This window comes from Meriones unguiculatus, chromosome 4 (assembly GCF_030254825.1).
Source record: "Meriones unguiculatus strain TT.TT164.6M chromosome 4, Bangor_MerUng_6.1, whole genome shotgun sequence".
Taxonomy (NCBI): Eukaryota; Metazoa; Chordata; class Mammalia; order Rodentia; family Muridae; genus Meriones; species Meriones unguiculatus.
In genome coordinates, this window is record NC_083352.1 from 13,069,537 (window position 1) to 13,141,625 (window position 72,089).

A 72,089-nucleotide genomic window follows, 5' to 3' on the forward strand; every position below is an offset into this window, starting at 1 on the left:
AGGGGGGAAAAAAGCAGGAAAGGTGGTTCCTCAGTGCAGGTGGCCAAACATGTCTCTACCGGGCTGGCCTTTGTTCAGGCTTGTGCTTTAAACTAATTTTTAATTATTTTGTCTCTCACACAGGGCATAGCCTGAGATGAAGAGGCAACTCTGGGACCTTTCTGGCATGATCTAGAAGAGACACATTTTCTTTTTGCTGCAGTTAATATTGGTCTGGTGTAAATTCACAGTGATGTGGCCTCCCCCCAGAAACCATGTGGAGAAGACATACCTGAAAATCAAAGTTAACACAGGAAACACAGAAAATCAAAGTTAACACAGGCTCTCTCTTTACATGCTTGCTCCTTTACATCCAAGGGCTCGAGGATCCAGCTGTACCCCTCATTTTCTAACCATGCATGGCAATTAGTTCCCCTACCCTCATCCCATCACACCAGCTGGGATTCTCCTATTTACACTACAATTGCCTCACATTCTAACTGTATACTTCCACAGACAAAACAATGCCTTTGAAATATAGCTACAAGCAGAAAAGAAAGAAATCCAGAGAGAGGCCACCTCACATGCCCTGCAAGGAAAACATCTTAATGGACACTTAGAAAAGAAAATCAACACTGAGAGAGGGAACATAAACCCATGTGGTTTAAGTACAGAGGAAAGAAAAGATGAATTATGCAAAAATTAATCTACATTTAAAGTGAGTACTTGATGGTAGGTCCCTGCACAGGCTAAGGGTAACAGAACAAGAAAGAATATCAACAGCCAGTCCCAGTAGTGTTTCCTGTGTATTGACAGGCCCCAGGGGAAAACCAACTGCTATTTAACACATGACTACTTAAAGGCGGTCCTTTTCTTTATGAGATAAGTAACTTTAACGAGGTTGCAAGCTTGTGTGTCCTTTTGCTAACAGAGGATTCATAACTCAGACAAGGCCATATATTCCCCAAGCAACACCAGCTCTTCCTATTTTGAATGTCATGAGAAATGAACGATATAGCAGATCATTCTCTCTATGACAAGCAGATAATTCTCTCTAGTATTCATTTGCCCCAACACAGCACAGTCCCCAAGAAAGGAATACTTTAAACCGGATACCAACAGACATAAACAATGAAGGAGACATGCGGAAATGTTCAGTGTATAGAAATTAGCCACATCAAAGGGGTGGCCTTCATGTCATAGGCTCCTACATGCTCAGACAGTCCATCCAACTGTGCAGCAACTCACTCTGACATAAGCTGTGTCAAGGACTCTCCTTGATCAATCTTGAGCCAGGCTCCTCTGAGCTCTTTCTGCCTGACCTTTCACTTATTTCTCTACCCTTCAGACTCCAGATTAAGCAAAACTCCTGCTGAAGTTACTTTAGTGGAATTCCACAGCCTCAGTGTCAGAGTACCTGTTGGCTTCCCACCCACTTCCTGTCCCTGGGACCCTGCTCTTCAGACAGCAGAGCTCTAATAGAGATGGACTGCAAGCAGAACAGGCACTACACAGCCCATTGTTCTCCCACATCCCGCTTACCCAGCAGCAGCCCTGGGACTTCTAAAATACCTGCTCCAGCTGAAAATACAAGAAGCACGCTATCTCTGTGCTTGGTTAGGTGATGTCAGCTGACATTAGACCTGGTTCATCTAGGCACAAAAACCAAAACACACACACACACACCTTAAAACATCAAGCACAATCGGAGTATTTCTTCAAAACTTGGCTATCCAATATCAAGAGGTCAGTCCTAAAATAATATACATGCAAGTAACACGAAATAGTCTGAGCAGGTGGTATTTCTATATTTAGGCGTGTGCGTGCGAGCGTGCGTGCGTGCGTGCGTGCGTGCGCATGTGTGTGTGTGTGTGTGTGTGTTGCAAAGCAAACTAAGTACAGGGTACATGGAAGAAATTAGAGGAAAGGAAAGAGGAAAGCAAGGCTACCCTCACCCCCCCTCTCTCTGGGTTCCTATTTATCCCTTCTCAGAGTCCACCAAGGATGTTTCTCATCTGGCAAAAATCATGGCCATCACATGAGGCAGTCTCCAGGTGTCAAAGATCATGAGCCCACTCATGAGGCTGATATCAGCTGGCAAAGATAACGTGGCCTCTCATGAAGTTGTTATCAGCTATGGATAAGCTAAAAGGATTCCTGCATCCCACACTTGGGATTACAACAAAAATTTATTTGCATAACATAATCAAACTACTTGTCCTCCTTTTTGTTGATAATAATAATGATGATGGTTTTTTTCTCTAACTTAATAAACTATATACAATGAGAATTATAAAACTAGAACTTCACATCATATTTTAAGATGAACTGCTTATATATACTAAACAATAAACAAAATAACCTTAAATTTCTATTAATATACAATAAATTAAACAATAGTTAAAATAACCTTAAATTTCTATCATTAGTCAATACATGAGCTGCGTATGTTTTGGGTACCCTATAAGAACTGAGATATTGGTCAAGTCCCAGGACAGCTTTCTTTATCTTTTTCTGTCATGTCTCTGTGGGATCGTTTAGGCTATGCCTTTTCAAAGTTGATCTGCATGCAGATTCCTGAGTAAACAGTGAGGCAGTCTCTGAGGGTGAATCATCTGGGCTCCTGGATTTGCAAAGACATTCATGTCTCAGCTAATAGGAGGTCGTTCCTCGTCAGATCTAATCTTTGTAAGTTTTGGTAACCATATTCTTTTATTCCCTGTAGATACATAAGCATGACCACGTCCCCATTTCAAAACTGTTACAGGTTGCCATCCTAATGCCAACACATTCTTACAGCATATTGGTATACTGCCTAGGTTTTTTTCTATAACCCAGTGTCTCTCAGCTGCTATTGTTTCTTTTTCACTAACATTGGGAAAATTTAGCGTTAACAAAGAATTACTTAGTCTGTCCCTGGAGGGTTTTACTCTTCCTTTTTTGTTTAATAAGCATCTCTTTTAAGGTATGATTAGCTCTTTCTACAACTGTTTCTCATGTAGGATTTTGTGGTATACCAGTAATGTGCTTTATATTATAATACGTAAAGAATTGCTTCATCTTACTTGATACGTGTGTAGAAGCGTTATCAGTCTAATTTGTGCTGCTATTCCCATAATTGCCATTATTTCCAATAAATGTATAATTACACAATCAGTCTCTTTGTAACTTAAAGCAGTTGCCTATTGAAACCCTGAGTGTGTATCAATGGTATGGTATACATACCTTTGCTTTCCAAATTCTGCAAAATAAAATACATCCATCTGTCAGATTTCATTTCTTTTGGTGCCTCTAGGGTTACTTCTAGCAGGTAATGGAGTTTGGTTATACAGAGAACATGTAGTACGTTTTTTTAATTAATTTTTTTGGCTTGTTGCCAAATGATAGAGAATTTTTTTCTTTAAACCTTTACTGTTAACATGATGTCTTTCATGAAATTTTGAGGCTCCTAATGCATTTCCTATTAGTAATTGGTCAATTTCCTCATTTTCTTGTGTCAATGGACCTGGAAAACCTGTATGAGACTGAATATAAGTAATATATAATGGATAGTTTCTACTTCTGACTGCCTGTTGCAATTGCATAAATTACAAAGTTAATTCTGAAATGTCAGGAATAAATTCAGCAGCTTCTATATGCAAAGCAACTCTTTCCTCATACTGAGAATAAGTAATTACAGTAAGACATTCAGAAAAATCTAATAACATAAGGATTTCATACAATTCCGATTTTTCAACTGAGGTGTATGGGCTTTTGATCACCTTGCTTATTTTGTCTGACTTATAAACTGCCATTCCCACCTTGTTTGCATCAGTATAGAATGTTGGTATCTCTGGAACTGGTATTCTCTTTACAATATGTGGAAGAATCCAATTAGTTCTCTTTATAAACTGTGTATGTTTGCTTTTTAGACATTTGTTATTAATTTCTCTCAAGTAGTTACTACAAGCTCTTTGCCAATCTTTATTAATTACCCACAGAGACAAAAATCACAGCATTAATAAGAGGTACTACAATTTCATCCAGGTCTGTTACTTATAATTGACATAGTCTTTTTATACTTTTTATAATTAATTCAGAAATCTTTTCTATGTTTGTCTTCAATTATTTACTTTATGTGATAAGAAAATCCATTCCATAATGTTATCTTCCCTTGCATAATGAGCCCAGTAGGAGAATGAGTTGAAGGCAAAAATGACCAAAATACAATCAAGTTTAGAATAAATTTGATCCACATATGCATCTTGCAGTCTTTGTTCTACCATAGTTAACTCTTTTTCTGCTTCAGCTGTTGGACATCTTGGACTGGTTAAATCTGAATCTCCTTGTAATGTTTGAAACAAATTACTTAACTCATAAGTACTTAATCCAATTGTAGGCCTCAACCAGTTAATGTCTCCCATTAAGTTTTGAAAATCACCCCCAATCCTAGGTAGGAAAGAAAGAAGGTTAGAACAGGAATATAGACCTTTTTAGACTTGGTCCCTGGGGGTGATTCCACTCTTTGTTTTCAGGATTCCAACAGTCCAGCAAACAACAGTGTCACAAATCAGCGGCATCCTCCGAGAAGCATTCCAGAGCATTTCTCACTAGTTCTCACTAGGAGTTTCTTGAAGCAAAGGGATCACTCTTCTCAGGAGGCTGTTATAAGCTGTGGATAAACTAAAAGCATCCCCACATCCCACGCTTGGGATTACAACAAAAACGTATTTACATAACTTAACCCAAACCTCCCTGCCCTTGATGTCAGCTGCCCCAGGGCTCACCAGGCAGGACCACTGCCCTGCACTAATCATCTCCCAGTGGGCCAAGCAGTGTGGGCTGGAGACACAAGGGTTCCATATTGGCAGTTGTGCAGTGGGCCTAGGACCATTCCAATTCAGTAATGACCTCTGGTTCTGCAGGACCAGCTTCTTCACATGCTCCAGCAGCTCATAGAGAGAGCAGGTGTTGGGGTGGACATTGCACCCACAGTCAGGAAGGTAAGAAAAAAACAGGCAGCAGGATCAAGCTATAAATTGCCGAGGCCCTCCTCCAGTGTCCAACTTCATCCAATAAGCTTCCACCTCTTCAAAGTTTCACATCCTTATAAAAATAGCATCACTACCTCAGGATCAAGTATTCACACACATGAGCCGATGAGGGACATTTCATACTAATTTCACACCCACTGTGTTTTCAAGAGACTAGCTAGACTTGACGATAAGTGAAACCATTGCTACTTAACCACCAAATGCCTAAACGCACTACACGTTAGCTGTCTCCCCAGGAGAGACAGATCTATTGCAACCAAAGAAATGACCAACCCTCCACGGTGGGCATGGCCGTGACTCGAGCATCAGTGATTCCCTTGATTAAAAGCTGTTACCCCCAAATCCAAGCCTGTCCTGATGTTTATGTTCAAAGACATCTCCTACCCTGATGGGCACAGGATGTAAACAAGTCCCATGATGCTTGGCAGGGATGAACGCATGGCTTCAGCGACGGGAACAGACTCTTTTGTGATTTTCTATGTGTACCCTGGGAGAGGGACCAGCATGTGACTCTCAGTAGTCTGAGCCACCTTTCCTAACATGGGACAGAAGCAGCCTAGACAAAGACAGGGAGGAACTTGGGGTCAACGATATGTCTGAGCTCCTGGATCAAGCTGAACCTGAGACCCATCCCCAGTACCACACGCCCAGGTTTCAATTTCGTGAGCAGAGGTGTGGCCTTCTGTACTTAAGCTATGTGGCATCTGTCACCTCCGACCATGTTCTCATTGACTGATATGCCTCCCAGGATGGACACCGCCTCTCAATGGCTGATGCTCTTCTTGTACATATAACTGGCCCCCCAAAATTAATTTTAACCAAAGTGTTTGGGGAATGTGTACAAGTATCATTCTAGACTCACTGGTAGTGATTGTGCTGGTTTGATGTTTTGTTTTATTGCTCCTTCAAGTTAGAGTCAGCCTGGCAGTGGAAAAATCATGTTTCCTTAAATATAGTCTTTTTTTTTAATTTAACATAATAAATGGCACAAAAATAATGAGCAGCATCAGCAAATTCAAATATTCCAAATGGGTTTTTATTTCATAGTTATCCAAACATGAGCAAAAGTATATTTTATTTTCAATGCTTTCAAGTGCAGTTCTGAAAATTTTACCTATTCCAATCATGGGAGAGCTTCTTTGAGCCTCCTGACATTTGGAACTCAGAAAAGTAATGACCAGGGCACCTCCCAGCCAGGCCATTGCAGAGGAATGAGGGCCACCGGAAAGCAGGTGAGAACAGCAAGCCAGAATCTGATTCGACAAGTTAGAGCTGAAAGGAGGCTGGACCACACGAGAAACGTGTACTCACCCACTCACCCCCATCTTTTCAGCTCTTCATCCTCCAGGTGAAAAACACTTCCTTTATACGCCATTAGAGAGGGGGCTTAAGACAAATGAACAGGGCCGGTGAAATGGCTCAGTGGGCAATGATGCTTCCCACCAAGCCGGATGATTTGAGTTTAATTCTTGGTACCCACATGGCCGAAGGAAAAGACAGATTCTCAGGAGGTTGTCCTCAAACTTCCACATGCACGGCTTGTCCTACACATGCTAACATACACACACAAACATACACACAGAGATTTAGTATTTTTAAAAAATTACCAGCAAATGATCTTATTAAAAAAAAAAAAAAACTAAGTTCTGTATCTATCTGATTTCTACTCCCCAACTTTGACGAGGGGTTCTATATCAACTGGAAGTCCCCAAGCATTCTTATTTTGCTGTGGCAGGAAGTGTATAACAACAACACAAATTTCCATTTAGAAGGCACCTCTAGTTTAACAATTGGAGATGGTCTGTCACACTCCACCCCTGATGGTTGAGGGATCACCTTTGAGGAGCAGGTGGCATGGAGTTTTCAAAGGACTGTGAAGAGCCACAGAAGCCTCCAGTAAATATGTAAAGAGTGAACAAAGTCCTGAGCAAATTTTTGCTGACACGGCCACAGCTATGTAAAGGACAGTGTTTCAGCCCCTGGGAGTGGCAAAGCCTTCTCCGAGCAAGGCTCAGAAGCATAGCAAAGGCTTCTTCTGGTGTGAGTGTGCATGTTGACAGTGTGTGCAGACTGTAGCAGTCTCCCCTGGAAACTTACAGCCTGAAGACAGCTCCCATATAGATTGATGCTACCAGGATCAGCTAGACCTGCCGCCTTGTGTATTTATGTAATAACCTGTCCCCTTGGTCAGTAGTATACAATAGTCCCCCTCCCCCCAAATAACAAGCACACCGAGCTTCTGAAGGCTGAGCCTTCTCTGTCAGAGAGCTCAGTCTACCCGATCCCAGCTCCTCAGTATCTGTGCGTTTGTCATTTCTTCATTCCCTTGACTCCCAGTCAGGTGAATCCCTGGAGCCATGCAAGGACTGAACTGAAGACTGGTCCCACACAGTATTGTCTGGATGTGACAGGCCTGCTGCACACATGAAATCACAGCAGCTGTGGCTTCGTGCTCAAAACCCGCCCCAAGTCAAGACAGTCAAAATCCCAACACGGATGAGGAAGGGGCTCACAAAAGGCCCCTGAGGTCAAGAGAGCCAGTTTTCTTCAGGGGTGCAGCCCCTGAGAGGTTGCCCATGTTCCAGTGGATATCCCCATATGTTATACATAATAATTATATTATATTACATATAATAATAATATTGTGCATATATTAGCACAATAATCTGATTAAACAAAAGTATTCTTGAAGTGGGAGATCTAATGGCAAGGATCCAGGAGGAGCTATAGCAGTGGGGGGGGGCTGGGTTTGATCAAAACTATATAAATGTATGAAATTCTCAAAATATATATATATATGAATAAACACATAACCATGTATATGTATGTGTGTATATATGTATGTATGTAGATAGATAGATAGATAGATAGATAGATAGATAGATAGATAGATGTGTTTTACAACTTTACATGCCACAGTCATAGGTTAAAAAGAATGAATGACGACAGGCTGATTTCTCTAGCTGAGCAGCTTTGCAGTGTCACTTAAAATAGCTCCTCATGGCAATACAAGCATCCTGCTTAGGAACAGTGGATCCTAATCCCTAATAGGGAGAAACCTGCAGTATCTGGCCTGAGTCAGTTGCACCAGCTGAACTAGGAGGCCGACACACGAGGAAAACGTAGCTATTTAGGGGCTTGTCCACACCCAGTGTGGTGGCCCAAACTAGGCCTAAATCGAAACAGGATACAAAAATAGCAGCCTTGAGTGCTACAGGCAGCTGAGCTGTTTGCCGAGTTAGACAACCACATGACAGTGGCAGCCAGGAACAATTTGCTTAGACATCTGCTGAAGGGAGGTGTCCCAGCTCAAGGGAACTTCGCTTGCTGGATGCTTAACTGAGCCCCAGAGAAGCTGACCTCAGAGACCCACTACATACACAAGGAAGAGTTATACACACAAGCCGAAGCCCTCACAGCCACTCGCTGCCCACCATTAGCCAATTTACCCATCTTTCCTCTCATGTCAGCAGCATGTTGTGCCCTGTGCTTTATCTATGACATGTCTGTGTGCTTCACATGCTTTCGAAAGACCTCATGCGCTGGTCTTCCTGAAGACCCCTATTTAGCAATTACATGGACACGTATACCTGTTTGCATAACACAATATCAGCTTAATTAAAGCAAAGCAGCAAGCCGGCTGTCCTTCGTTCACTTCTGTTGCTCTGTTTAAAAAAAAAAAAATAGAAAAGAAAAGAAAAAGAAAAAAAAACTTAGGGGAGGGAGGAGTTTATTTACGCTTACAATTTCAGGTCACAGCCCATCACTGTCGGAAAGTAAAGGCAGGACCTTCAAACAGCTAGTCACGTGACAACCATAATCAAGAGCAGAGAGAAAATGAATGCATGCATGTTCACCTGCTTGCTGACTTTACTAGCCAGCTCAGTTTTCCCACTCATGTAGTTTGGGAAACTCCTGCCTCAGGAATGGTACCACCCCCAGTTGGCTGACTCATCCCACACCAATCGGCTTAAGACAATCTCCCGTAGACATGCCCATGCCCATGCAATTCTGGATTGCCCTGCTGGCAGTGAAAGCTAACTCTCGCGCTGGCATTATTACCCACGATTGAATGCCCAGGCCACAGATTCTCAGTATGTCACAGTGTCAGAAGCACACGAGTCTGCTACCCCCTTGGTCTATCTGTGCGGCTATCCGTATTATGCAACACAAGCACATCCAGGTTGATCATGTTCCTGTCAATGTGACCACCTAATTACCTGCGGCGGGTAATTGAGAAAGCCCTTGCGGCCTCGCTACAGGTACATTATCTTTGTGTCATTTGGTGCTGAAAGAACTTAATTTTCTTCCTTTCATACATCAAAGATAAAAATCTGGTGATTTATTTAAAAAAAAAATATAGGAGGTGAAATCAAAGGAAATTAAGATGAGCCTACATCTTAATTATCGGTGTGTCTCAATGAGCAAGTGATGCTGCTGTAACTGCTCTGGGAAGGAAGCAGGGCCATACTTACTTTCTAGCCCAGTTCACATGAGAAAACATTTTTTTCACCAAATTTGGGAGCTCAGATAACAGCTGAACTTGCCTGTTTTTTCTCCCCATTTGGTAGCTGTTTCTTTACCTAGTAGGTCAGGTGACAGAAATGGCCTTACACCTTTCCTCTTGGCTCCTGTTCTCATCTTTCTTAATATTTGCACAGATAAATATCAGTGTGCGACGCATGTACTGAGCAAAGAATGTTGGCGGAGGTGGGAGAGAGGCCCTGGATTTTGGCGGGTGTCTCCAGTGGGCTGGGTATCACCGTTCTTACAGTGAGGACACTATTTCGTGGAAATCACACCCAGACACATCCCCCACCCAACCCATTTTCCTCTCACAGAACAGAGCACAGCACAATGCAGGCCGTTGTTGGCAGCCAGCACCAGAAGAACCACATTTGGAGTCAGGTTTATGTGCACGATCATGCTCCTGTGCTTCCTTTTTAATAGCATTCTTTGCCCAACTGCATTGTCCTTGGTGCTCATATAATTTCTATGATATTTACTACTGAGCATATTGTAAAGATGGATTTGCTTCCATGTTGGATGCTCTTTATTATTTTAAGCGCCACCTGTCACTTCTAGGATCCGTGTCAGGGGCTGAACTACTGGAAACAAAAGAGGTGGCATCTGTTTGATGTGACTGTCTGGTTCCAGGAGTCCAGGGCAGCTCCAAATGCTTGCCCAGCCTGGCTCAGGGCTCCAGTTCGAGCAACAAGGATACCACTTTACAAGCAGAACCCCAAAGGTGAAAAGCTACTTGCTTTGCATTGGTTTTGGACTTCCACTAAGTCAAGTGACATTTCTGAGCTGACATTTCCCTTCTGCTAAGCTGGAAACAATAATAGTCTACAAGATACCAAAACTCATAAAGGAGTACGAGTGGAAACCGACAGGTAAGCACAACATTTCTCCAGGGAGGCAGGGGCCTGAGTGGACATACAGGTACCTTTGTTTTGGCTAAACCTGGATATGTTTATTATAAAACGAGAAAGGGAAAAAAGAAATAAGGCTGGCCACTTCACCAAGCACCAAGAAGGGTCATTGACCCCACCAGGGGTCAATCTGATGTGAAACAATGCTAGGATCTCACAGGGATATGACACTCTCTAAAAATATGGAAAATAAACAAAGCCTAGGCATCTCTGTAAAGGCTGGCAAGACGCCCCTACGGGCATCAGAAGCTGAGTCACCCTGTTTACATCTGAGGCACCCCTGAGGACGGTTGCCATTATTAGCTTAGGCCAGCAAATGAGACTAAGTCAAAGTGATGTATGCATTAAAAGTAATAGAACGTGGGTGCTGGAGAGGCAGCTCGGTGTCTAGGAGCACCTGATGCGCAAGCATGAGAGCCCACATTAAAACCTGGGCATGGCTGCACACGTACCTGTAGCCCCGGGGCTACAGTATGGAGACAAGAGGGTCGCTGGGGCTTTCTAGCCGTCAGCCCAGGTCCAGAATCACTGAGAGGCCCTGTCTCAACGTAAAAAGTGGAGAGTGCTAGGACACCCAACATCCTCCTGTGGTATCTACATGTGTGCACAGGTGTGCTTACCCTACATGCTCACACATTACGAACAAGGTAGCAGGGGGACCGGAGTACTGTAAATTCGATTATACTGGGAAGCTGGTTGAAAATAGGAAGTTACAGTGAGATGTAAAATATTTACCATTGCACAACTTACTTGTGCTCTCCCTAGAATCCTATGTCCCTGGACTGGGCAGTCTTCTTGCACAGGAGCCTGCTCTTTCTGCTGCATGCAGGATGTGCACAGCACAAGCCAGCACTGGCAAGCACGAACTGGAATCTTCCCGACATTGCTGCTCTCCAGTTCTGAGGCCACACGGGGTGCTGAGCTACACTAGCCCATGTTAAGTTTGATAATGGCTGCCACACATTAATTCTCCACCTCCGTGGGCAGCATGGGCGAGAGGGAAAACACCAGAGTCAGGGAGATAGCGTAGCCCTTTCCCAGGTCTCGTGACTACCTGACCAACTATACAGATGAAACTTCTGCTTTCTAATATTGGGGTTCAGAAAAATACAGTCATGGTATCCAAGTGTGTAATCAGACTTTTCCAAACACCGGAAGACAATGACATAGAAGGAGAAATTGTTTGCTTTGGTCAGTGGCTTCAGAGGCTCCTGCCCATATTTCTCAGCTCTGTTCATTTTGGGTCCCTGGAGAGACAAAACACCACAAAGCAGAAGTATGTGGTAAAGGCCACTCCACTCACGATGGACACAAAGCAGAGACAAAAAATGTCTTCTATGGACACATCCCCAGTGACCCACGGCCTTCAACCTCTGCACCTCCCAGGCAGGGGGTTCTCTGAGTGTGCAGGGTCTGGCTCTTGGTGGGCTTTCCTCAGAAATTAAGGCCCCAGAAACTCAACAGCCACCAAAACTACCCCGAGCTAGTAGTTTCTGAGTTTGTTGTCTCACACCCAAAATAACAAGGAAGTATGGAAAAGGAACAAGCAGAGCAAATGACATTTATTAATGAAAAATGAAAAAGCACTCCTGAGGGTGGGAGGGGCTCCAAGGGACAAATACCACCAGCCTATGCTGTCCCGTCATCTGGGCTTTTTTGGGGGGGAGGGGGTGGGGGAAGTCTTAAGACAGGAATCGGATAGAGACCGGGAGGATCTTTATTGAGACTGACAATTGTGTAGCATGTCACAGGCTGGGCGGAGAGTCCACATGCCCAATGCATGCTCTCTCACCCAACAGAATTATTTGTCGTCCAGGGATGGTCGTGTGTTTTATGTGACTACCTCATAATCCACCATGGGCTCTGCCCTCACTGCCTACGAGGAGCTAGATCCTGTCTCACTAACATTCCCAGGCCCTCCCAAAACAGCCTCAACAGCTGTAGAGCAACCTTCAGAATATGAGCCTTTGGTGGTGGGGGGAGGATATGTCATATCAAACCATAACACTATCAAGTTATAATACACCAGTGAGAACACAAATTGTGCTCGTCTATACAGGTGCATATACACACACGCACTTACAAACTCACATACCCATATACACATAGTTCATAAACACCATGCACACACATATACACACCTAGCACATACAAATACACATAACACACACATCCAGAATACAAATAAATAGAGCACAGAGACATGGCACATGAATACATAACACACATGCGCCACACACCTATACATACACCATATGCATATAGGTACACAGACATATTGCACACAACACACAAAGACATAATACACAGAAAGCATACACAACAAACATACAGCGCACACACATATACATACAACAGACACATACACCTATACAGACATAGTGCACGCACACACATGCACACATGAACACACACACGGTAGCCACTGTCCAATCCTTGACATGGACACCTCCTCTCTTCCAACAACCATGTGTGGTACTCGGTGATGATTCACAGGCATTTGGTTGCCAGAATGGCGTGATCTTTTCCAACATCCTCTCTTCCAACAACTATGTGTGGTACTCGGTGTGTTCACAGGGATTTGGTTGGCAGAATGGCGTGATCTTTTATTACCACAGCCCTGCACAACCCTGCTGAAAGGATCCCTGGGAACAAAAAAAATTGGCAAACTGAGTACATGCAAAGATAATGAAGCCAGCTGGGCCCCATTTAGCCCTTGCCATTGCAAAGTTGTTATTTCTCATCGTTCTGGCTTTCTGTGCTAGCATCGTAATTTAACACAAGTTCCAAGGGGAGGGGGTTCACGTTGAGGGACTTGAGAAAACACCAGAAGCATGAGACTAATAGGAAGTTAGATTACGCATTTACTATAAGGAAAAATCTGCTCTGTCGCCTCTCGGAATCACATTTGTTAGCAGCGGCTCTTCCCTGAGATACGCAGCGGTTTCCTACTGTACCGAAGAACCCTTCACCTCATCTGTCAGTGTGCCATGTGGCCACACATCTCCAGACCCACTAGTGTGAACCAAAACCATCTGGAAAACAGGAATGGGCTAATAAGATAAAGACTGTGGTTTGTTTTTATAAAACATTAAGATCAGCCAAATTTGTACAGCAGAAAATAGATGCAGATAATGCCTAATCAGTAATGAACTCGAAGCCAAACTGTGGTCCCCACAAACTGCTGGTTCTAAATTCACTCTTTTCGCATATTCAGTTTTTGCTGTCACAGCCATCATCTCACCTTTACGCAAAATTTTGGAGTAATAACTGGTCCCCAGAACATGACAAGCAGTCCCCAGGTGGCATGACTCAATAGCCAGACTGAGCTACGGGACTCAATTTGAGAACTGCCTCTGGGTCATCACTGTCCATCCTGACAAGAAGCAGATATTCTCAAGGTCCTGAGGCCATGCTCAGAATCAGGTTGGGCAATGGGCTAAAGGACCATGGAAAATGACAGGTCCACCAGTGGAGGTCATGGGAGGGGGCCTTCTGTTTCTACAGGAGACTGAAGGATAGCAAAGACTCATGAGCTAGAGAACTGTAAATACCAATTGGGAACCTAGGTTCTGTCTGATTACTGTCTATAAAAGAAAAAAAAAAAAGCAGTGTGGGTCCAACATTGTGGTAATTTCAGTTGACATTAATTTTTCTTGTCACTATCAGATTTTTTTCAATATATTATAATTGCAATTGCAATTGTAGAAAATAAGAATGGATCCTGCAAGGGGTTGGTTGGAGGAATATGAAACATTAGCTATTGGGTCCTTTGTGCCCTGGCACAGAGAGTATACAAGAGCACACAGGCATCCAGGACCTCCTTGATGGAGGGAGAGCGAGTCCCTGTTGGAGAGCAGATGTGGACACGGTCAACACATTTCCCTCTAGCCTTGGAGGAGGCTGACACAATATAATAAAGGGGCAGCCTCAAGAAGCCACACAGTGGGCAGCTTGCTCATCTCTCCTTGCACACCTGCACCCTCCGGTGTTGACCTTAATTTTTTACAAACCTATTTTATTTAGGGTTATTAATCACTTATACCTCCTTTCCAATCCCCCAACACTGGGTAAGAGGGAAAGAAGGTTAGTGGAGACAGGGGGCTGAGTTCTCTCTGCTACTTCCCACTAGGTAGGGTCGTAGGATTCTTTTGGCGGGCAATACCAAAATCAGTTGTCTGGAAATCCAGAAGTCCAGGTAACCAGCAAATCAGCAAACAGCAAACGCAGCAGCAGAAGGAACCAGCAACAAACAGTCCTCCTCCAAGCAGCTGCCCCTTCTTCCTCTGGGCTGTCATAGTTATAGTCCTCAGAGTCCTCAGAACTCAACTAATTCCACCTGGCAAAGACCATCCTCCAAACAAGACACTTAACAGTGGACAAACTAAAATCCCTAACTTGGAATTTTAACAAAGACATGTTTAAATATCATAAACCAAAACCTCCACAACACCCCTGTCTCAGGAGGTGTGGTTTACAGGTTCAGAGATACTGTGAAAGGCAGAGAGTGTGGTAGCCTGCTGTCATAAGCACCTACCCCAGCAGGTCACATGCATTCTTCTAAGTCATATTTATCTTGGCTTACTTCCTTCCTCTCTCCCTCATTCCCTCTCCCTTCCTTTTCCATGCCAGACACTAGGGAAGGTAACCATCTACCATCCAGGAAGATCCCTCACCAGGTGTGACCACAGACCACCCTGATTTCTGATCCTGACCTCCAGCATCCAGACCTGTCAAAGAAATAGTCCCTTGTTTGAGCCACGCTGTCTCCATGGTGCTTTGCTGTATGGCCTGGACTAAACAGGGCGACTAGCATCTCTGGCATAGTGTGTTCAGGTCACTAGGCACTAATAATGGTGAAAAACTTAGAAAGGGCCCAAGTCTTGAGCTGTAGGCTCTATGCACTGTGGGATCATGAGTGTGGGTTTGGGAACCATTCCTCTTCAGCCACTTGGTCCTGTCAGACCTTGAGTAATGATTTAAGTTCCCTCTGCCTGTTTGTCCTATCTTTGAAAAAGGGGTAGGTGGTGGTGATGAGGACAATGATGGTGATGCTGCTGCTGGTGATGATGATGATGATAGTGGTGACAACAATGAGGAGGATGAGAAACAAGATGAGGATGATGGTGATGGTATCTACCTCTCTAGGATGCTGGAAAGCCCACAGTGAGTTTATCTACAGACACCATGTGGAATCATGGCTGGACACAGTGAATACAGGCATGAGGGTGTTATCATTAAGAACCCAGAGCTGAGCAGTAAGGACCTGGGTTAGGATCCAACCAACCCTATGAAACTGAGAACATTTCTCTACTTATTTGAGCATCAGTGCTTCTGCAGTGAAGGGGGATCTGTAGACTGTCGAAGCTTTTATTTAATCTATAGAACGCTTGTCATTTCTCATTTTAAACTCTCCTGTTTATAATTGTTATGAACAAAGGCAAAGGCCCAATTTAGCATATGCCATGTTTGCTTTAGAGAAGAAGCCAGAGCTGTGGGACTTGGAGAGACCAGTGGGAAGAAAAATCAAGTAAACCTTCACCCACAGGGAAGGAAACGTCCAGTGTTCAGGGTTTATTGTTGGCAGTACATGCATACAAGTTCACCTAATAATCAGAACAACTCTCCATTGCGAGTGTTACTTTGCAAATGCTGGCAAGGACACTATTCAGCTCAAGGCTCTTCAGAACAATGGCCTCGTTAGTGTGCTAGCTTGTGTCCAGCCATTATTCCACTCAGTGCTCGTAGACCAACTCATTGAGGTTTTTTCAAAAGAGGTAGATAGCATTCTCCTCATCACCATCATCACTGTCATTGTCTTCACCCTCATCATCACTGCCTATCCTCTTTCATGCACAAGACAATTAGGGAGAGAGAACTGAACTCCCCACAGAAGGTCCCTCAGGATGAAGTAGTGTCCTTTCTCTCACTTCCCACTGTCCTGGCACAAAGACCATCCCAGCAGCTGGAAGGGATGCACTGCACCCACTGCATAATGGCTGAAAACCCAGCTCAGACTGTAACCGGAAGTCCTGACCATTCAGTTGTCACCCAGTGTACTCTAGACACCAGCCTGACTGACACCCTGAAGCCAGCAACAGCTTAAGAAGACAATCCTTTACAGTTAACTTTCCATTTGTAGAGAATCCATACAAAATTAGTTTAGATAATTTTGCTCTATACTTCACCAAAGGAGAAAAAAACCACATTCTTTAGTGTAATATATTTCTCAAGGTTAAAGAAAATACAAAGAGCTTCTAGCTTCTAACAATCTAAAAATAACTTGCATGCCTATGCTTTTGCCCAGGTACCACTTCTTCATTATGCATTCGAACTGCTTAAGTTAAATAAACTGCATTGAATTTAATATTATAAGTTAATTTTTAATTTAGAGATATTGAATCCCTTATGAATTTGGCAAGTGTCATTTCCTTTTTTAAATTAATTAATTTTATTTTATGTGCACTGGTGCTTTGCCTCCATATATGTCTGTGTGAGAGTGTCAGATCTCCTGGAACTGGAGTTACAGACGGTTGTGAGCTGCCATGTGGGTGCTGGGAGTTGAACCCTGGTCCTCTGGGAGAGCAGTCAGTGCTGTCAAAAAAAATGTGGAATGCTTCTGGACGCATTTAGGATGTTAGCTGTGGTTCTTGTATTTCTCTTTCCCTTTCTATCCCTTTCTTGTTCTGCTCTTGGCAGTCTACCCCAGATGGCAAAGGAGGGGCACTGTCCTGAGAGTTCTTTGAAAGAAGATTAAAACAGTGCTGGTGAGGTTCACAGGAAATATGTAGGAACAATGCTGCCCCACCCCTCCCTCGGTTGCCTAGATGTAAAGTCTCCAGTACGATCTATGAGTTTGACGATGGGGCTGTTTCTGTATTACTGAACTTTCTCAAGTTAATGTGTATAACATTTCTTGTGACTTCCAAGTGGGAAATATCTATCAGTAGGGCCGTTCTCCTGATAAAAATGTTTTTTATTGGGTAAATGAAATGATAGCCATGAACAATAACAAACTAATTCAGTTTGATGCTTCACTTTGAAAAATATGCAAACCACCCTCACCCCCACCCCACTCCCAAAAAATGAAAGCAGCCACATAGACTCTAGGAACTGAGATGTCCAGCTACATATACACACAGCAGAGGAGATTTCACAAAATAAGAACCATGTGAGAAAAAGACTAGCATATGCGTCCTGATCGCTTGTGCTTGTCAGAACAGGTTGCCACAGATCAGATAGCTCAGACATCAGTGTTGTCCTCACAGTCAGAAGGCTGGTTCTTACAAGAGCAAACTTTTGGCTGACTCCACGCTCGCTGAAGATGCACACAGCCTCAGATGGTCACGTGGTAGAAGAGAGCAGCATAAGGCTCTCCTCTTAAGGGAACTAATGTCAACCACAAGGTCCTGTTTCATGACCTGGTCTTCCCACCAAGACATTCTCTTCTAATTTTAATGCCTTGGGATAAGATCTCAATTTATGAACTGGAAACAGGGGACACAGATTCCACTTTATACTATGGTTTTCAAAATGCTATTAAACAAACTCAATTTATGAACTGGAAACAGGGGACACAGATTCCACTTTATACTATGGTTTTTCAAAATGCTATTAAACAAACTTTTATGTAGGTAATCACTTTTTGGTTTTACAAATAACATATTTTTTGTGCCTCGGAAAAAAAAACAGAATTTTATTGGCAATAAAATGTACTATTGTAATTATAAATATTCACCATCTTCCATGCCCCTTGCTGCTGTTCCATGTTGGCACTCAAGATCATGATTTATTTCTCAGCCCACTATTTCATTCTCTTGTTATCCTTGGTTGTGAGAACAGAACTGTGAAAAAGAGGGCAAATATAGGAAAGATGTGCAGTGGTCAGGAAAGTGTGTCTTGTGCAATCTAATTGTATGAAACATCATTAGGTGTGATGAATCCTTGGACACAATCTACAATTGCTGCAGCTCTGGCTTCTCCCCAGGACTCACTGGGAAGAATTCAAACACATTTGGACCAAGGACAGTGCTGTTTCTTTTGTCAACCCATTAGTGTCTGGTGTGTACCCACATAAAACATTCATCATGGCCATCTCTCTCTCATGGCCAACAGAAAACATTTTCTGTTTTAAAAGAAGTATTAAATATCAGTGCGACACACGCCTCTGTTCTTGGTATGCAAAGGAGACAAAGATGGATAGGTCCTGGACCTCAGCTGTGAAGAGCTCTGTTTCATCAGATAAGAGGGCTGCAGCAGAAATAACCAGAAAGCAGGTAGACATAGGTAACTGTCAACTGAGAGGTGAGGATAAGGATGTGAAGTACTCAAAAGCGCCATTAGTGAGGGTCAGAAAGTCCACACTCAGGAAATACATGAGCTTGTATCCTAGCTGAAGGTGCCAGGGACAACTGAATGAAGGAAACAGAATTTGAGCTGGGTATTAAAGAATGGGGGTGGCATAGAGAAACATGAGATGTTTGTCTTTCTACATATGGATTACCTTCATACAATATGATCTTTACTGATGCTATCCATTCACCTGCAAGGTCTGTGGTGTCATTTTTCTTTACAGGTGTATAGTATTCCACAGAGTACATTTACCATTTCCATTATCCATTCATCAGTTGTAGGGACATTTAAGTTCCGAGCTATGGTGAATAGAGCAGAAGTAAACAGGCCCGACCAAGTATCTGTAGGGTACAGTTCCAGTCCTTTGGGCACATGCCAAGGAGTGGTATTCTTGGGTAATATGGTAGACTTGGTTTTAGCTTTTTGAGAATTCTCCATACTGATTTCTACAATGGCTGGACCAGTATTTCTGATTCTGTGTTTTTATTCAAGAGCTACATACACTGTTTATTTCTCTTACTGAAGTAGCCCTTCCATTTTTTCTATATATTTGTCCTCATCCCCACATGCAAGCGTACTCTTCACCCCACCAAAGAAACTTCTCTCTGCAACAGGTGGAGACCAGTGCAGAAAACTACAACTAATCAAAATGCAGAGTGGAGCTCGGTCCCAACTGATATATCTACAGTACAACTTCCATCCTAAGGCTCAGGAATCCTGAAAAAGAGGGCAGAAAGTAAAGATTGAGCATATTATACTTATGTATTTAGAACCGTGTGTGTGTAAATATATGTATGTAACAACAATTAATGGAACTATACATGTATATAACAACAATTAATGAAAACTAAGCTATAAATTTGAAAGAAAGCAAGGAATGGTATATGGAAGATTTTGGAGGAAGTAACAAGAAGGAGGAAATGACGTAATTATATTCTAACCTCAAAAATAAAAGAAATATGCCCAAGAAAAACAAACAAACAAAAAAGACTGGTAAAGTACAAAGTTGAGAGAGAGAAGTGAGGGGTAGGGTTGAAAAAGTTGGGTGAGAGTCGATGATGGTCAAAAGACATTATACATGTGTGTGTTTAAACGATAATAGAATGAATGGAAGGGCTACTTCAGTAAGAGAAATAAACAGTGTGTGTAGCTCTTGAATAAAAACACAGAATCAGAAAACAAAAGCATGGGGTGTGCCCAAGAATTGTACACTAGAAACTGAGGTCTGTGTGAGTAGGGACTGTTGTTTGGTGGGTTGACTCCTCTACTCCTTATGACTAGGACTGGTGCCTGGCAAGAATAAATTCTCATAAAAGAATGATATCTATGGGGAGGGGAAAGGGGAGAAAGAGAGGGAGGGGAAATATAAGTGTTAATCTCAGTTGTCAGTCCCTAGGAGATGGTGATTCTCTGGGTACCTTGACTGGGTTAATTGAGGTGGGAAGATCCACCCACTGCGGGTGGCACATTCCCTAGGCTGGGTTACCAAACAGTATAAAAAGTTCTAGTAAGTTCTTACTTTCTAGTAAGCTGAGCGTGAGTATTCATTGCTTCCTGTTTTCTGGTTGTGGGTGTGGTGTGACCACATGCTTCTTTGACTTCCTAGCCTTGAGGGATGTACCACTGAGCCATAAGCTGAAATAAACCCTTCTCGCTTGAGTTGCTTTTGTAAAGAGTATTTTATCACAGCGAAAGGAAAAGAAACTAAGACACTACGACAGATTACAGATAGAAGTTGAAGAATAACTTCTCTATTTTTAGATGGTATGATGACATGCCAAAGTTGTCCAAATCTTAACAGATACCAAGTGCAGCCTTGTGACTCCAGAGCCTGATGCCAGAGCCTGGGGAGCAGTGGATGTCTCTGAGTGTCTGCCTACCACGTTCCCCAACCTGCTGATTGTTCTATATGTAATTTTCTTTTGCTTTATTTTTCAGAGAGAGAGTTTCACCGTGTATTCCTGGATGTCCTGGAACTCGCTCTGTAGACCAGGCTGGAACAGGCTCGCCTAGAACTCAGAGATCCTCCTGTCTCTGTCTCCGAGTGCTGGGATTAAAGTTGTGTGTTACTACACCCCACTCTATATGTAGTTTTTTTTTTAACACCCAATACTGATAAAGGAATATGGAATTAAGGATGCTGCATGTTATGAGAGAGGTTCTAACCTCATGGATACTTCTGCAAAAGCAATGGGATAATCAGGTACAAAAGGGTGACAATGTCCATCGTCTGTCCTCTAGTCTATCAAATTTCAAAGAACTTGCCCTATAAAAGAGCATAGTGCATATGCCAGAATGGCCCTGGCAGCAACATGACCTTTCACGTGTAACAGTAAGATTTAAGTGAGTGGTGAGACTGTACCCAGCTGAGGAGCTATTCACAATCCCTGGGTGCTGGGGGACAAGGCCACTGACAGGTTGGCCATGCTCATTCAGATGGCACTAATTGGACTCAGTGGGTTTTACAAAGAAAAGGGACATGAGAAGCTCTTGAGGGAACCCAGAGGAAGTGGGAAAGGATAATTTGGGTAGATATAATCAAAATGAATGTGTGTATGCGTGTGTGCATGTATGTGTATGTGTGTGTGTGTGTGTGTGTGTGTGTGTGTGTGTAAAAATTAAGAATAATTTTTAAAAGAATTAAACGAGTGCTGTGGCTCCCTAGTAATGATGTGGGAAAATGTTCTCAAATCATTTTAAGCAGAAAATCAATGTCTAGAACTTTGAAAAGAAATTCTCCAGTTTTGAATATAATTCATGTGTGCACACAGAACTGTTAACAGAATTTTTATATATGCAATATATATATATATGGAAGAGAATCAGAGAGAATGGCATGTAGACATCTGCATGTATATATCCCTGTGAGACTTGTGGAACGCATTTCTCTTAGCAGTCACTTCAATTGTAGTACCTGGTCCTGACAGACACTCTGAATTGATTGGATGCTGGATTGTTTTCTGTTATCTTCTTTCTTCTATAGTTTCTCATAACCATTCTGGTATAGTGAGAAAATTGAATGGTTATAAAAATGCATCTGGGTCTGTGTCAGAGCCGTGATGTTCATTGCCTTTTGCTTCTGTCCCGGCCAAATATGAGTGCTTTCTGAGAAGCAAGCCTCTGAGGACGCTGAAATGAGCCCATCTCCAGGGGGGCTGCATCATGGGTAATCACACTAAAATAAAAGAAAGATGCTAAGTGCCAGCTTCATGTCCTCAGCAGTTTCCTTGTAGCAAGGTCGCTTTGATGTAGGTGGCGGCTGTGAGCCCGGATCAATCTGAGAAGCCCTGGACAAGTGGAGCCTGTGCTCTTTGTTCTGTCTCCCCCTGTGCCTGTGAGGAAGATGAGGTGTCCCCTTCACAGCAGGGGGGGCAGTGGGGTTGTAGTTCAGAATGCAAGATGGGCAAACAAATTGAGGACCATGATCAAATTAAGCCTCCCAAGGAATAGATTTTCCATTCTCAATAGTGATAATAGCTTTTCTACTTTTCTCAATGTTTCTTGTTTCCTAAATGTTTTCTGTGGTAGAAACACCACAAAGAATCGAAGAATCTTCCTCAGGATTCTCCACTTCAGTAACAGGGGTGAATTAGTTATTCTACATGGCTGTGACCAAAATACCTGACAGAAAAATTAGGGAGAGAAAACGTTTGTTTTGTGTTGCAATCCACACTGGGTGGCGTGGGCCCACGCATGTGAGCAGAACATCACAGAAAGGAATAGATGCTTCAGGACAACTGTTCACCCTGCGATGGGCTGGAATCAGAGAAACAGGAAGGTGCCAGGTTTTAGGTCTCTGCCTGCTGCTGCCTCAGGGCATGGCTGGCAAACCCTGCCCTACCTTGGGACTTCCCCTCTTCCAGAGGCCCTTCACTTTATAATCCAGACATTTTGGCTCCTCCCACCCTTTTGCCCTTTGTCCTTGCCCTTTCCTCTCTTCCCTTTCCCCTTCTTCCCTCTCTCTATCTCTCTCTCTCCTCCTCCTCCTCCTCCTCCCTTTTCCTTCCTTCGCTGCTCCTAATAAACCTGCATTTATATGCTATAGCTTTGTCTCATTCTGTTTAGCTCATTCCGTTTTATTTAATCAATGACCAGGGACAACCGCACCATAGACTCCCCGACTGACAAACTCTCTCTTGCTGGGCTCCACCTCCTAAGGTTTCCAGAATGTTCTAAAAACATTGCCGCCAGCTGGCTGTGAAGAGTTCCTGGGCAAACAGTTCCCTTTCAAAGCACAAAGGGCCAGCACTCACATCCTGAGTTTAATGTGACCAACTCGGGAGGAGTCATCACATTCGCAGGGGCATGGAGAGCAGTGCGCTCCTTCTCTGTGTGTATGCCTAAGGCAAGGCGCTCAGAGCCATAGTTACGGTGGAGCTTCTGCTCAGAATGCAGTCTGCCTTGCTCTGTTGCTCAAGGGAAGCAGAGCTGTGGAAAGAGGGTTCCGTCTTCCACAAGTATCCGGCCTGCCTGGATGTGTATGGTGGTTCATTTTATGTGAGTCAAGTTGGCTTGACCACAGCACCCAAGTAACCAAACCAGGATTATCCTGGGTGATTCTGTAAGGTGTTTTCTGAACGGTTAAACTGGTGGGCTTTAAATAAAGGAGAATGCCTTCAATAGTGCAGGCTGTCTGCATCCAGTCAGAAAGCTGACCTTAGAAAACAACCAGACCTTCTCAGGCAAGAAGAAAAGCTCCACCATAAACTTTAACTGCAAGTGAAGTATCAATTCTCCATCTCCTTCCCAGCCTCCAGGTGTGGATTTGTCAGCTTCTATTATCATGTGTCTAAACCACAGAGTAGCCAGCCAGCCATCTATCATCTATCATCAATCTATCTATCTATCTATCTATCTATCTATCTATCTATCTATCTATCATTTATCTATCTTTTCCCTTCTGTCTCTCTGTCTCTCTCCCTCTACATTCTCTCTCTCTCTCTCTCTCTCTCTCACACACACACACACACACATATATATATACACACACAGGCATATATATATATATATATATATATATATATATATATATATCTCACACTGGGTGTGGAAACCCTGATGGTGCTATGTGCGCTTTCCGGATTTCCTTGCCTGGATCTGTGGCAGCCTCAGCAAACCCTAAGCTTAGAATGCCACTCCATTAACACCTTTGTACAGACACTGTGTGGCTTCTGAGTGTCTCACCCTCCAGTCAGCTCCTCACATACTATGGCTTCAGCAGCTACCTCTGAGTCCCATATCTAACTTTAGCTATGCCATGCTTTGCTAAACAAGAGGAATTGCTAAGAGACAAATGAAAGAAGACCATTCCTGGGAGCCAAGTTGCACGCTGTGGTACAGTTCCCCTGCTGTGCTCATGGCCTGTCTCCCATCCAATACTCTTCTTTTGTTTCTCATTGGACCCAAGGAGATGGCAGAAGCATCTGTAAGTGGATGGCTTACTCTGCAGATCTGGCTGCCCTTTGCTACCCTTCTTAATCAAGCAATGCAGAAAAGCAGTGCATACTAGGAAGGACCCCCTGATGTACCTGCGTGAGATGTTCGGTCAGAGGAGAAGGACTTCCACAGTAATGAGGCTGGATGCATGTGCATGGGATTTCATGTAGCACTGACATTTTGTTATGTTCATAGCAGAAAAAGGTTTGCGGGCTGGATGGCTCGTTGGTTTGTTGGTTGTTATCTTTGGGCTTTATATGATATAATAACTAAATAACTTTCTTTCGGGTGAGCAAAGTGTCAACAGCATGCAGTCTAATGGACCTGAAAACCACAAATTAACTACCATGGCGGTAGGCTGTAGACATGAGAGACTAGACATCCAAAAGGCAGTGGTGATGGTCTGAATGAGAAAAGTCCCTGATAGGCCCAGGTATCTGCACACTTGATCCCTAATGGGTAGTGCTGCTTGGGGTGGTCTGGGAGGTAGGACCTTGCTGCAGGGACTACAGCACTGTGGGAAGGTTCTAAGATGAGGTAACCTCACACCCCTTCCAGTTCTCTCTCCAAGCTTCATGCTTGTGGTTAAGATGTGACCTCACAGCTTCCTGTTCTGGCCATCTTGTCTATCTGTTGCCATGCCTTCCCACCAAGATGGACTTTATCCCTCTGGAACTACAGTTCCAAATAAACTTGTCTTTCTGGGTCATTGTGTTTTATTGCAGAAACATAAAAGTAATAAATACAGGGGTCCTTCTGCCAGAGCTTAAAACACACAGGGGGAAATGCAGAGTTTAAATGAAACATTTTGTTTTAAAAATAATGTTCTTGGGGAGCTGGAGAGATTGCTCAGTGGTTAAGAGCACTGTCTGCTCTTCCAAAGGTCATGAGTTCAATTCCCAGCAACCACATGGAGGCTCACAACCATCTATAATGTAAACTGATTCCCTCTTCTGGCAGGTGTAGATGCAGATAGAACACTCATATATATAAATAATTTTTTTAAAAAATATTAAAAAAATAATGTTCTTGAATTCTGTTTGGCTCATTCAGTTAAAGATATATATATTGAGTATTATCCATCGTATAACCAAAAATAAATGTACCTTTTCTATGTCTTAAGGCACATCGTACATAAAATTCAGTCTTAAATAATATAATTAGACAGTTCTCATCATCATCTTAATCAAACACAGGGTTACTTAGGCAAGAAAGGGGAGGGGATGAATCTGTTCGAAGAATACCTGAGTAACATCCTCCTGTGACAAGGACCTTCCTTACCACTCAGGGAATGGAATGCATACAGTGCAGAGTCCTGCAGAAACAAATCTATATTCCATGGCTGAATTAAACCCTCCCAAATCCCAGTGTCCACTACAGATGTGCAAACGTATGTACCACGCGAGGGTCCTACCTCCAGCCCTGAGGTCAGTGGACTTGGGAAAGGCCATATGAAACTGGTAATAAACTACGGACTCAACGTGATGCTCAAGTGCAAAGTAACACGGCAATAAAAATTCATTACCTGACATAACATTTTCCCTGAGGCTCCTGTGGACTCTAAAGGGCAGGCCTGCATGTAATTAAATATCAAGGAGGAGCATGAGGGACTCTGAAGGTCTCCGCCTCAGCCTCTCCCTCCGGCTTATGACTGTTTGGATAAGATTATGTCTCAGAAATAGCCATCTCTTCCACCTGTATTCTATTCTCCACAGTGAGTAAAGACTATCCAACAAAAGCAGACAGTAAGATGAGAGGCCTCATCATGATTCAGAACAGAGCATGTTGGAGGGTCACATGAGAGCTTAATGTAGCTCTCAGCATACTGACTGGTCTCCACGTGTGCCTCGCTTGAGCGTCCTTATCCTGCTGCTGCATTCAGCACACCTTTCGGCCTCTCCTCCTTATCTACCCAGCGCTTGCCTTCTTGTGTTCTTTTTCACTGTTTCCTTCCTTCCATGTCCCTCACTGTGGTTCCAGGTTCTGTGTCCTGGCTCTGCTCCCAGCTGGTTTGTGTCTTGTGGCAAGCCAGCCCTGCCTTTCAGAAGCCTCTTTCTAAGCTCCAGAGATTCTTGCTTGCCAGGAAGGACTAACGAGATGGTTAACTCAGGCAGTGAATGCTATTATTTATAGAACAGAGAGCAATCGCTGAAAACTCAGTTCTCAAGGAGCCCGGGGCTCCAGCCATGAACACTGGACTCTAACTCCAATTCACGTCAGTACATAAATGACAGTACTCCAGAGTGAGGGGCCCCATGGTCCACAGAAGGGGAAAAGGATATAAACTGGAGACACTGCCCACTCCACAGAAGCAAGCAAGTGGCTACTGCAGTGTGTGATGTCAGGCTGGAGTACTCTCCCAGTGCTGTGGGGGAGCCCAAAGGCTGGCCACTGAGGTCCACCCACTCAATGGGGTTTATGTAAGAAAATACTGCCAACCCTGAGTCTAGGGGTTTGGTTTAGAGCATAAATACATAGAGCTGGTTTGGGGGATGTGTTTGGTGTCGACATAGACATCAGCAGTAGCATGAATCCAGCCTGTGGCAGGAATTCCCTTCCCCTGGATGAATGCACCAAGAGGGCAAGTGTATCAGTGTTGGGCACTTTTATTAGAACACTCTAAGCAGCACTTCATCAAAAAACGCAAATAAGCCAATGCACAGCAGCAGAACAGGAGCATGAAAGCCGCGATAGGACGGCAGCATATCTCTACAAGAATAAAGCGCCTACAAGCACAGGCAGCACGAGGGTGGACCACTCAAGCACATCTGAGCTGCCCCCAGGTTTCTGCTTAGAAAAGGCTCAAAAGCAGGATGCAGTGTCCTGAGCCTAGGGAGAGCCCACCCCATGGGGCAAGAGGGCTAGAGGAGCCCCTGTAATCCCAAAAGATTTTTCCCTGATTTAGTCTAGGGTTTCATAAAATACAGCAAACTCTATGTTATAATGTGTACATTTGTATGAGTATATGTTCTACTTTGTTTTAATAAAATCATCAATGCACCTATTATTGAAGAATGTGGAGTTATAGGGACCTTTCTAAATCACAACAACAACCAAAAGGAATCATCCTCAATTCAAGACAGGGTCATAGGATGCTTTCTCGAACCCACACAACCCATTGCAAAGCAGTTGCAAAGCAAGGCCAAATTTTAAAACTTTGCATATGAACTGAAGGCAAGTTTAGAGTTAAAACTTGCTGATTGTATTATGAGATGCTGACAGGTGAGTTGAAGCACCTCGATTTCACTCTGTTATCTTTATTTTAATAAGGAAGCAAAACAGAATTAATAATTCAGGAACAAATTTCCCTGAGAACAAGAAAGTCTGCAATGGCTTTAATTTTTAAATGTGAGTCTCCCAACCATATCACCTGCCTGATGCTGAAAATTTCTACATACTTCGGTGAGTTGGTTGGGTACCAAACCCCAGAGGAAGGAAAAGGAAGTAGAACCTTCAAAAACTCTGGAAAACTCTCAGAAATTCAAATGAATTATTCTAATGTAATTTATTTTATCCTACTGAAAATTATATACTACATGAAATTTATCATCTTAGCCACATTTGAGTACAGTACAAAGGCAATTAAAGCATTTGGGTTGCCATATTCACCATCTATCCCAGATCTTTTTCCACATGGCAAAAGTCAAACTCTGTACCCATTAAACACTGACTCCCATGTCCCACCCCTTAGGCCCTGACAAATCCAATCCTAGTTATCTCTATGAATTTGAACATGCCAGGTACCTCATATAATTAGAATCCTATATGTTTGTCTTCATGAGATTGGCTTGTTTCATTTTGCATAGAGTCCTTAAAGTTCAAATTGTAGTACTTGTCAGAATTCACCTCCTTTCTAAAGCTGAATAATAATATTCCTTTTTATGAATAGACCATGCTTTGCTTATCCACTACCTATGTGTAATACTTACATTGAGTTCACCTTTTAATTATTATGCCATACTTTAAATTTGATGGTCTTTGTTATTAAATAAAAACAGAGATTTGGAAGTATAGCTCAATCTTATGATGTCTGGTGATCTAAGTTCTTTCCCCAGTACCACACCAAAAAGAAGAAGAAGGAAAAGAGGAGGTCGCAGTGGTGGAGGAAGAAGAGGAGAAGAGGAAAAGAAAAGAAAGAGATGGACACAATTTATTTGACTCTCCTTCCCTCCAATGGCACATATGACATTGTCTGACCTGGGACATAGCCATTTGACTAGTATAACAAAACAAAACTATTGTCTGTTCAGACTTTTAAAACAGATGGTTTCGTCTTCACAATTAATGGAGGACAAGATGCTTGAGAGGCCATGGTGGATGCTGTGTCTTCTATCTTAGCTGATGCTGTCTTAGCTGATGCCTTTCCTCCAGCCCAGCCAAGACAGCAGGAGCAGAGAGAAAGCCACACGGACTCTTCAGACCTGTTCTCCCACCAGATAGAGAAGGAAACACACACGGGCTACCTGGAGAACAAGAATAACCAAGACAACCTGTGCTCATGATAAAATCATTAAGCCTGTAAGATTTGAGGTGCAATGTGACAGAAAAAAAATAGATAATCAGAATGACTGTGACTGTAAACCCTCAGAAACTTCCCTGAATTCTCCCAAGGAAAAAGACAGCTGCTTTTAACATCCCACAGATGTGAGGACAGGAAGTCCCTTCCCAGGACCAGATTGTGCAATGTCTGTTCAACCCCAGAGAGGCAAGAGGAGAAAGGAGCCCACAGGAAACATGCTGACGTCCTGATGGTATGAGTCTGCGTTTTTCAGCTTGTCTAAAAGCACTACGTCACATGTGTGTTGTTGATCAGTACTGTGCTAGGACTTGGTGACAGGTGAGTGTGTCACATGCCTGTGCTCAGTGTTGCCACCTCTCTATTCTCTGCCACTTCTCCATTCTGAAATCAGCAGTTGGGCCCACAGCTGGGATATTTTGCTGAACCCACTACACTCTGAGAGCCATCCTCTTGTTAAAAAGAAAAGAAATCTAAAAAGAGAAAAGGATATAGCTTTTAGCATTTTGTGGTACCATCTAATGAACTGTGTTTCCTTCCGCTTTGATTCAGATCTGCTAGATGCTTCCCAGGCTGCTTGGAATTCATGAGACAGCGACAGAAGCTCACTGTTAACTTCTTGGTCTAAGACAACGGAGTGAATTCAAAGACAAAAGCAAGCAGAATACAGCTATCTCCCAGGGAAAAAATCTTAACTTTGTACAGGAAGACGCACACAAAAAAATTGATTGTTCTAACAATTGTGTCTACCCTCCAAGCTTGGAATGATCACTTTCCCATGCTCAAACTTATTTTATTTATTTTGAAAGGAAAATAAGTGAAGGGTTGCCTCAGGGAGGGAGGAGGCCTTGTAATGCAGGTAGAGTGGCCTCTGAACACTCAGGACCAGGTCCACCCATCCCCCCTTTCCCTCAGTCTATGACTGTGCTGTGTGCCATGACCACCTCGATATGTGGGCTCGGCCTCTCCTGTCCCTGCATGATGAATATCAGAGCTACCTGCTGCAGGAAGCACTTTCAGTCAAAGAGTGGATGTCCAGCATCAGCCTTGGGTACATGAAAAGTCAGTGGGCCACCATGAACCCCTGATGTCCCACACGCCTACCAAACTGCAGCATTCTCCTCTTTCCTAACGTGGGCGTGTGAGCCTGCCACAGCTGACTCTCTCACTTCTAATGAGTTAAGACAGGAACCCTGTCTTTAAGTAAGTTTACTCCACACTTGAATGATGACTTGATGTTCTCAGAATACCCACAAGGTACCTAGTGTTAGATAAATTGAAGAAAGATTTGGAGGTGAAAGAGATGCTGAGGCAGACCTTCTTTGTTCTGACCTTGGGCAGGAGGAAGGGATGTTTTCTTAACCTGCTCCTGCTTGTGCCAGATGTTCGCACGAGGCCCTGCTCCCGGCATTCTCTGCTTAGGGCCTAATGGGCTGTTTTGATGTCCCAAGCTTCTTCATTCAAAGCATTGCAAATTAAAACCTGAAATAAAGTGTGACTACTATGCTTGAATTAGTCAGGGTTCCCCAAAGAAACAAAGCCATGGGACAAGCAGTGAATAGAAAGAGACCTACTAATAAGTGTTGTGAGAGAGCATGGGCAAGGAAATAGCCAAGTCCTAGCCAGAGTTCAAGAGAACAGATATTGTAGTTTAACACAAACCCAGCGGCCACAGAACCAGGGAGGCCAAATTCATGTGTTATTCCAAATCTGAAGGCTGAAAACAGGAAGTGCTGAAGCCTATGCATGGGGAAAGTGGACAGCCCAGCTCAAGCAGTGGGAGGGAACTTGCCCTTTATTCTATTCTTATTCTAGCATCATCATCATCATCATCATCATCATCATCGAACCCTTTGTAGACTGGAAGAGGCCCAAACACAAGAGTGACAGCAAATATTAACCTGGTCCACCATCTAAAATAAATGTCTTCTCAGAATGTCCTCAGACATATGCAGAACTGTGTTTCACATTATCTGACCCAAATGAACACCTCAAATGAATGAAATGAATTCAAGGATGTACTCTTTGCATCTATTCTACATAAATATTTCCATATGCTTAAATCACCACTAGCTGGCTTATCATACCTGAGACATGGCAAATGCTATTCAAGCAGTCTTCTGCCATACCACTTAGGAAATAAGGACAGAGAAAATGAAGCCATCTGTTGTCAGCACAGACTCAATTTCTAAAGTTTTTGAGTCAAAGATTGCATGATTGGCATCCACTGAAAACCTCTGTACTTTCACTGAGGACTTACCAGACTTCTTTAATGTTCAGACATAGGTGAGGTCAGGTCCCACAAAACCAAGTGGGACCAGGATAGGTCCTCCATGTCCACTCCTGCAGCCACGGGGAGGGTGGCCTCTTTGTCTCGGCCATCAGTGGTCCTGTTGCGACCAAGCAGCACTGTTTCCAGTCAGAGATGAGTATTGATGAGTCCATCTGGAAAAGGTTGGGAAGAGAAATCTCCCCCTTTCCAGCACTGGATACATCAGCAGAAACAGTAGGCTTAATTGGGGTTGCAGCATCAGCACCTCAAACGCTTGCCAGGAGATGTTTGTTAGACTTAGATTCCTGGTGAGTGACAGACACTCCTTAACTAAGTATGTGGCAGCAAGCTCGGGGAAATGGTTTCCTTCCCTTTCCCAAATAAATGTTGTGAATTTATTGTGAATCATGCTCATATGAACACAAGGATTTTTCTCCATCACAGGCCCAGAAACCATGACTGGCCTCAAATAAGAATTCTTGCTTTTATCAACTCAAGCCACCATGAGAGAAAATGTGTCTTTTTATTTAGCTTCTTGGGCACTAATCAATTGCTAATTATCTTTAGCCATATCAACCTTCCCCCACTGTTTTTGCCACACAAATTCATGAGTATATATATGTGTGTGTGTGTGTGTGTATATATATATATATATGCAGAGTGCAGTCTCTTGCACTGAAAGGAGTGGGTCCATGCATTATTCACTCCACATAAATACATGCGCTTTTATTTGAAATTTTCAAAGATCTCAGAAAGAAGTATGAAGGAGAGGTGCAATCCAGCAAAGGCAAGAACTGGGACAGGAAAATGATAACAGTGGAAAGGGAGAAAAACAAAGCATTCTGTGTGAAATGAAGCTGCAAAGAAGGATTCAAGAATAAGAAGGAAGGATGAACCCAGCGGGTGCCTCTCATGTGCATATGGCTCCATGACCTGTGGCAGAGCCCTAATCTCAGTGGGCACAGATGAAGCACAAGCTCATGTGAGAATCCTCTCCTGGACATCGCCTCTGACTTCCCACATCCTGAGCAAAACCAACCTACTCTAGGCATTAAAAGCTGTTTGCCAGAACTATGTAAAGAATTGATGAAGATAAGTTGTTGTCTCCTACAGGCTTCTTTCCATGAACTGACACCTACTTTTCCACTTGGCCATTTAAGGAAGGCAAGAAGGCCAGTGTCTCCCCCAAACAGAAGGAAGCCTTGATATCATCAAGAAGCAGATGAGAAAAGACCCCAAATCAGAGTTGTTCAATTTTGTGGAGTAAAAAGTGAGGAGATGAATTTGAAAGAAAGGCACTGAGTTGAATTGTCCTTTGGGCACCAGATTTATTAATACTGATGCCAGAGACTTAAGTCCCCACAAAGTGAAGTGTCTTCTCTTAAAGTTCCCAAGGGAAGGGAGGTCTTGTGCTGTATCTGAGGATACAGGCTAGGTTAAGATGTGACCTATGCTATTTGTCCTAGTTTGCTTTCTAGTGTTGTGATAAACACCACAACTTAGGGAAGAAAGAATTTATTTCACTTACATGCCCTGGCCCACAGTTTATCATTGAGAGAAACCAAGGCAGGAGCTGAAGCAAAGAGGAACACTGCTTACTGGCTTGCTCAGTTTACCTAAAACTACCAACCAGGAGTAGCATTGTCCCCAGTTCCAAGCACAGAGCTTTTGAGGTTGAATGTTAGGAATGTCTTTGCTATGCTAATAGAGACTCTTCATTGCTGCAAGGTAACTTCAAGACAGGGCTGGTCATCAGGGAGTCCACAGATAGGACCAGCATTGGGACTTTGGGTTGTCTGGCCTCCAGGAAAGAAAAGAGTGGGAAGCTGTGTTCAAGCCAACAGCCACTGGTTTGTTCAATCGATAGGACCCTGGTAAAACCCTTGGACATTATGGCCAAGGGCAGCTCCCTAAATGGTGGCCACACTAACATGCCAATGGAGTGAAGCTTCCTAAACCCCAAGGAAGACACACATGAGCTGGGCACCTGGAGACCCTCCTAGATTTGGGGCTACATGTCTCTTTACTGGGCTGTTTCTGGCCTGAATATGATAAAGCTATAATCCTAATCGTAATTCTCCCTCCTGAGTTTTCTAAGTTGTAGCAAATTGAGGGGATAATAGAGACATACCCCCCCCCAATATGTAGGTATTTGGCTGTAAGTAAAGATGGCCTGGAGACCATGGAAGTGCAGCAGGGTCCTGGGAAGACAGCATAGCTGAGAACTGAAGCTTCAGTGTTATAGTCTGACACAAACTCAGACAGAAGTGAATGGCAGTACACCCACTCAGAGTGTAAACATCAGGGCCCACTGTCCTTTCACCTCTGATGTTTCCTTTCTACAGTACACCCCCACATTACTCTTGACATTGGCTAAGGTTAGCATTTTTCCTCTTGGGATACAATGAATGGCCATAAATGAAGGTGCAATGGAGGCCCCAAATCCCTCAAGAGTGTGGCTTTCAAGCCTTTTAAGAAGCAGCAGGCTCTGCTTCATGAAATAATTCAACAAATAATCCTATAAATATGTAATAAACAAAAGACACATATCATTTTATTAATATTATCTAAAAGAAATAATGTTAAAGTACACACTTAAAAAAGTGCTATTGTACAGTATCATGACAATAAAGAGGAGACTATCAGCACCTTCCAGAATGATATCTGGTTTGGCTACACAAGTCATTGGAGGGTAGTTGCAATATGGAAATCATTTTAGAGCTGCCTCTGCCCATTGTAGGCATTTCTTACCTCGTGCATATTGGCCCATTTGAGAGTTATGTCTATTATCATGATATGTTTAAAACAAACACAAGAAGAAATGCAGAATAATTAATGACTGTGGAATATCTGAGAGCACCTCACACAGACTAGGGTTTAGCCATCAGCCTCCATCTTCACAGTTAGAGTTGTGTGCTGGTAGAGCAAGATGCAAAAGGGGCCAAGATAAGAAAAACCTTCAGAGAACCAACCCCTGAAAAACATGACATGAGGAGAATCCTGTCAGCTTCAAAAGCAGTGAAATCAGCTTCCCTGGGAGTTCTAAAGCAAATCTCCCATGAGAAACTGAAAACTGGGCTCATAGCTAGCCAGACCAGGATCAAAGTTAGTGCTACACACCCAGTCCAAGATGCCATTGGTTTTTATTGATGTTTTTTGTTTGTTTGTTTGTTTGTTTTCAATGCAGTTTATTCAGGAACCTTGAACAATCTTCTGACCCTGGGGAAAGCCAGCCCACAGCTTAAATAGCCTCTGGGTAGCCAACCCCAGCGTGCCACGTGGGCAATGCAGATAGGTCCACATACATGGAAGCAAGCCAGATCCTCAGCCTTGGCCAAATATGGAGTTGTTTGTGACAGAGAGCACTCACCATCGGGAAGGTGGAAGGTGGAAACCAGCTCCATCTTTAAGGCATAGCATTCCGCAGCTCTCTACAGTTCCCCCTTTTTGTTTTAGACGCATCAGGCAAGAGTAGAGGTCTGATCTCTGATATTAGAAATAAATTGGGACTTTGTACCGATGTTCATTTAGGTGTCATCCACCCAAAGTGCATCAGACCCGTCCGATACCTTTTTCTCAGAGGCGGGACCTGGGGCATCAACCCGCATGCAATCAGACATGCTCTTCTCTGGGTCGAAAGCAGCTGACCCTGAGTGCAGTGCTTAGCCTCGCATCCTGAGTGTAACATTTTAGCTCCCATGCTTGGGGAGACTGTCCTGCTTCAATGGCTGTAAAGGCCTGAATGGTCATGGCTGCATTACGCTGTTGTGGGTGTTAGTCTCCTTGGTTTGCCTGTGGTGTATATGCAAGATTAGAGTCTCATTGATGTTTTTTTATTGAATAACTATTGTATAAATTATTTTTCTCATTGCCAAGGCAAAAGTAATAAGGAAACAAAGGGTTTATTGGGGCTCACAAATATCTGAAATATAGTTCATCATGGAAGGAATCATGTAGAGTGAAGCAGAGGCAGCTGTCATCCCACATTTGAGTGGGGAAGCGATGCATACTTATTATGCTCAGTCCAGGAGCCAGACCATGAATGGTGCCACCAACTGTTAAACCTCAAGTAACACAATCTGAAGGCTCCACACAAACGTTCCCAGTGGCTTGTCCTGTACCTAGGTGAGACTACATTCTGAGAAGCTGACGATATTAACCATCACAATCAGCATGCTCACCACTCCTGTTCGTATCATGCAGGACTACTTTCACACAGTAACAGAAGCCTTGAGGGGCTTTAACAGAGACTACACATCCCACAACACCCAAAATACTTGTAATGAAGCCCCTTCAGACAAAGATTTCAAGTAACTCCTCAGTAAAATATGCGGTCCCGGGCCTGGAGAAACGGCTCAGTGGTTAAGAGCACTGTATGCTCTCCCAAATGGAGCCGGGTTCAATTCCCAGCACCCACAAGGCAGCTCACAACTGTCTGTAACGTGGATTCCAAGGGAAGTGACACCTTCACACTAATGCACATAAAAAAATTAATTATTAAAAAAAATATGCAGTTCCAACTTTCTGCACCTATGTAATTAATTAATTAATTAATATGTGAAACAGCCTCAGGATTTTAGTATCATTGGGGTCCCAGACAACCTCTACCACGTAAGACTCTCCAAATGACACTCCACTGATAACTGAGTTACAGTGAAAGCCACCCACATGAGCAAGGAGACAGCCCCAGGAGGTAAGTAACCTCCCCAGACAGTGACAGGGAAAGTACGGTATAAATCGGTATAAATACAAATACCGGAAGTCATTAAAAGATGTGAAAAATACAAAAAAAAAACCTCTAAAATAACCATTAGAACATTGCTAGAAACATTAAAATGATATAATAGTAAAGAGACTACATAATTCAAAGTCCATTGTTTATTTTGTTTGATATCCAGAGGGACAGATAAAGAAAAAGATCGTCTCTTTAATCTTTTAAAAAGAACATCATAGTAGAATATCTTTGAAAGGATGAAAAGCATAAGCACGAAGATTTTTACACCACATCTCCTGGACAAGATGATTTTCTACCGTGGCTTCAGAAGATACAGACTACCTTTGAGTGTGGGCTAAGCCTTATGTCTAAGGTTTATTTCTAATTAAACTGTGGCAGTGGCAGTGAGAGGCCGCATGGGAGATATGATGTCTGGTAAGTCAGCATGCTCCTTTTCTCCCCCTGAAATCATAAATGAAGAGGAAGATGAGGAGGAGGAGGAGGAAGAGAACCAAAGCCATTTTGCAGGCTAGTATTTTTTCAGTGAAAGTAGGAGGCAGATACAACCTACAGACTACAAATTGTGTATGTAAGCTGCCAGAAGTCGCTGGTTTAGGGCAAAAGCCACACAGCAGTAACTGAGGGGAAGAGAGCACAGCCCTGGTTAACGACAAAAATGGACATCCTGCCTAGTGGTGAGTGACAGACAACCGGGAACCACTGCATCCCTGAATGCCAGCATGTGTAGAAATGTGACTAACAGGGACACCGCAGATAAGCAAGAGGTATGCTCATGCCAGTCGGCACACTGGTGTCTGTGGCCACCGGGATTTATTTTTCAGATTCTGAAAATGACAAACAATAATAAATACACTGTTCCCTGATGATATTGTGTAAGTGTGTCTTTTGGGGGGTTTTGTTGTTTGTTTGTTTGTTTGTTTGTTTCTGGGGAGATATGAACAAGCAAGCCTTCAACCCAGAGATGTCCCTAATGACAGGCCAAAGAACTGATTCTACTGAAGTCTAACTTGATGGACCAGCGAGTTTATTAGGACTACTCTCAGGGTGACTCAGAGGCTGCTGAATCATGGAAAAGCTCCTCCAACATGGGTGGTGACTCTGGAAATCTGCATCTCTGGCGTAACCTGCCCATTTGGCAGACAATTCCACTGGAGAGTCTCTGCCCCAGCAACTGTCAGTGTTTCTAGAATCCGGACAGGGTCCTGGGGGTCTTCCAATGCTCTAAGCTTCCTGAGCCAGTTAGTCCATGATCTCCTGGAGCCTTCTAAGTTCCCTTTGCTCCCTGGTCTTCTGAGGATGTTCCAGTTTGGAAGGAATGGCTTCTGGATATCTCAATGCTCTTCAGAATACCAATAAAAGATTGACCTCAGACAGCTAAATTACAGAATTAGCAGATTAAAAAAAAATGTGAGCGGTGCTGCTTAAGCATAAGGACTACATCATAAGCAGGGGGGGTTGTAACGTAACAGCCTTTGTGCATATGCTATGTTTCCAGCAGTGTGGAAAATTTTTTAATTTAAAAGGTAGCAGGGGGAAAAAAAGGAGGAGAAAGCTTGGAATTAAATTCATTGAATGCTTAATCCAAAATAGCTGGGAGTTTTAAAATATAGCTTAAAGCTAATAAGGTAATTAAGGTATAAACATGCATAAAAGTACTAGACAAAGCCATGAATAGTAAGTAATATTAATAACTATGAAATAGGTGGTTGCAGGATTGGAGCAAAGAAATAAACAAGCTAATTTTATGATTGTTCTCTGAGGGGAACCAGTAAATATTCTTTAAGAAAATAGAGTCCTGAGATAATTATATGACAGTGCAAAATAACCTTTGAATAAAAATACCAACTTCAGTAATTATCACAAGAATGAAGTAAAGGAATAAATAGCTCCCATAATTACATTATCTCTAATACACAATTTTCAGAGGTTTTGGGGTTCACAGGAAAGCTGAATGGAAAGTATCAAGAATTTCCAGGCTCCCCTACCCCACACATGTACATTCCCCACCAGAAGGCCACATTGGTTACAACTGACCAATCTATAAGGACAGACGGTTATTGCTCAGGGTCCACAGGCGACCCCTGAGCTAACTGCTACTGTGCACGTGTGTCTCCCGCCCAGCGATGTGAGCCCATCCCTACAGCATCACACAGATGAGTTTAGTGGTCCTGAAGCTCCTGTCCTCTGCTCCCCTTCTCTCACTGCTTCTCAACACTGGCAGTTGCCTTTTCGCTGGCTGTGTCTGTCATCTGCTGTCTCCAAAGAGTCGTGCAGGTGGGGTCACACTGTGGCCTTTCCTGTTCTGTTTTCACTTGTACTCTGCATACAAGCTACCCCCATGTCTTCTCACCGTTTCATACCTTATTTCTTTTTGTTGCTTAATGTTATGCCAAAGTTTGGATGTACTCCAGGTTGTTTATCCATTCATCCAATAGTTATAAATATAACTTATCAACATTCATGAACAGATTTTTGTGGATACAAATTGTGATTCCTGTGGGTAAATATCAAAGAGAATAATTGTTAAATCAAATGAACCCCTCCGAGTTCAAGGCCAGCCTGATCTCCATGGCAAGTTCCAGGCCAGATCCTTTCTCAAAAAAAAGAATTTTAAAAATAACAAAATAAAGATGAATCATTCCCAATGGGGTTAGAAAGCCTGGTCCTCTGCCTAGAAATGTACAGAATAAATTCTACATAAAGGTTCAGTTTCACTAAAAACTGTACAGTGTTTTAAGCAAAACCAAAATGTCTGGGAAACATATGTAAATAATTTAAATATCCAGATGGAAAGCAACTTATTCAACTAGACACAGGAAAACACTAACACTAACAGAAAAGATTACTTAATGGATCTGCATTAAAATTAAAAGTTAAGGGCTGGTGAGGCGGCTCCATGGGTAAAGGAGCTTCCTGCAGAGCCTGGCAAACCAAGTTCAATCCCTGGGCAGCCGCATGAGAGGAGAGAGCCAACTCTGGCAAGTTGTTCTCCGACACCCACTCGTGCACTATGGTAAGGGCCGTTTCCTCCAGAAACGTTTGGTGAAATGTAAGGAAGGATGCACGAGAGTGAGCTACCTGGAAGTTTGCACAAAAGGTCCCTGCCTCATTTAGTGGTAACAAAGTCGTAAGAGGACTTGAGAGTTTTCAGGCTGAGTTACGCTTAGGAATCTATGTAAGACTGTATTGTTTTCTGTGTGGTTCAATGCTTCGATGTCTTAGGGCCTAGTGGACAGAGAAAACCAACAAGACAAACAAACCCTTAGCCAAACTAACTAAAAGGCAAAAAGACAGTATCCAAATCAACAAAATCAGAAGTGAAAAGGGAGACATAACAACAGACACTGAGGAAATCCAAAGAATCATTAGGTCTGTCCTCCATAAAATTGAAAATTTTAAATCAAATGGACAATTTTCTTGAAAGATTGCACTTACCGAAGTTAAATTAAAATCAGGTAAACAAGTTAAATAGATCTCTAAGGAAATAGAAACAGTCATTAAGACACTCTCATCCAAAAAGCCAAAGGCCAGATGGTTTCAACATAGAATTCTACCAGACTTTCAAAGAAGAGCTAATACCAATACTCCTCAAACTCCATAAAATAGAAACATAAGAAACACTGCTACACTCAGTCTATATAAAACCACAGTCTCCCTGATACCTAAACTAGGCAAAGACCCAACAAAGAAAGAGAATTTCAGACCAATTTCCCTTATGAATATTGATGTAAAAATAGTCCACATTATTTTTTAAGACAGGAATTCTCACTGAGTCCAGAGCTTACAGATTAGACTAGACAGGACAGCCAACAAGGCCTAGGAATCCTTCAACCCAGGCCACATCCCACCCACTCCAACCACAATAGAGGTGTCAGAGATGCGCTGCCATACTTAGCTTTTATATGGATGTTGGGAGTTCCAACTCACATCCTCTGTATCAAGCACATTACCTGCTCAGTGGCCCAGCTAGTCCTCCCTCTGCCTCTTGACTGGCCTGAGGCCACTATCTATCTCTATATATCAGGGCAACCACTCAGAACTCCATTAATAAATTTGACCTCTCCTACTCATGCACAGGGGAATGAAAGACACCTGGGCCATCCAAGAAGCATGCAGAGTTGCACAAACCTACCAGGCCTGATGGCTCATTGACTTCTTATACATTTGCCCCCACCCCTTGTCCAACCCATCACTCCACTTTTGTGCCCCACTCATATTCCTTACATGAGTTCATGGGCACCAGGTCAGGAATTTATTCCACTTGGAAGCATGAGCATTTTAACAAAACACTCTTTAAAAGACATCAACACTAAAGTGCCACTTCATACCCATTAGGATAGTAGTCATCAGACAAAACAAAATGCACATATAGAGCAAATATTAGTGAGATGTAGAGGCACTGGGACCAATGTGAAAGTGTAGGAAGAAAACTGAGTGTCCACTGTGGAAAACAATATGGCAGCTCCCCAAAATACATAAAATTACCATTGCGTGCACTTGTGAAGGCCAGAGGTCAACCTCTAGTGTCACTCCCCAGAAACCAGCCACCTTTTCTTGAGACAGGTTCTCTCCCTGGGATCTGGGACTCACCAAGTAGCGTAGATTGGTGAGTCCAAACCCTGCGATCCTACTGGCTCTGTTACAAATGCATGCTACACTACAGGTGGGGTTCAGGTCCCTGTTCTGCAGAGTAAGCATTTGCCAATGGGAATAGCTCCCTAAGCCTCCTTCAGTAACTTTTAAGAGGCTGCTCTATACCAGTAGGAGAGTTCAATGGTCCATCTTGAGGATGACCCAGTGGAAACCAGGTGCAATGCAAGAGTAGGTGCTGTCAGAGGCAGAGGAACTTTTGAACCAGTTCTCAGAATGACGCCAAACAAGAGGGCCTGCTCAGGCATGTAGATGTCCTCATGTTCAGTCAGCATGGGCACAGTGAACCCTCTGAGGGGCAGCTAGAATGGAGCATGGAGGGGCGGTCAACTGAGTTACACGGTCAGACTTCTGTAAGCACCTCGGACAGTAGCTTGAAATCTGGGTCTTTAATCTGGAAGCCCGGTGTTTCTGCCAAAAGAAATAAGCAGAAGCATTTCTCCCTGACGCCCCGGGCATGGCATCTCACTCTCCTTTAAAGGTGACAGCACACTTTCCCTGAGCCCTGTGCAGATGGAGCAGCAGGGGAGTGGAGTCTGTTCTCCTTAACATTCCCTTTTCATAAAGGAAAAGCTGAGGCTGACAAAGCATAGCTCCCGATTCTTTGCTCCACACCAGCACCACCAACAGCACACGCAGTCCAGGTTGGGGAATTACTGTTCCAGCTTTTCTGCTCCAGGCAGGTTTTCTGCTGCAGGCAGATTATTCATAAAACTCAGAATTCAGAAAGGTCTCTCAGCAGCCCCCTTTAAAGGTTTTCATTAGCATATATTAATTACACATAATAATGGTTTTCATGCATGTATATAATGCATTTCAATCGCATTTACCCCGTTACACTTTGTCTCACTCCCTTGGTGATCCCCTTTGTCTTCCAAGTAAGGCCTATTTCTGCTTTCCTGTGTGTGTGCGTGCGCGTGCGCAATGAGTTTCATTAGGGTTGCTTCACTACTGAATGCTTCACCACTGAAAGAAATGTTTGTTCCTCCTCAACAACCATTAATGTTAAGAGCCTCATAATCCCCTTCCCACTCAATGATGTGATGTTGACAGGGCCCCTTCGATGCAGGTCATGGCAGCTGCTGAGAGATGACATCACACCCAGAAGACAGCATTCCACAGCTCTCCACCTGGAAGGTGTTAACCAAGTACCAGGAACCATCCATATTCTGGGCCCAGCTCCCTGTAGCAGTCAGGGCCTCTACTGTCTCAAGATTCCTGCTGAGTGTGAAGGCCCCCAGCAGGTGAGCCTCAGGTAGCCACATGCTGTGTATGTCTTCCTGCCACAGCCCTCACTGACTTCAGTGTCAGCACTCACTTTCCTGAGTCTCAGAGAGTGGCAGAGCCCTCCAGAAAACACCATGGGGCAAAGCCAGCAAACAGCACAAAGCCACTTAAGAGTCTGAAAAGGTCTGACACCAAGCAATGACATTCCCAAATAGCAAAGAAATCCAAATTTCTACATTTGAAAGATGTTATATACAACATGGAAAAATTGCCAGTCATCATTAACAGCGTTCACTGTTAGTACCTTCGGTATCCAAATCACAAATGACACCAAAAGCCGCTTCCCCCTAAAAATCTCAACCTCAAAAAAACAAACAAACAAACAAACAAAACTATTAACATCTCATTGTGTGCTTTTTCATATTTTAAGTGTTTATGGAAATGTGTAATTAGATGCATGCTATTTTAGAAATGTGTAACTATATAACACATGTTTTCTATTGCTTTTAAAGATGTACCTATTTGGTTTTATGGATATGAGGATTTTGCTTGACTGTGTATATGTATGCCATGTATGTACCTGATGTCCAGGAAAGCTGGAAGAGGGCATCAGAGCCTCTGAAACAACAGTTACAGGCAGTTGTGAGCTGTCATGTGAGTGCTGGGAACCAAACATGGGTATTCTGTAAGAGTCATTACCCATTGACCATGGTTACTCAACAAATGTCCTTAACCATTGACCATCTCCCCAGCTCAAGCCACACGTTGCTTTTAATAAAAAAAAAAAAAAAAAAAGAAAAGAAAAGAAAAAAATCTGTATCTTTAACCTATTTAATTGTGTGCATACACGTGCTTAGGTGCACATGTGGAAGTCAGAGGACAACTTTTTTATCCAGTGCAATAGTTTCATTGATTCTTCTGGACTTTTCACCCTATCACATTTGCTTCCCAGTCCTTCCTTGTCTACCCCACCTACCACTCTTGTGACCTACCTGCACCAGCCAAAAAAAAAAAAAAGTCCAATTTGTGTTCTATACTCAAATTTTCAGTGGCCTGCTGCTTAGAGTCCTTCCCCTCCCACCTTCCTGCTGGAAGCCATCTACTGTGGAGAGCCACACTTCAGCATCCTATCACAGTTTTTAAGAGTTCTCTCCAACGGCTTCAGGTTTAGGCTGTTACTATTTTTTTGTAGGGTTGGGATGGAGGTGAGGGTTGCCACAGAAGTCTTCCACGTCCCTCTTTCTCAATTGTATGCCTGCAGTCATCCTATCACTGGCAAAGTAGCTTATTTGCTCTTTATGGTCCACGGGAGCATGGCTCATGGGCTTTTCTGTGGTTACTGGCATCAGCACAGACCACAAACAGGGCTCCTGGTTGAAGTAGGGCCATGGACAAGGCCCTCCAATGCATCTGGGATCACAGACATCAACATGGTTGCAGGACACAGCATAGACCACTGACATCTGCTCATCCTTTGGTGGCATCAGAGGCCATGGATGTCAACATGGACCTGGCCAGTAAGATCATGAACTCAGACGTGGCCCTTGGTGGCATCATGGGTCCAGACAACACCATGACCTTAGGTGGCAGTACAGGCTACTCAGATCAGCATGGCCCCTGGTGGTGACATACCCCCACGAACATCAACATGGCTTCAACTCAGACCATGGTCATCCGCTTGGCCTTCAGTGGTAACATAGACAGAGGACAACTTTTTTTTTTACTTACTTACTTTATTTATTTATTTATTTATTTATTATTTTTTTATCAGTTACATTTTATTAACTCTGTATCCCAGCCGTGTCCTGATCCCTCATTCCCTCCCAGTCCCTCCCTCCCTCCCTCATCTCCACCGTGCCCCTTTCCAAGTCCACTGATAGGGGGGACCTCCTCCCCATTCATCTGATCCTGTTTTATCAGGTATCTTCAGGACTGGCTACAAAGCAGAGGACAACTTTTAAGAGTGAGTTTTCTCCTTCTACCATGTGTGCCCCAGGCATGAAACTCAGGTCATCAGACTTGGCAGCAAGCTCCTTTACCTGCTGAGCCATGTGTGTGTTTTTGCCAACTATTCTCAGAAAAATATTATAAATATTTCCCTGTCCCATAAAAACATTTTAAAGTATTTTTTGCAGATCCATCACTGGCGTCCATCCCCCAGTGCTAGAAGTTCAGATCATCCTTGTTGCCCTTCCACACACAAGGCTAAGAAGAACATACCTTCACAACATACCTTTCCGTAACTCAAGAATGGCTTCCTTAGAATAAACTCATAGAAACAAAAGTACTGTGCAGAGTGCTCTATTTTCGATTTGCATTTACAAAACAAGCAAACTTATGAAAGAGTTTACCAACAGTGTCCCTTTCACTCCACTTTGAATTTCTTGCCTCTCTCACCCTTGCCCCTGACATTTGACCTTATGTCCATGTGATACTTGCTTTTCTCATTGTGATGTCTAAGCTCCCTGACAAAAGCTACTTAAGGAGCATGGATTTTTTTTTTCTGGTGCATGGTTGGGGGCCGTGACCCATCATGCTAGGGAAGTCATGTGGTAGACTTTCAGCTGCTCACGCTGTATCCACTGTCAGGGAGCAGAGAGAGATGAATGCTGGTACCCAGTTTGCCTTCTCCTTTTCTCTCAGTCTCAGATTCCAGTCCATGTTGCCCACAGCTAGCGTGGGTCGTACCATTTCAGTCAGCTTAGCCTAGAAATCCCCTAACAGACAAACTGGAGTGTTTTATTGTAAGTAATTCTAGATCCTGTAAGCTGACAATAAATATTAACCACTTCATAATTTTTCCTTGAGAACATGGATACCCACCAGACCATTATAGTTTGCTAGACTAAGGAAAACTAATATTAACTAATATTAGGTACAAACCATTACTGAAGATGTCAATGGCGCTCTTGGTTCTTTAGGTCCAAAGACGCTCATTGCATCTTTCCCAATATAGTCAGACAGACCAGTTACTCCAGGTTTTCAAAATAATATTGACAGTGTTCAGTTCTGTTGTTTTGCAGAAAACCTCTCAGTTTCTGTTTATTTGTCTCTCTGCTCAGGATCAGGTTCAGTTGATCTCTGAATCCTTCATTTCTAACCACATTACAGAATTAGCAATAGTTATAGTAATACTCCTAATTCAAATGGTTTCCCGAAGTGTGTCTGCTAATGATAATAAAATAAATAATCACAGGCATCACATAATTTGTGTTTTTCAAACTTTATAAAATTTGTCAGCTAACAGTCAGGCCCTACAGCTGAAGACACCTAAGTCATCAAACATGAAGAAATTTGAGCTGGTGCCCAACTAGAACATTTACCCCTACTAGTTAGTGTTCATGGTAGGGAAAGGTACTACACATACTGCTGAAAGAGAAAAGTAATCATCAATCTCACCCAGGTACAAACTATGTGACCTAAAACAGCAACCTGCCTGTAAGATATGCTAGTGCAATTCTGATGCAAGTTGGAGTAACCAACCACTTTTTGGTTGGATTTAAGACTCATTCCCTGAGATAAAACCCATACCTCACGCTGCTAAAGTGGCCAAGAACCTGAGGCTAGATAAGTCATGGGCCTATCGGGAAAACTTACTACTATTATTCTGCTAAAGAAAAATAAAATAAAAGCAATCCTAATGACATTCTGCTGTAGTTAACCAACACAAAACAAACTCCATGATCTTGTGTATGTGTGTGTGTGTACTTTTTCTTTCTGTTACGGTTTAATTTTTTGTTTGTTTGTTTGTCTTTTGGGGTTTTATTTTGTTTTGATTTCATGGTTTGGGGTTTTTGACCCAGCATTCGATTTTGAAAGAGTGTGAGAAAGAACATGAAGTTGAGTGAGTAGAGAGGATATGATCAAAATATAATCTATGAAAATATTCAAAAAGTTTTAAATGCAATAAAAAGAAAAAAGAATTCATCAGCCCCTGAAGACATTTTGCACCTCACTCATTATCAGTTATAACACATCTTATAAGATTCCACTTCAGGTAAAACCTGCTGTAAAAGTCCCATACATTATGAGCACCTGGCTATGCCATGAACTCTGCCTCTGGGGCTTCAAGGCCAGTACTATGTGACACCTGAGTAAGTAAGTACCCTGGGATTTCAATAAAACTTTGAAAGCACTGGAACTTGAAGTCTGTTTTTTCAGGTGCCAGAAATAATTTTTCATTCAAATATTTTCAGCCATTTGAAACATACAAAAATGGGGGTGACTTGGATTTGACCCATGGGCCATAATTTACTAATCCCCATATCAAAACAAACAGCATGCAAGCAAAAGCCAGAGCATATCACATCTGCTGGCATTATGTTTTACCAATGTAGATTTTCCTAGTTGCTCTGATAAAAATCAAGCATAAAAATTAAAACAGGAGAGCCTTTGAGACAGTGTACTGGAGAAGTCCCAATGGGCCCCAATGTCCCAACATAAGTAACTGTTATTATTTAAGAATGAAATACTTTACTTTTCAATTTATTTTTTTCAGATGGCCACTACATTGGTAGATCATAAATATTAATTATCATAGCATCTCTACTCAATGAACAGAACTGCTAGGTACATTTTCACATCAAGAAGATATCTGAGACACTGAGTGACCCCCACCCCACGCAGACTGTCACTTAAGTCAGGGCCAGTTCGTGCATGATACAAGGTCCTCTACCAAGGGCCATCATTCTCCTACTCAAACCAAAGCCCTTCACCATGCTTAGGGTTCTATGCCTGGTACTCTCCCATCAATTCCTCGAGGGTAAACAGAATAAAAGAGAAAATAAGTGAATTAAAAAAGAAAAAAGAAAAAATGAAGATGGATTTCCAGTGTTTCTATGCTGCTCTTTTCCTTCCTCTTTTGGGATTCCCTTATCTTCTCCACCCTATGTAGCCATCACTACTAATCTGCAGCCTTTTTGTTGGCTTGCTTATGCCCTTACAGTAGAATCTGATTTGATTGAATTCTCAGCATGAAACCAATTTTTACTGACAGCAAGCTTGTGTGTGAACACATCTCTTCCCCTCCCCTAGAGGCCTGATAGCAACAACTCCAGGGGAGAAACTGCTCTCTTTCCTGGAGGAGGCTCGGCAGCCCACATTATAGAACAAACATGCACCTTCTCAAGGAACTGAACACACAGTGTCTACAGCCAAGAAAAATCAAGGGTGATGATGACAGAGATGGAAGAAGCAGAAGAGAACTTTGCCCACTTGGGTTTTTATTTCAGGTCTGTGCCTCCCTCGTTCCATTGAGATCCGTGCTATTGAAGCTATAAACACGCTGGAATCCCCCAAAATCCTACAGGTTCTTCAATACATGTCAATTGGTAGGTCATAAATATTTTAAGTATGACAACATCTCTATTTAATGAACAGAACTATACAAGCTGCATGTCAGGTGCCCCTGTGCCAAGGACATCATGCCTGCCCTCCACTTAATCAGAATCTAGTCTTCTGACTGCAAGCTCAGAGACTCCTCAACTCTCTTAAGCCAAATAAACAATGCTTCCCTCCAGGCTACTCTGAAGCCTGTGCTGCCTAACCAGTTTGTACCAGTCACAGAGAATCTCGTGTCTGGGTAAGGTGCTGCTGTCTCTGGTGGGCTTCCTTTCACCTTTGGGAAGAAGAGGCTCTATGCCTTCTTTCTGGGTCTCCCCATCTCCTGTAACAGATACTGTCACAGAGAAGATGCTATGTGGTCACCTGTTGCTGTGATGTCCAGGAAAGCTGAAGAGGTGGTCAGCACCCTGGGTCTGCTACGACAGAAAGCCTGCTGGTGGCACTTCACTCCCCAGCACTCTCCCCAAAGAACAAATCTGCTCAGAGTGCCTAACAACTTGGCTAAAGAAAGTGATTATGGCCACTTTAAAGGAACTTCTGAAGTAAAGCTTGAAAGGGTGCTGAGAAAACCAGGGTCGACAAGATGGCTCAGCGGGTAAAGGAACCTGTGCCCAACCCTAACAACTTGAGAGGTAGAGAGAGAACCAGCTCCTGAAGGCTGTCCTCGACCTGTACATATACATGCACACTAAATAAATATGTAAATTAATAAAAATATAACTTAAAATCAGATTAAAGAACACTGAGGCAACATTTATGACATGGCAGATAAAAGTGAGTCGAGCCATTGCCCAGACCAGCCTGCATCTCTGCTCACGTGCTCCATCAAGCCCTGAGTACCAGGGTGGCAGGCTCTTGGTCCCAGTTTCACAGGCAGATAGCAGTCCTTGAGTTTCAACAGAAGCAGAGAAGCTGGGGCAGAAGCACATGCCTAGAATCCCTGTACTTGGGAGCTGAAAGCAAGAGGAACTGTAAATTGAAGGCCATTCAGGGTTACAGTAAGAACCAGGCCAGCCTGGGATACCTGACACCCAGTCTCAAAATGATAAAATTTAATAATTTAAAATTTTAATTTAATTAGATAAACAACAGAAACCGACTCAGACAAACTTGCACTGAAAGCATTTATTATCAGCATGCTGGGAGCTCATAAAATATATGAGGCTAAAGAATTGCACAGCCTTCTGAGGAAATGAGACTCCTGGGTGGCATAAGACAGGAAAGCAAGACACACAGAGTGGCATGAGAATTGTTGACGAAGTTTCTGGTGTTAGGGGTCTTGTGCTTATATTAAATATCCTACACGGCTGACTGACTTCTGAGAATATCAATGACTTTGAAGAGTAAGAACTCGAAAACCCAGAGCCCAGTTAAAGACTGTCTCATCCCCTAAGTAGCCATTTGTTGACCATCTTTGCATTTGGCCTAATGTCCTTGTGACTTTCAGGTAAAACTGTTTTGTAGCATACAAACAGAGCTCTGGTTCCCACCAACCCAACAGCTAAGAATGTCATCAAATAGCATCTGAGGCTTAAAGCAGAGATTTCCTGATTTTGCTGTAGCCCGCCTACCCCACGTTTCTGTCAAAATGTTTTAAGCATCTTGATTTATAATTTTCTTTGTTATGTTACTATGAAAAAAATCATGAAGCTGTTACTATGTTGGAACATATAAATTTAGGTACTGACCAGGCCACGGTCACTCAGATCTAGCTGCAGAATAAACCATCTCTTACCCCTTTTGAGGTGAGAGCTGTGTGTTTTCCAGCAATGGCCCATTGCAATGGATTCTCATCTGTGAGCCGCCTTTCAAGACCATGTAGCTGATGGGGCACAAAGTGCTAACTGCTCTATCTGGCTGAGCTTAGTAAGGACCAGGGCACTCCAGCTTCAGCCAAGGAGAGAACACCTATGCAGATGTCCCCCAAGGCTGCACACAGTGTGGCAGCAAATCCACCAGAAGGAGTTGGCTGTGGCTGAGGAGGAAATTCAGGAAATGATAGACAAATGTAGTACTGGGGGTTAATATTGTTTGTGTGGAAAATGAGCAGAGAGGGAGTCTGTTTACACTGTTCTTCCTGAATAGACCCACTGTGGTCATGAAAGCAGTCACTACATCTAAATCCACCTAAAATACTAAGGTGTGCCAAGTTTCAGGATGTTGTCCCATGAGACCTTCCTTTCTTCCTTCCTGTCTTACTTTCTCTCTAGCTGCTCAGACTAGCCTTGAGTTTACAGCAATCCTTCTGTCTTAGTCTCCCAAATGCCAGAGGCCTGTGGTACCAAGGCTGGTCCATCCTCTCTTCTTTCATTGATTTTTTCCAGCTTTATTAAGGAATAAAGTACAGGTAAATATGGCTCTCCTTTAAATATGAGTGCATCCCATTATATAGAAGAGTATCTAAATTCAGGGCTCATGTATTTCCCAAATTATGCTTTGTTGTCATTTGGTCTGTTTTGGTTTTTGAGGCAGGATCTCACTCTGTGGCCCAGGCTGGTCTGAAAGTTACTGTTGTAGCCCAGGGAAAACTTAAAGTCAAGGAAATCCTCCTGACTTTGCCTCCTACCTGCTGAGATTATGGACAATAGCCATCATACCCAGTTTACACTATATTTTTTTGTAACAATGAAATATTCTGAGACTAAGGTTTTTTACTTCAGCAAGTTTACTTTCTTTGATGGCTGACTTGGTCCTTTTCTTTTAATTTTTATGTTTATTTTATGTTTTATGTTTAATTCTATGTAGATGGGGGTATGCACATGTGAGTGAAGGACCCACAGTAGCCAGAAGAGGGCACTGGAGCCCCTGAAGCAGGAGCTACAGGTGTTTGTGAGCCACCTGACGCAGGCACTGGGAATTGAATTTGGGTCCTCTGCAAGAGCAGCACACATCCTTCACCTCTGAGCCATTGCCACTGTCTCCTTGTTTTTATTTTGCTGTTCCCTACGGACCATGAGGCAACTCAAACTGCACGACACCCAGAATTGATGGGACCCCCAGGTCTCTCTGAAATCACAGTTAGGCCTCCATTTCCCCTGGATCTGTAAAAGTAGGTGTGACTCGAATAATTTCTCATTCAATCGCATTCTTTCCTGCCTGATGCAGTTTCTCTTGCTGAATGTGGCTTGTGGAAACTGATGACGGCAAATGAGCCGACTATGGACAGTGCTCAAGTTTCCATTGATCAGTGACATTTTAGGGGGAATCAATAATTAGCAATTTCTTTTTCTCTCCAAAGTATTGAATAAAAGAAAGATATGGATCAGCTGTTTGCTATTCCAGTTGGCGCGCAGCAATTAAGACACTTGATCTGCAGCCACTTAATCTCCTTGTGCTTTCAGGAAGTTCTTGGACTGCTTCAGCATTGGGTCTGTCTCGATGATGTCCGTGGGACTTGCCAAACTTGCTGGCTTGTGTTGTCTAGAGACTGGACAACATCTTTACAAGGCAGCTTTCATAGAGAGACTGGTGTTGTTATTTAGATATTAAGTGTCTCCAAAAGCTCATATTTTGAAAGCTGGGTCCCCAGCTGATGGTGCCATTGGGAAGTAGTGAAAATTCTAGATAAGATGGCTCTTGCTGGAGGACACTGGGAGGCACAGCTTTGAAGGATATATTTTGTTACTGGCCCCTGGTGTTCTACCTCCCTCACACCCCTTTTCTCTCCCCAGTCATTGCTCATTCCCAACTGCCATGATGTGAGCAGTGTTGCTCCACCAAGGGCCCCTGTTCTGATGCTCTGCATCTACACAGCCCAGAAACAAGAGTCAGTGGTCCATGCACGGAGGCCTCTGAAACTGTGAGCCAAGATAAATCCTTCCTCCTCTTAATGGATCCCCTTGGGAGTTTTGTTACAACAGACTAAATGCTGACAGACACAACTACTGCCCTCCGTGTCTAGAGCTCACCTAACATAGTATCCCAGTTCAAGTTGTCCAAGCTTCCTCTTTAAGAAACAGGAATGAAAACAAAGAAAGGGGTGTGGTGTGGCAGTTTCCTCCCATATTAAAGCCTCCCACCTTGGAGAGAAATTTCTTAAAATGGGATATTTACAGGGAGGTGAAATACTGCTGGGAAACTCCTCAAGGCAGGAAGTAAACAATTTAAAATAACTACAGGAAGTCCCTGAAACTGACTAAATTCATGAGATGTCTTCATTCCTGAGAGTCTATAAACAGAAAAGACTGCTGAGAGTCACTCTCAGAAGCCAGTTACGTGTCCTGGATCCTGGAAGAAACAGAGAGCAGCCAAACTGCCTAGAAATAACAACTTCTGAGCTCTGAGCTCTCTGAAGTTCAGACCAACTGAACCGCCTGGAAAGAAAACTCTTTTCAACTTACCGAGCTGCATGAAAGCTCCTGGTTCCCAGCTTCTGTGAGCTCTCACTCACGCTGAGTGGGGTTTGGTGGTACAGCTGTCTTGGAGTAATTTCTACTCCTGTAAGTAACCTCTCATCTACATTCCTGTATGTAACCACAATAAAACTCTTTGGTTCACTGTATTGGGTTTTGGTGGTATCAGATATTTGGTCTGTCATTGGTTCCTTTCTGGTGTGAGCAGACCTCTATTTGTGTCTGGCCAGGAAAAATCTGTTACATAAGAAGGAGGTGGAATTTGGGGCAGGTGGGCTGAACAGCAAAGCAAGCTACACTAAATATTTGGACATTCAAAAAATATACATAAAGTTTCAATTGTATGAAACTGCCACTTTCGCAGGGAAAGGAAAGTTAAAATAGGCAATTTTATGTTTACAAATGAACAAAGCTGGATAGACTCTGAAGAGAGCAGAGAGTGGAGCAGAGGTCTGGCCATTGTAGACAGAAAAGAGACCAAACTTGGTTAGATTCTACACCTTTATGTTGTATCAATGGTTTTGTTTGTTTGTTGTTGTTGTTCTGAGAGAAAGAAAAAAGAAATATTTTGTTTTGGGGTGGCTCATGACCCAGAAGCTTAGCCCAGAGCCACAGAAACAAAGTAAGCATGGCAAGAGGGCATGGGGACACTGGGAAGATGTCAGAAGAATTGGAGACCAAACTGGGAGGTAACATCCTCAAGCAAAATTCCCAGTGAAGGAAACCCAGGAGAGTGTACACATTTCGGCTTGGCATTTATCTCTAAAAATGAGAAGAATGCTGTGGCTAGTACAACAACAGGATGGAACTGGAGACTAGTGTAACAGCTTTCTGTGACAGTGCGATGACTTCTGAAATTTATTCCGGGTTTACAAGATGGAGCGTTAGGTCCTACATGGTGTAGAGAGTTACCATTTATGGATTTGACTGCGGAGAGACTTTGACTGTAATGAACAGGCCGGGGGGGGGAAGATAACATCAGTCTTTCTAACAAGATTCTGCTTGTGGCTCACAAGCTTTTGCTTCTTTTCAAATGTTTATCAGGAGCATTTGTTCCTGGAGACCAGTGAACTCATTTCTGGGCTCTTCTCTGAACCTGGGCAGATTCCTTCTGCTGTTTCTGGGATGCTGCCTGAGACACAGCTCTTGCCAAACGTAGACCGGCAAGCTAGCCTCTCTCTTCCGTTAGAAGGGCTGAAGACGAAGTATGGATAAAAAGGCAAATGAGCAAACTTGGCTCTGGAGTCATTGGGGCAAGCTGTAGTTCTCACTGCACAATGTACTTTGCCCATGATACTTGAACCCCTGAGGCTACATTTTTTTAATTAAATAAAGGGAGGGGAGATAATTTGAAAAATCTATGTAGTAGAACTTTATGATCTGCAAATGTGTTGATTATTTTGTGTCTGTGCATGGTGTGTGTGTCAGTGTGTATGTAATGTACAGGTTTGTTGGAGTGTGTGTATGTGTACATGCATGTATATATGTATAACTGTGTATGTAAAGTCCAGAGGTCAACATCAGGAGGCATCAAATCCCTGAAGCTGAAGTTATGGGAGGTTGTACGTTAGGAACTGAACTCAAGTCCTCTGCAAGGGTAGCAAATGCTCTTAACCACTGAGCCACCAATGAAGTATTATAGGAGCTCAGTTTTTAGAGCCAGAGGAACCTAGTTCCGTTATACTTCTAAAATCCACTTGAAGGGTGGCCTTGAAGTTCAGTCTCTCTGGGTCTTGGATCCCTCCACTGAAAGATAAACTATATCCATCACAACCCTAAGTGGACTTTATGGTCCCTTATGACATGCATGTAAATTATAGAGTATTGTTCTGCTACACAAGTCTCTTAGCAAATCTTCCTGTGGCTCTGATGAAATATCCTGACAAATGAAATTTAATGAAGAAGGGGCTTATTTCAGCTCACAGTTCAAGGGAAGCCATGGAGGCAAGAGTCTGAGGCAGCGGATTACACTGTAGCATAAGTCAGGGAGCAGAGAATGATAAGCATTTGAATTCAGCTCATTCAGTTCAGAATCCTAGTGCGGCAAATGGTGCCACCAACGATGGGTAAGTCTTCCCACAAGTAACCTACGCCTGGAGGCCATTGCCCAGTTGATTCTAGCTCTCATCAGGTTGATAACTGAGATCAACCACACAGGGTAAGCCCCAACACATTAGCCACTTTAAAGATTTCACCAGGAAACCTTTCTGAGAATGAGTAGTTTCCCAGGCATCGCATCTTTAAGGGTCAAAGCCAAGATCCCAGCACAAGCCTATGCAAAGCCTATGTTCACTCTGGGATTCAAACTGAGTGAGTAAAGCGGCACCCTGTTCCTCTCCACAGTGAACAGCCTGTCCCCTTTCAGGTGCGGCTGAGCACAAGTTAGTTAATAGATTGTAGTCACTCAGCTACTCTAGTCACTTAATTTATTAGCTGTCCAGTTTTCCCCTGGGGGTGGTTACTTATACCTCACAGAGCCATCTATCTTAACTCTAGGCTTTTGCAAAAAGAAGCTGTACAAGAGACAAGCCATGGAGATAAATACCTGAGGACAAGAATAAGCTGACCCCACGCAAAACCAGCATCTTAATAAAAGCAGTGGGAGCAAGCTGAAAGAGAGAGCACATCTCTGTTTAGACTCTGAATCATCCTCCAAGCAGGGCCTTTCTGCTTTTGCTGTTTGTGTGTGTGTATGTGTGTGTTCATTGAAATAAAGACAAGTTGGTATTAAACACATTATTGCTCATTATTTATTTCAAATATGCATATCTATAGGCAGGTCATATGGTCAACAGTGAGTCTTCCTGAAACGTGAACTTGAAATGAGAAGCTATTTCCCAGATAATATTAGAAGGAAGAGGGTGTAATAAATAAGCTCAGTTATCTGCAGAAGCAACTGCCTGCCCTAAGAGACCATGTGTAGTCATCACAAGATATGGCTTTTTATTTAAGAGCTCCTACAGTTGCCTCTATCCAGTGAGAATAGCTCAGCATTGGGAGATGAAGGGTGAAGCTAATTTAGGCAGCAGCCACCATGCTGGATTCTGCCATGCATCTTTTGTTCACAGAATTTCAACGCCAACTTGATTAGAGTTTCGCCTCACAGGTAGAACAAAATTAAGAAGGAGGAGGAGAGAGAGAGAGAGAGAGAGAGAGAGAGAGAGAGAGAGAGAGAGAGAGGAAGGAAGGAAGGAAGGAAGGAAGGAAGGAAGGAAGAAAGAAAGAAAGAAAGAAAGAAAGAAAGAAAGAAAGAAAGAAAGAAAGAAAGAAAATGCATGTGACATGTGACATGTGACATCCCAGGTGCACAGGGATGAAATTTAAGTCAAGTCTGGCCACAGCCACGTCCTTTTTCCACAGAGGACTTGACTATCAACAGTACCTTCTTGTCCCCAGAGTAGAAACTTCTCTATAGCAAAACTGGAGGCTTCAGGTGAGGTGAGTTGGCTGCTTGAGCCACTCTGTTCTACAACACAGCTCTCCCCAGGCCTCCCCTAGCAGCTGTTGGTGCTCTTCTTTCATAATAAATTACCCAGTGCCCAAACTGATTCCTCCACCATCTTCTTGCTAACTTAATTTCCAAAGAGTCATTCCCCAGCCTCTGTAGGTACCCAGAAAATGGAATTTCTTGGCCTTGGAGAACGGAGACTGTCACAGCCTTCCCCCATGAACCTGGAGCAGGTTTCAACCCTGCTAACAGAACATTTTGCAAATGTCTGGTAGCATCTCTGTAAGACTTGTCTCACATGTTAAACTCCAACCCCCAATGCTGGGGTACCTTGGGTAATCCCAACAGCTCTCTAGAGAATCCAGCTGGCATTTAAGTACCTCTATGCCTAGGTGTCAAACCAACACAAAGGGTTAGACTCTAACCCAAAGGTGACAAGGTCTGCCTCTGCCCTCATGGAAAAGTGTCTTAGAGAGTTCACTGTTACTCACCACAAGATAAAGAGTCATCTGAACACACCCACAGGGGTCTGCTTTTCTGTGGAGTAGAACTCAGAGGTAGAGAGCTCAAAGAACATGTAAAAATGAGTGTGGAAGGATTATCACCTTGCTTCTGTGATGCTGAAGTAGAAGTATGGGCTTCTTACTCAGTCTCTTTTGATACCCAAAGCTGGATGGGCCCCTTATCACTGCTGGAAGGGACTTATAGAGTTCCCTGGCACCTCAGCAGCCCTCAGGCTCTGAGGGTCCTAGCTGGCTGCCGCCTTCTGCCTTGCTGGGTCTCCTTCTGTCTCAACACCAGAATTTTCAGTGGCCACAGAAGAAAAGAAACAGAGAGCTTCTTCCCTATCTCCCCAAAACCACCCTTGCATGCCCTAGAACACACATAAGAAGGACTGAAGCTTGCCTCCAGTTTATGTCACACCCACAGTGATGGTGGCCCTTGGGTGCAGCCTGTCGCCACACAGCAGACTCACAGCAGAAGGGCAGGCAAACCCCCAGTTCCTGGAAAGGTAGGTGGGTTGAGAACTGGATGAGAAACAGTCATTTCTGCTCTCTCCCAACTAGCAGCATAATAAGCCATATGCTGAACTGTATTCCTGGCTAATAACCAGCAAGGAGGAAATGAGCCCGTGTATGAATTATCCTGTTGATGTTCTTCGGCTTGCAGATCCAAGTGTTATTTTAAGTACCAGCTCTGCCAAAATAATCATTTCCCACCACTGATGCTTCATTTTGAAGTAACCTTGGAACTGGTCTTCATCACACATCTCTTTTTACATTTTTAATCCACTTTCAACCTACTAGGCTTAATTTTTGCAGCAGTCATTGACACCCAAGAAGCAATGAGCATCAGCTGGCTCAAAGAAATAAGGAAAAAAAAAAAAAGGAATGTACTGGCCCATATGTGAAGAAAACATGAAGGGGGCAATGCTTTTACATGAATAATCATCATCTTTGAAAATGCATCAAATAATATCTTGGCATCGAATTTGATAAGGAAATTCAGACACATTGCTAAAGAGTTCTTTGAAATAGGGATGGATGCTAAATTTAAAAAAAAACATTCTCATAAAAAAAAGTTAAAATCATAAAGTAAAAGGAAAACTTGGGTTGGCTCCTTTTCTCCATTCTCTCTAGGTCTCAGTTCCTGTGTGACCACTCATAACTGTGCTCTACCTCATTCTCACAGCTTCTGAATGACACTATCTCTGTTACTCAGTGTGCAAACCTTACGACCCTGCATCTGTCTCTCCATGCACCCCCAAGGCACCCACACACACAGAGTGGAAAATGATTATTAGCCAGACCTACAAGCCACAGAGCCAACAACACAGTGAATGCAAGAGGAAAGCCCCACAAATACATGAGCCAAATTACAGCAGAGGGGCGGGCATAGAAGCCCACTTTCCAGGTATCTTTATTAATCTCTTAAGAAATCTTCCCAATCTTGAAACTATGAAAAGTTAACTTAATAATAAAATCACTCCATAACTCCTCTCCCCCCCCCGACTAAATATAGCAAATTAACAAAAATCTACCATGGCTTCTGATATGCAGAGGCATTAAATCCCAATGCCTTTTTGTTTGGTTGACTGGTTAGCTGGTTGGCTGGTTAGTAGGCAGCTTTCTTTTGAGACCGAGTTTCATATAGTCTAAATGAGCATTAAGCTATGTAGGTGAAGCTGGCCTTGAACTCCTGATCCTCCTACATTCACATCTCAGATGCCAGGATCGCAGTTCTGCACTACCACACCCAGCCTTCCCTGCTTTTGTGTCGTCTGTTGTGATACAGCCTCCCACGTGATGCACATAGATCCTCCTCTATGGAGCATATATATCTGCTGCTCCCCTGTCCCTGCAGCTCTTTATCTGCACGTCTGTGAGTCTGTTTGAAACGTCTACCATGTCTGGTACCTGGCTAAGCAAGGAGGATAAAAATAAACAGAACAACCCTGAACTGCACACCCTTTGTTCTAATGTCTTATATAGATCTGCTTCCCAGGCAGCATCTAGATGCCACTTGCCTGCATACAGTAACCAAGAACACACACACACACACACACACACACACACACGTATGCATGCACACCACGTGCCAATAAGGTTCCCTTACTTACAGTCCTACAGTTGAGATTAAAACCTGGAAGGGTCAGACTACAAGACACATCTATCTCTCTAACCCATGTTGTCCCTCCCATATTTACTCAAAGAACTGTCCCAATCCAGATTCTGAGAGCTTCCGGAGAACCAAAGAGCCAACAGCATTACCCCTGAGTGTCCTTGCTCACAAGAACCCCATTGTTCTGTGTTCAGCTTAGAGGGGCAGACTGCGTAGGTGGAGGTGGAAAGCAGATCAGCAATGAGCCTGATGTAAGGAAGTTCTTCAACTGTCCTGCACTGGGTGCAGGCACAGGAGGACTTGAGTGTGTGCAAGAATAAAGGGCTTTGATGCAGTTCAGATCTGTCTGTGAAATGTGTGAGGCAGAGACAGCCCTCCCCAAGCCAGCCCTCCCCAAAAAGTCCCAGATGCACCTATGAAGTGAGTGCCAGTATCTCAAGGCAGCCTTCTTGCACAGCTGTCAGAGAAGAGAAGAAGAAAGGATGCTTTGTGGTCTCCAGATGTTCTCATCAAGCCAGTCACGGCTGCTGTCACTGCTGTCGCTGCTGCTGCTTCCCTGTCCTATGCTCAGCTCACCACAGTGTCGCCTTCAGCCTGTCTTCTGCAGCTTCCCATGGGATCTCATGCAGCATAGTCCTCTCTCCACAAATCTGGGCAGCAGAGTACCATCACAGACATGCAGACTCTGCAGGACACTTGGACTTGCATTGCCAAGACTGCAAACCACTAAGCCTCTGGTGTCTTGGTTTCCTTGACTGTAAGTGAAAATAACAATGGTACTTCATCCCAGCATCTTGTGAGGCTGCAGTGACTTGGAGGACCACTGGTCCTTGTAGGGCTCACTGGGCAAGCTTTTTTCTCACTACCCTGTGGTCTGCCCATGCCTGAGCTCTGCTGTCATGCTTTCTCCTTTCCCGTTCCTCTGCTGCCTGTTGGCTGTTATTATCGTTGTTCAGTCTGTGAGCTTCCGGAGATGAGAAACTGGCTTTGCTGTCTACAGAGCCTTACCCTGGGGCTGGCAAACAGCGAATGTGCAAATGAGTAAGTGAATTAATCAGTAAGTGATTAGGAGGTGAGTGACCAAAAGGCACCTTTCTGTTCACTGCTCAACCTCAGTCCCCTCATCGAGCCGTTGAGGACACAGACTGCTTCCCTCCTGGGTGTATTCTTTAGGGGCTGAGTATTTATACCATGCCTTCAATGCTGCCATCCAAGAGAGAGTTGCTCAACTCCTTCTTTCTCAGAGTCTGGCTATAAACACTATGCTTGGAGACAAACGCATTATAAATGCCTCCCAGGGAAGAGTGTATGGCTGTTTTAAGCCCAAGAAGTGTATGTACAATTGAACAATTGCCCTCACTGCAACAAGCCTTCCTGGGAGGCAAAGCAGGGTGATGTAGCTCTGCAAACACAGCTGAGTTTCACAGGTAGGATGAGCTAATCCTCTCGTAAGGCCCATTCTGCTTCCCACATCTTTTAACTTGATTCAAAACATGTACTTTGTCAGAAGCAAGAAAATCTTGTGGAATTGGACAAAAAAACAAAAAACAAAAACAAAACAAAAAAAAACAGAAGACACACTCATTTGCATGCTCAGGAGCCTCTTATAAAAGCCTTGCCATTTTCTAATTGCTGACTTTCTAAATCTGCTTTATCTTTGTGACCCCTTAACAAATTTTTAATAATTAATTTTCTAAACCTAAACTTACAGAAATTATAAAAATGATTGGCATATTTTTACATTTAAAATTTTTCTTACAATTTTTCCACTATTTTAAGAGCTATTACTATAAAAAAAAACATAGATTCAAAAGCCGAATAGTGATTAATCATTCATAGTATTTTATGGAACAAAAGAACTATGAAATATATTTTTCTGATCTGAAAAGAATTTTGATGATTTTTGCCATATCTCATGGTAAATCATCTTGTCTAATACTTATAAGTGAGTTCAAATGACACTGATTTATGTTGGAAATACATTTGCAAGAATAACTGTCTATTTCATAAGCCTGCTTACTCTTTCAGGATACACAGAGTAAAGGGAGAAGGTGCCACTTGGGCTAGAAGAAAAAGAAGCTGAAGATCTCAGGGCCAATTAAGTGGCTTTGTAAATTGCAACATTGCTTTTAAAACACGCTTTTTCTTTTGCTGCCTTATCAGCAATTCTAAAATATCAGAATTTTGGCCAAAGAAACATGCTCTTATTCTTAAAATCATATTTCTATAATTAATACATTTCTGTCTTTTCTCCAAGATGGTAAATATCACCTTAAATATGAAATGTGGATCTAAGATATATTGTTCCATTATTTTAAAATAAAGCATAATTTTCAAAATATTTTACATTATGTAATAATCACAAAAAAACTAAAAAGAATTAAATACAAGAAAGAGGTGCATACTCCAAATAATATGACCATCCCAAATATGAGACTGTCATCTCCAGAAGAAAATATTCCAGAGACCCAGCACTAAGACACATCTTCTGGCCCTTCTCATTATCCATCTTCCCTCCGCCAGATGGCTGTCTCACCCCCAGCAACTGTCAGTCAAGGTTGTTCAGGGCCAGATGTCCTAATGAGGAAGCCCAAGGCCTATGGAAGTTGCTTAAAGGAAGAGGCAGATAGTGGGCAATCACCTGGCCCAAGAGGTAAAGGAAGACAGTTTGGTAGAGACAGAATCAGAGCAGAGCCAGAACAGCATAGTAGAGCTCCCTAGAACTGGAGACTGTGCACAGGAAGAACAGATAGAACAAACAAAACCCAGTTGCTCTTTTGTATCTACCCAGATAACACAATTTCAACTACGAAAAGAGTAGAGGACAGGTTGAGATTAAATGGGGAAATGTCTTCAATACAGCCTCAAAGGAAAGCCACAGTAACATCTGTCTGGCACCTAATATGGCTGAAAATACAGAGGTAACATTAAGGTACCTCTTTGTTGAGTGTCAAGTTGGAGAAGGAGTAAAGGTCACTCTGATTGACAGAGTCTGAGGAAAGTGACTGCTGGGGAAGAGAAGTTCATAAACAAGGATTCTTAAATCCCCGAATGCAGACCCCCGAATGGAAGATTCGTCTGAGGGGAAACTGTAGAGGGAAACTTTACCAGTTTGAAAACCTGATGCAATTTTTCAGGGGAATATATTCCTACTTTGATGTTTGATTCTTACCTCTAAAATACATCTTAATCACCCTGCCTTGTGAACCAGAAAGACCTTGATGAGGACAGTCAGAGGAAGCAAAAGCCAAAGTCAGTTTTTACAGGGAGAAAAAGAAAAGGCTAATACTTAAACCCAACAGGAACAAACTACAGCATGGGTAAATTATTTTGAGTACAAAATGTTCTTTAAAAACAAACAAACAAACAAACAAAACCCAGTGGCTCTTTTGTATCTACCCAGATAACGCAATTTCAAGTACGAAAAGAGTCTTCACATATGTCCACTGCACATATATGCGATGGGTATATGTGTGATGGGTTTCACCAAGTTGCTTCCATTGAACTGTGACATATATTTTCACATCTCCTTCTCTTTTTCCCTTCTCCTCCTTCGTGTTAGTCCTCCTCCATTTCCCAGAGACCCTTTCTTCTACTTTTACATTGTGTGTGTGTGAGTATGAGTGTGTATCTGTATTATACAAAAACCAAAGATCCACAAATGAGAGAAAACATGATATTTGTCCTTCTGAGTCCAGATTATATCACTTGCTATCTCCAGTTACACACATTTTCCTACAAAAACCATTATTTTATCTCCAGATAATATTTACTTTTAAAAAAATGCTTTTTCAAGATTCATTTTACTTAAAATATTGAGCAGCCTATAGTACAGAGAAAATGCAGTTTATCTGATATACAATCAGTATATAGATTGGATAATAACAAAACTGCCTTGTTAATGTATAAATTCTTAACAGTAGATCAGTTGTGGCTGTGGCTTGGCTTTGTGATCAAATGCTGGCTGAACACTTGTGACCCCATATTCCATCCCAAACACAAATAACTCATTAATTATCAATATCTTGTCTCTGTTTGAATTCTAGCATTCAAAGTGCCTAAGAGACCACTTATTCTCAGCAATGGAGGAAAAATTCTGTCCCTCTCCCCCACAGCTCTATCCTCCTTCCCCACAGCTCTGTTCCCCTCCCCCACATCTCTGTCTCAAAAACTGTTGTGGTTTCATGCAGCTATAACCCCACCATTTAGGAGGCTCAGGCAGGAGGATGGCTTGAACCCAGCTTTGGCAAGATAGCCAGTACCATGTCAGCCAGGGCCTCAAAGTAAGATGCTATATCTCCAAAAAAAAATTTTTTTTACAGGCTGAGGACTTGTCCTCTGATGCCAAAGCTCAGCAGTCTTCACCTTCCTGAGATGTCAAACACAGACACTCCCATTTCTTCCTCCATCCTGCCCCTCACTACACTCTCTGGGCCAGCTCCAGTGAGTCCAGTCCAAACAGTCTCTGATGACATTGCAGATGCCCTTCCCAAGGTTCCAGCCCTCCCTGAAGACCTCTGCCATGTCTGACTGGAAACATCTACTCACCCTGAGAATTCCAGAAGAGGCACTAATGTATATGTTCAGTTTGATGCTTTGTCCGCCCAACACCTGTTACATCACATACACAGACAATAAAGAACGGAAATCCACTGAGAACACAGTAGGTCTACAATTCAAATGATTCTGTCATCTCAGCTCCTTTTGCAAAGGATACAAAGTTAGTCATGTAAGGTTAACTGATGCAGCCAGCATAGGACTCACCCCATAGACGCCAGAAAACAAAAGGAAGGCACTTCCTTGCATCAGCTGAAGAAAGAGAGACTTTTCAGTGCCTCTAATTTATCTGTAACTCTCTGACACAATGGCTGCACAAAACAGTGTAATTCAGTAGCCAGTGGCTGAGCCAAAGCTAAACTGCAGAATCCCCAGCTCCGCTTACAACGCCTTCTGCACTGTGTAGCTTTTACACCACTCCTTACTTCTGGGGGTCGCATGAGACTAGGGGGGTGTGGGAGTGGAGTTACAGGTGTCTACTGTGGGGAAGAAGAGAGGGAGGCAGAAAAGTAGAAAGAAATCCTCCTACATAGATAATGCTAGAGATAATATAATAGATAATTATCAAATGGATAATGATCCATTTGAAGGATTTAGAGAATTGGAAAAGCTGAATGATTTAGCAAAGATTAAGATAATCACCGCCAGACATGGTGGCTTATGCCTGTAATTCCAGCACCTGCAAGCATGGTTGTTTATATTTGTATAGTCCCGGCACTTGGGAGGTGTAGGCAAGAGCACCAGCTGTTCAATGCCAGCTAGGGGTACAGAGTGAGTATGAAGTCAGCACGGACTAGATGAGAACTTGACTGGAAGAGGAGAAAGAGGGGGAGATGGCAGCGGCAGGCAGCGGTGGCTGCTGGAGCTGCAGCAATCCAGCTGCTTGGCAAGCCACAGAAAAGAGTCTGACCCCTAGCCACACTTGCCCTGCGCCCCGCTGTCTGCCCTCACTCGCTTCCCCACTGTGGTGAATGAAAGCATCGCAAATCTGCCATTCCCCAACAGCCATCAAGCTAAGAGAAACTTCTGGGAAGTAAATTAGCCCACAAATATCATCAGGACCACTACAGGGAGATCAGCGCTTTGCACATCTAATGCATGTGTTTATGTAAATGGAGGTAAACAAGGCTGATTTACATTGGTGTCAGCAGGAGTTTTGCTTGACTCTGCATAATGAATTTTAACCTTCAACTTCGGGTAGGTGAAATTCAGATGCAAAAGTCACCGAGGTGGAGGAAAGTGTGGGGGCCTGAAGAAAGGCGGCAACCAGCTCTGGGACCTGAGAAGAAAGTGGGGCAGACGTTCTGTTCTTTAGATTCTAGGGAGATGAAGATGTGTCTGCCTCTCGGAGCAGCAATGTCTGAATTCAGTCATTTCCAAAGCTTCTTCTCAGCCTGCCACACCACTGTATCAGAGGGGGCGGTGGCCGAGCAGGGGGCCCCTGGCGTGAGACTTCAGGGAGCCCCTGAACCTCTCATCTACTCTCTGGGCTCAAAGAGCCGAGCTGGAAGCCCTGAATCCCTCACTCGGAATATGAGCAGTGCTGGTCCTCTAGCCAGCAAAGTGGAACCCAAAGCCCCCTCCAGAGGCTTCAGGAAAGGTGCAAGCCAGCTAACCATTCTTCCCCGAAAGAGAGAAGGCACCAGCCCAGCTCGGTTCAGACGTAGTCTTCTGTGATGAACACTTCTAAAGGCCACGGTCCTAAGAGCCATTCTCAAAAAAAACTGCAGGATAGCCCTCTCCTGCTTCTCTTTGCAAAGCGTGGGTATGCTCACAGGTGTGCAGCTATGTGTGGAAGCCGGAAGCTGACCCTGGCCTCTTCTTCAGTCATCGCTCTCCACCTTATAAACTGAGACAGCCTCTGGTTTGACTCCAGGGCTTGACTATTCAGCTAGTCTTGCCCTGAGGATCCCCGTCTCCGTAGGCTGGGATTTCAGGTGGGCTGTCATGCCCCCTCCCCCCACCACGTATGTGGTACTCGGGATGTGAACTCGGGTCATCGGGGTTGCAGAGCGAGCGCTCTGAACACTAGGCCGTTTCTGCAGATGGAGTAACAGGAGTTCTGTATGACAGCTGTGTGCACACTGCGAAGCAGGAGCTGCCTCTCTCTGGAAGGCACGGCGACTTCTCAGGGTGCCCCTGTCAGTGACGTCTGCCGATCACTGGGTTGGGAGCAAGGCTGCACACCATATGCTCCAAAGTGTGCTGAGCTCTGTAGCTCGCTTCCTCAGGAGAAGGGCATGACCCTTCCTTCACAGGCAGGAACAGTGAGCACTGCAGCATAGACCACAAACCAGTGCTGCCTCTAAGGGCTGACTCACGGTAAAGCTGGTAAATTTAGCCACTATACCGTCTCCTGTCACCATAAGGATAAACTTGTTACAAGTGCTCTCTCTACCTAAAACGATTTTAAAAGTCATTAACGATAAATTATAACTGCACAAGAAAGCATTCCTTCCATCTAAGACACACTGTCACTTATCAACAATTCTCGAAAGACTTCATTTAAGCCTCGTTAGAGGAAGATTTATTAAATATATTGCTTTGGGGCTTTAAAAGGGAGAAATACAAGAAAAAGATTTTTAAGCCTTCTTCAGATGGAGTACAGCTTTTCGGAAACACATTTTTCTCAGAGGTATTAATGGCAAGATATAGTTTTTCACCTAACTCTGTTGTCTGCCTTGTTTGACAGGCTGGGGAGACAGCCTTTCCTAAAAAGAATTCCTCATTCACTTAGCAGCTATTGTTGCTAGGCACTAGCCCCGTTTTGTAGGTAGGAAAGACTGGTCTATTTCTGATCCTGCATCTGAATATTGTTAAATACTCGGGGTGGGAGGTGGGGGGTTCTATCTTCCTCCACAACCATTTGGGTTTTAAGACCTAAAACTCAGGGAGCCTAGCCCTGGATCTTCCTTCCCCTGAAGGCTACCATGGCTCTTCCCTACTGGGAAGGCAGCCAGGGCAAAGTTTCCACCTGTCCCATGGTGACAATAAGACAGCACCACTCAAAATTAAACTGATGGTTACAGAACTCATGAGAGGGTGTGCATGAGGCCCACAAAACCCAGAACTCAAAGCAGAGGTGTGAGGAACTGGGAACAGAGCTGAGGCAAGCCTGTGGTTTCCTAGCTCAAGGTGGCATCAACCCTGTGCTGTCTTAACAGCTGTGCAGAAAGAGTGTGTCACTGTACTGTCACTCCCACCATCTGCATTTCTAACTTTGTGATCCGATGTTTTCTTGTCCCGCCTAGGCTCAGTTAATACCTGCTCCTGTGTGTGTTCTCACACCTCTCTCCCTGGAGCTCCCTGTCACACGCACCTGCAGGCACTGGCTACAGCGCCAGCGCCTTCCCCAGGCATTCCCGGCAGTTTGCACATGGCGTTGTCCTTGCCTTTTCCAAAGCATAGCAGCGCCACCTAGTGGCCCAGTTCGGAACTGCCCACTCGTTCTCGTCTCGATGAGGGTTTGGCCACAGAAGCATCTTGTACTGGAAGCTCAAGACCTTCCCTTCGGTTTGGAGGTCTGTGAAGAAGACAATAAAGTTAAACCTTAAATAGATAAACAATAATTATATAGTCAAAACCTCAAGTTTCTCATTAATAGTAGCTGCATGTCTTGTGCAATTTCACACAGACTTCTCTAAATTTTTGCAATATCTGGGTGCTGATGCAAGACCAGACACGTTTTACCTAAAGATGACATATTTCAGGGACAAATTATTTCTTTTATAGAATTACACCAGAGGATGTAAATACTGATCTATGACTCACCTGCCCTAATTAAATTATTTTACAAATTAATAAGAGACAGTCCCTGGATTTACTGTTCTTCTATTACTTATCTCTTAATGAATTTTTAGAGAATTTTAACTGGATAGGCTTTTGGAAGAAGACGTTTTTGCATTAATCCTTTCTTGAGCTAGATATTTCCTGGTATCCTACCAAGGTACGCGAATGGGATAATTTGTAAAACATGGCAGATGTTGAGGGACTCTCTGTAAAGTTAATCCACTTGTCACTGAGACCCTTTTCTACGTTGGTGTTCAGCTTCCTGATTCTCTTAGGCTCTAAATTACGTTTGTAAGTTATTTCCCCGTCTTGCTCCTGCAAAGAACACCAGCGGCAGCAGCACTAACACTTTCATCTAAAGTTCTGCTTGCTCAGCAGCTCCCTTCACTGTTATTATTGCCCCATTTCCAGACCATCGGGGGAGCTAGAAGGCACACCGCCTGCCTTGTACGAGACGCTAATCACTTCTCTGTGTTCCCACCAGGGCGAGCGATCGATGGTGAGAACAAGTCTCCGAGGGCTAGGGATGCAGCTGTCGGTGCATTGCTTGCTTAGCATGATGGAAGACCCTGCTTCCCTCCCCGGCACCTTGTAAGACAGGCATTGTGACACACAGCTGTATATCTCGGCGTCAGGGAAGTGGAGGATCAGGATTTCGAAGCCATCTCAGCTATGTAATGACTTGGAGGATAGCCTGGGTTACCTGAAACTTCGTCCCAAAAAAGAAGGGGGAGGGAGTCTTCAAAACTCAGACACCAGCTAACCGTAAACTTCCTGACCTTTTCCTTCCTCTCAGAAGTAGTAAGGGCCCGTGGAGTGGTTTTTCAATGCCTTCTATTGAATAACCATTCCATATACACGTTGATGTATAGACTTCCCGACAGAGAAGAAAGTTCTGCACAAGGAAAAGGTGACCACCAAAATGTCAGTGGTTGTGCTGCACATAAGCCCGTTTTGTGTCGCAGTCAGCAGTCTCAAATAACATTTTTCCACTAAGCTGTCCAAAAACGAAGTTTCTGGAATGGATTTTGAAGCGGACTTAACGTCTTACAGATCCCCTTGCTAATTAGCAAGTTCAATGATCTCGAAAACATACTAAGATTTTATGTTTGTATGATTTTACCTTTTGAGAACTTAGTTTGGGCAATTTGTGCTAAGTGTGCTGGCTTTGAACCTGGCCTTAACGTGGGGTGGCACTCAGGTTTGAATGTGTTCGTCCCCCACAGGCTCATGTATTTTAACACTTGGTTCCCCACATGGTGGCACTGTTTCAGAGGTAAGCTTCAGGAGCTGAGTTCTCACTGGGGGTAAGTAGGTCAAGGTTTTATAATCCACCCCACTTCCTTTTCACTCCTGCCTCCCCTGTGTGGATACAATGTGGCAACTCCCTCCTGCTCCTGCCACCATGTATTCCCACCACCTAGGTCTCTTCCCATGACTGTATCCCTTTAGAACTGTAAGCCAGAATAAGCTTTCCTCCCTAAATAGCTTCCTCTCAGGTTCTTGGTCACAGTAACAAGAGAAGGAAGTAAAACACATGGCATGATGTTGTTGAATATTAATATTTACTATTGATTTCTCTTGTAGTTAAGTAGCGATTATTCCTAAACCAGCTGTATACCCAAATCACCACACAGAGACTAGGATTTATTTAATTAACCTAGAGCATAATGCTGGGTAATAGTTAATCTATCCTAAACCTCCAAGCTCACATAGTTTCCTACAATTCAGATTTTACCCATTATACTTGCTTTTAGTCATATCTTAGGTCTGGTTCATCTCTCCTCATGGTTCCAAGTCCTCTCTCTCTTTCTCTGTCTCTGTCTCTGTCTCTGTCTCTGTCTCTGTCTGTCTGTCTGTCTCTCTCTCTCTCTCTCTCTCTCTCTCTCTCTCCTACTCCTCCCACTCACTTCCTTCTCCTACCCCCCTGGACCAGGATGTCCCACCCTATTCTCTCCATTGCACAGCACTGGCTGGATGTTTACTTGACAATATAGAGAACAAATGGTGGCATTTTTACACAAACTTGAGACAGGTGATGCTTAGAATAAGCATCACAATGCCATGTCCAGATTGAAACGAGATAGTGAGGCAGAGAAATCAGCATTTGAATGAACAAAGGTAAATTTTATACATTCCACAAGAACATTAAACCAACAGTAAGAGAACTATCTGTGGGTCTGGATAGATGCTTGGGTGTGAAGGGTGTTGCTCCTGCTGTTAATGAAGATTTTTCTATCCATATAGCCATGGCTGACATATCTGTGTTTATGTCTCTGTATTAGTTTCTTATTGCAATTGTATATAACAAGTAGCCACTAATTTAATAGCCACTTCAGAGAGCAGAAAACCACCGGAAGTTTTCCTGGGCTCAAGTCCAGGGTTTCTGAGAGCCAGGTGTGTACTGACAGCTTACAGGAGACCCTGTCTCTGACTGTCTCCAATTTCCAGAGGTGTCTGCCATCCTTGACTTGTGGTCCTATGCATGTAGCCTCTAGTTCCATGGCCACATCCTTCCTAACCCTGACCCGTTCTTCCTCATGTAAGGCCCTGAGACTACCCTGAGATCACTGGGTTAAGCACTGGCAAATCTCACGGTCTCACCTGGAATCATGCCTGCAAGGTCCAATTGGCCACAAAGGTGACTAGTTAACACCTTCCAGAATTATCAAAAGCACCTGCCATGACATTGTTCTTTTATCAACACAGTCCTTATCCTAACACAATAAAAATATGCACTCAGGAATATTTCGTAAAGGGAATATTTTATAAAATAAGAACTAGCTGCTTTTGTGTCATGGGCTGTGGTTTTTAAGCATTCCCAGTCCACTTAGCTCACTGTGTAATGGACAGTTTAACTGGTGATATTTAGTGGTGAACCTATCATGGCCTTTTACACATGTTCTTTAATTTCATAAGACTTAGTATTGTGTACTTATGTGGGCAGAAGTATGGGATCAAATAAATTCAACCCAGCGCTGGGTGTAGCATTCAATTCTTGTAAGCTATCTGACCAGGCTGGCTCATTTCACCATCTATTTAGTCACTGAAGATCATGCCTCAGTGAACATTTGCTGAGGGGTTAAATGTGAATATGCTGACCACAGCCTGTCATACCATGGCTGCAATCTGCTCTGATTGCCCATTCAATGCACCACCACGAACTCAGCCACGAATGCCCTCAGCCAGAGAGCCTGATCACACCAGGACAGCCTGTCTGTGCTTGCATGGTGAAACGGATGTCGGCATTCTCAAAATGAACCCGCTAACGCTAACATCTTGTCACTTTTCTGTCCGGCGCCCCGCGGCGACTCCAAGTTCTCCTTGCTGTCTCCTCTGCAGATGAGGTTCATTCCTGTTAGCCGCCAGGCCAGGTCTGCCTGCTGCAGTAGTTCTCTGCTCTCGCCTGGCACTGCTCCTGAGTCCAACTCACTTCCCTCCGTCAAATAGCTTTCTTCATCTCCTCTGCCCAAATGCTGCCTTGCAGGTGTGGCCTATGCATGTTCCTTTTTTTAAGTTGCAAGCTCTCACCTCCCATGTCTACCACAAGCATTCCCTAATCCCCTCCTCTACTTAAATATTTGGTATAGGATTTGTCTTCAACTCACATATTATATCCCATTTCCTTTTTCTTCCAATTATTAAATATCTCCCTTGGCTAAAATACAATATCCATAAAGATGAGAATTATTGTAGCTAGCCCAGCCTAGCTACAATAATTAACACACTTAATACTGGTTATTTAGGCAACTGAGGCAGAAAAAAAAATCACAATTTCAAGGCCATCCTAGGCAACTTTATTGAGATCTCATTTTAGGTTTTCAAAAAGAGGGTTGGAGAGATGGCTCAACGTTAAGAGCACTTACTCTTCCTGCAGAGGACCAGCGTTCCGCTTTTAGCACTCAGAGGACAGCTTACAACTGCAGCTAAACTTCCAGGGCATCCAATACCATCTTCTGCCTTCACAGGCACCTGCACACATGCACTGCACTTAAACCCACAAAGCTGTACATACATACACATAAATAAAAATAAATAAAAACATCTTAAATGGAGGCACATTGCCTGACACAGTGGTATAGTGCTGGTCTGGCATGCATGAGGGCCTGGGCTCAATATCACCTTAGAAAAATAACTTAATTAATGTATATTCACAGTAATCAGAAACGAGCCAGTGTATATGAGGTGCACACAAAACAAAAATCCGAATAAGTGACAGGGCCAATGCTGACAAGGATTGCTGGTGCCGATCTTTCCAGGTTGTGCATTCTCCCAACAGTTTCAGTTACTTCTCTGTTACTGTAATAAGACACCACAACCAAGGCAATTTCTGACAGAAGGCATTTATTTGGGGCTTATAGCTTAAGGGTTGGAGTCCAGGACCCTCGTGGCAGGCAGCATGGTACTGGACCAGGAGCTGGGAGCTTGCATCTTGAGGCACAACCACCGTGAGGCAGAGTAAGTGAGAATGAAACCTCACAGCCCACCCCCAGTGGCACACCTCCTCCAACAAGCCCACACTTCTCAATCCAGACTGTTCTACCACCTGGGGATCGAGTACACGAGCATATGGGGCCATTTTCACTCAAGTCACCAAACCTACTTTACACTGGACGCTGCTCCTAGCTGAGCACCACCGACACTACTAGACGCCCAGAAGGTAGAAAAAAAACACAAGTTTTATGAACTTTTTGCCAACGTTGTCACCTTCACACAAATGAGAGAAATACCGGAGCCATGTTGTGGCTGCTCCAGTAACTACGATAAGAAAGAAGCAAATGTGGAAGAGGAGGTGGGAAGACTAGAACTCACATTGCTGGTGGCAGCATAAACCAGTGCGGCCTCTTTGGAAAATAACAGTCTCTCAAAGAGTTAAACACAAGACTGTCTATTTGCCTTGTCCATCCAACTCCAAGGTGCTCACTCGAGAAAGTAAAAGCTGAAACAAGACTCCTGTTATCCCTAACACGGAAAATCTGTAACAGTCTTGCTGCCAGATGTGAAGTGCACAGACAAGATGTGTATCTATGCGGTGAAATCCCATCCAGGAATGAAAATGACTGAGCTGCTGGTACAGACAGACATGACCTTGCAAGGCATGCTGGGATACTACCAGACGTGGTAGAGTAAGGACATGGGAATCTGCTCCCTGGAAAACTGACAGAGATACCACCCGCTCTGGGGATTAGCCAGAGACTTGCAGTGATCAAGACAGATTTATTCAAGAAAAAAACAGCTCATTTCAGTTAATGTTATGTCACAGTGAGTGGGCTTACTCCCAAGCCCCTTGCTCCAGCTGTGCAGTAACCATGAAAACCAACAGCCCCTTTCAAATAAAAACAGCAGCATGGCAACCACTGGAGAGGAAGAATGAGTTTGAAGCCTCCCAAATTCCCCATTCCCAGAAAACTGCAACTGTTCAATTCACATGGCGGCACCCTGCGACTCTCCTGCCGTGGGGTTTGTTCTTGTGTGATCTTACGTAGCCCTGGCTTGGTAAAATAGTTCTCCCCAGAGATGCTTTTTAAATCTTCATATGCACTGAGCGCTGAACTGAGCCGAGTGGCACACACTTGTAATCCCAGCCCTCAAGAGGCAGAGACAGGTGGGTCTCTGTGCGTTTGAAGCCAGAACTGGTAGGGATACACAGTGAGGCCCTATCTCAGAAGGAAAGAAGGGAGGAAGGAAGGGAAGGAAGAGAAGGAAGGGATGGATGGACCTGAGCAAACAGGAGGTAGGTAAACTTCACTGCAAAATCTTAAGCTGCTGAATGTGGAAAGCAGGCTTCGTGGTGCACACAAATTCCTTTGACAGAAACAGGGAGGTCAGCGCCAAGCACTAGCTGGCAGTAGCAAGAACAAAAACAAAGGGGGGAAAAAACCTCAATATACTATATAGATCTAGTTTAGAAAGTCACTAAACAAGTCTATAGTGACCATACACAGAGAAAAGAGCTGGATTTAATACCCAGGGTGACATTACATAATCCCAAATGTCCACATTTCAACAGACAGTTATTGACATAAAAAGAAATTTACTTTGACTCACGTGGGGGGGGGGGGTGCTCAGTAGAACTGGTTTTCAAGGAAGTGAAGACATTGAACTTACTAGACAAAGTGGGTTTTATTCTTTTTCTTTTTTAAATTACTGTGTGTGTGTGTGTGTGTGTGTGTGTGTGTGTGTCCGTCCTGTGCTGGGTCACTTTTGCCCTTGGGGCATCCAGAAACCAGTGAGCACAGGGCTGGACTGGAAGGAATGAAGCTTGGCCAGGGGGCATGGGTTACACAGGACTTGGGTTGGCAGTGAGTCCAGGGAGAAACAGCTTCTCTGAGACTATCTGTTC